The 72089-nt window shown below is 39.7% G+C and overlaps 1 protein-coding gene and 1 long non-coding RNA gene across 2 annotated transcripts in view; one reads left to right on the forward strand and one right to left on the reverse strand.

Moving 5' to 3' along the window:
* Positions 1–3869: 3869 nt before the first annotated feature.
* On the reverse strand, positions 3870–54691 carry LOC139716810 (uncharacterized). Its single transcript, XM_071628342.1, has 37 exons — positions 54375–54691; positions 53611–53745; positions 51594–52130; positions 50597–50881; positions 49001–49231; positions 47355–47525; positions 42089–45847; positions 40184–40411; positions 39098–39382; positions 37331–37501; positions 35505–36359; positions 34564–34851; positions 32960–33250; positions 32216–32289; positions 28975–31648; positions 26789–26907; positions 25642–25760; positions 24640–24887; positions 22405–22501; positions 20201–20454; positions 19427–19587; positions 18096–18264; positions 17121–17336; positions 16461–16569; positions 15931–16095; positions 14806–15095; positions 13832–14050; positions 12554–12801; positions 11090–11276; positions 10344–10550; positions 9289–9513; positions 8569–8766; positions 7757–7897; positions 6979–7048; positions 6242–6466; positions 5644–5765; positions 3870–4039 (listed from the first exon to the last, which is right to left on the reverse strand). Exons 1-37 carry the CDS (start codon positions 54463–54465, stop codon positions 3870–3872), a joined length of 14034 nt encoding a protein of 4677 aa, XP_071484443.1. The 5' UTR covers positions 54466–54691.
* Positions 54692–65158: 10467 nt separating this feature from the next.
* LOC139716778 (uncharacterized) overlaps positions 65159–72089 on the forward strand; it is a 10723-nt gene continuing 3792 nt past the window's right edge. The window contains exons 1-2 of the long non-coding RNA XR_011709918.1: positions 65159–65194; positions 71007–71101. This is a non-coding gene — a long non-coding RNA (uncharacterized lncRNA). The remainder of the gene's footprint in view (positions 65195–71006; positions 71102–72089) is intronic.

Below are 72089 nucleotides of genomic sequence, written 5' to 3' on the forward strand. Positions count from 1 at the left end.
ATTATTATTATTATCATTATTATTATTATTATTATTATCATCATTATTATTATTATCATTATTATCATCATCATCATTAGTAGTAGTAGTAGTAGTAGTATCACCATAGTTGTGGCCAATTTCATACAATTGTCATTTGTTTTCATTTAATGTGTATTCAATTTCACATGTTTGAAGCAGTGGAGCAACTTTGGTCAAACAATTTCATGTTGAGTGCATAAATTTGTTTTTAGGCGTGCAAATCAATGGTCACAAGTACAAATTTGGAAGAAAGCATTCAATTTTGTGCTTGGGCATGAATTTCCAAATTTGGGCATTCAAATTAGGGCAATGGGCAGGGTAAGCACTTCAAAGCACTTTCAATTTCATTTCTGAGTGATTGATTTCCACGAGTGGGAATTCAATTTCATAATACATGTATACATATATAAACAAGAGTGGTTTTGTTCAGTTAATCACTGAATGCGACTTGTACATTTTATATAAAAATTCATCATGATCAGCATTTCTTCAATTGAACATCCAGATATTTTCTTTTGCTCAACATTTTATGTGAACTGCAATCTACATATTTCTTTTTCATCATGAACATCAAATTTTTTGTAAATCTTTACTTTACATCTTTATTTTCATTATGATCATCTTATTGACCTTATAATCTTCATTAAGATCTTTATTTTATAATGATCATATTGTTTTTGTGAGCTTCATTTTACATAATTATTTTCCTCATGTGTGATTCACATACTAGATGCTTTTAACATTCAATTTAGAATACAGTAGTAATGTACTTTTATATGGACATCATACTGGTTTAATATGAATGCTATTTTATGAACTTGTTTGCCAATCTGTGAATTTGAATATTGCGAATAAGCTGGAGACATGTTGCAACAAAGTTGAATAACCATTGCAAAAATTGTATGAACATTCAATGAACTGGAATGCGCAAATGCAAAATTGGTTGCTGCATGAGTTGATTTGAATGAAAAAAAAAAAATCAAATGATGACATTTTGATGCCTGAGCTTATTTGACAAAAAGTAAATGCTTGTAATTTGAAATTGAATGACAACACAATGAATTTGGCCAGGAAAACCTATATTGCCACTACTATTACTACTACTACTACTACTACTACTACTACTACTACTACTACTACTACTACTACTACTTCTACTACTACTACTACGATCTTGTTCTTCTGTAGAGATATCAGTGATTTCCACCCATACGTACATATAGCATTGTGTGCTGAAAGTCGCCCGATTTCCCAATATAGAAGCCTTTGTTACGTCATAAACCCTCAGCTGTACGGCGTGCCTTGCCCTAGCAGAAACTAGAGCATGCACTTTAGTGCGCGCATGCAAACCTCAAATATGCGCAGCCTGAACTCCCAAGTTCATTGACCCTACCTGCCAAAATATCAAAAATCCTTCACAAATTCCCCCAAAATTCTTGGATCACTACCAAAAGTTAATCGTCTGTTACTTGTGTCATTCTAAACCTTTCCTGCAAGTTTCATCCAAATCCGTTGACTACTTTTTGAGTTATTTTGCACACGGACAAACTAACTAACTAACCAACGAACAAACATACAAACGGTAACAAAAACATAACCTCCTCCCTTGGCGGAGGTAACAACAATAAAATGATAGTAATTCTAATACATGTACTATGATTATGACTACACTGTACTATCATTATTATCATGATTCATGTATCACTAAGTAAAATCCAACAAGCAGAAAAAGTGAACTTTGGACTTCTGATCTGCAGATTTCCTAAAATAATTATTATTATCATTCTCATCATTATCAGTTCATCTTCAATTCTATGCATTTTAAATTCTATGGTCAGCCTCTTTAGTGGTAAATCAAAAGTAGGGCAGACATTATTACGGGGAAAAATGGCAGTTTCTGGGGGTTTTTTTTACATCAGAATGGCATAATTATTCTAGGGAAGATATTTCCTTCCTCGTGGGATTAAAAGAAAAAAAATGCAGCCCGGAAGCTCTTCCTCCCTTTAAGCAGGAAGAGTGAAAATGTTGTAACCACCATGTGACACCTACTGGCCTTCCTGTTATCCCCGCAAGGTATTACTACGTTGATAAGTCACCCATACAGTCATCATGTCTTGCATCTCGTAGGTGGAAGTTTCCATAATCACCCCACCTTTTTTTTTCTTTCTAATATTGCCATTCAATGCTGATGAAATAACTTATTGACGACTTTTTGCCACATGCATAATACTTTTTGCATTCATTACGCAAACCCTGAAACTGCTGAATTTGATATTATACTCGAGACTCGCCTGACCATAATATTGCCAAAAATCTTATGCTATTGCCCTATCAAATTATGTACTTAGTATGCCATCTGCCAAGTACGATGAACTTATTTATGTCAAACACTTCTTGAGTTGGTGTATAAATAGGAACATTTCAGAATAAGACCTACACTGTAAACTATTATTGATTTAGATAGTAGTTTGCTAAAATTGAATGTTGAAGTTTTGCAACAAAATGACATTGAATATCAATTGCTATTTCTTGCATTGTGGCAAAAATGTTTGTCATGTTTTGTTTCAATGCTACTTCTTGTGGGGGCGGGGTCTTCTGGAAAATGAACCCATTTTTTGAAGTATAGTGTATGATTATTAAACACAAGACTTTGCCAAAAGTCTCAATAAAGAATCTATTATCCAGCCATACATGAGCACTTTACAGTAGTGATAATGATGTGATAACTCTATATATTTGTAAAGTTATGGCTCAAAGGAAGAAATTATTGCAATTTGACCTTAACTGCCAAACAAAACCTTTCTGCAGTTGTATCATACACAGAAACTGATGACTGATAGATATCAATTTCCAGTTGGAAATATCCATCCCAAAAAGAAAAAAAAAAAGCAAAAGAGACAAAATAATAATAAAAAAAAAAAAATGGCTAGACAATGTGAAAATATGTTTCTTCTAGTATCTTCCTGGTGATGAGAATGAACAAAGAGGGAAGTCTCCCTAAACACATTATGTGAATTCAACAACACAGAGAGATCAGTGAAATATTCATTGAGAGTTTGAGGTGTATCCCAGGATCTGTTCAAAAGTTATGAATTTTGTACATAGTGCTCAATGCCATCTGCTGTCCTCTCTGGCTGAGAATGCTATGACAAGTCTTGATGTCACAAGAGTATGGCAATACAGTGCACTCCCATTATAACGAACACGGCTATAACAAAATTCTAGTTACAACGAGGTAAAAATTCAGGCCGCAACATTATCTTGTCTATGTATTCTTATTGCTTATGTGTTCGGTTATAACAAAATTTTGATAAATGTAGAAAACTGGCGGTCCTGAGGAATTCGTCTTAACGGGAGTCCACTGTGTTATTAAAAAAATATTGAAGGAATTTCACAAAACTTCATTTTTCTGCACCATTGAAGAAGAACTTGACCATCCTTCTTCCGAAGGAATGGAGAATAGTATGCACCTTGGCATGTCACAGCAAAAGGGCAGACAAAATGTGCACTTTTCGTACATAAGACAGGTTTGTGTGAAATATGAATGGTTGTTACAGTTTGTACAAGATATATCAGGTAGTAATTAGAAAAATCATCTCTTCAAAAATTGTCATACCAAAGAAAACTCTGCATATATGACAGACAAACAGGAAGGAGACATAAACATCACAATGTTTTTCTATGAAAAATCAGCAAATACTTGCAGGAATGTCTAGCTGATAAAAAAAGTATGTTCACATGTGCTTTGCTGCATTGATGCAGAGTGCAGCCATGGTTCTTATTGCTCGATTTTTGGTCCTGGACTTTCAGGGGAGCTGGATGTGTCTGGCAGGAGGATGTAAGGAAGGTCAGAGGTTACAGTTCCGCATGTCAAGTCCACCCGTCCTCTGAGTGACCAGATTGACCACTTGTAAGTTGCCTGATGGGTTGAGGGCGGTCAAGAACTGGCCAACGCAGCCTTGGAAGCCCGACGAAAAGTAGCCATTGGTCAGCTCAGTGATGTCATCTGGATGACCACCTGTGGTTTCAAAAGAAAAAAAGAAAATCAATTACTTTGCTATATTTGCCTTCTAGCAGACACCAAGGTTTGTGCTTTGTTTTCCAGCTTGTTGAAAATCTACTTACAATTATGACAGTCAAATTTGTTACATAGAAATGGAAAGAATTAGTGATAAAAGAAAATACGTGAATACATGTACATGCAGATATAAACATGTACAGGCATTGTAAATGTAGAAATTTTTGTAGTATATTAATTTTCATATATTTTGTGCTATTTCTGGCTAGCATGAATTCTAAAACCTGCGAAACTATCTTAACAATTTTCTCTGCACATTGTGAATGGGTTGACAATTGCGTAGCGCGAATTCAACAACCCGCAAATATGCTTTTGTGCCGCTCAGCGCAAAAACTTAATCATGCAAAAATATCAACATTACAGTGTACATCTGTCTATTGATCTCCCCCCCCCCCCCCCCCCTTCACTCAATCTATATAGTGGGGCAGATATGTGAAAAAGATGCTCACATCCGGTGGAAAGTATGAAATTCTGCATATAGGGGTATTTTGGGGCGCTGATTTCAAAAATTACCGGATCCAAGAAATCTGGTCACGGGGTCGGCCGCCATTTTGAATGTTCTGAATGACATAAGCCATTGAAATTTGATACATAAAAGCGTGGTAATATGATGACTTCAATAACAGACTTATTTGATTCATATGACAAGCTGCACAGCAGTCAATTTGAATTTTCCTACATAGTTTCCATGTTGGAGTGTTGAAAATCTCTTTCTCGGGTTTGTGAATTAGGCTACCTAATTGAGCGCGCGTTTGTAACTGATTGAGCGCGCGTTTGTAACTGATTGAGTGCGCGCTGCTGTATTTACATTGTGACGTCAGTGAAAGGTGCATTATGCTTCATTTTTGCTGCACTTTTTGGCATGCCCGTGAATGTTAGTCGTGATGTTTGTCTTCGCAGCCATATTGGAATTAAAAATAGCGGACATTGCATTTGTCAGACACATCACATTAGTCCATTTCTTAAACTAAGTACCAGGTATGTTAAAATACTTGTTTACACCTTATTTCAGCGTCACTCACCACTTAGAAATCGAGGTAGGGATTTTGAACATTTCGTTGCGGCGGCCATATTGGATTTCAAAATGGCAGCCATTTGATGTTTGTCAGACACCTCAAATGAATCTGTCATCACATTCAATATGTCAAAATGCTCTTGTGTACCAAATTTTGGTGCCACAGGTCATTCAAAACTCAAGATAGGGATCTTTAAATTTGTTTGTGATGGTGGCCATATTGGAATTCAATATGGCGGCCGACCCCATGGCCAGATCTCTTGGATCCGGAAATTTTTGAAATCAGCGCCCCAAAATACCCCTATATGCAAAATTTCAAACTTTCCGCCCTACTAATACAAATATATGATATAAAAAGAGAGAAAGGGGAGAGAAGGATATATGCGTGTATGTGTGTGTGTGCATGTGTGTGTGATAATGAGTGTGCATATATCTATAAGCAATGTATGCACTAGACACACACATAAATACACATTATAACTACAGTGCTTGAGAATGAGAAGAAACAAACTTCAAACTGTTCACTCACCCAGATAGACTGGAAGGTCAAAAGTGGCCAGGCCGGACTGAGTCCCAGGGCTGGATCCTGTCACTGTCTGTGTTCGGCTCGGACTCAGGGATTGGACCGTCATTGTGGCTTGGGTTCCCGCCCTGTGTGGTCCACAAGAAAAATTGTTACATGACAGTGGAAAAAAAAAAAAATGGCATTACGGTGTCCATACTGCCAAGCTTAATTCCTTAGGTGTCCCTGATTAAAATGAGTTGAGATCAACTCAGCCAATGGCTATCTTATTTTTCTTTCTGAATAACATCATTAGGTTCAGTGTTCTCTGAATGACTATACATTGGCAGGAGGCATTCCAATGTGTGGGAGAGATAATTCCTACGTCTACACTTTTTTTCTCCTGAAGAACAAGGCAAAAACCCTGTGTCAAGGTGCATTTCACACTCGATTTGGAAAATGACTGGATGATACCAGTAGCTTATGATTTGCCCATGTGGCTTAATACAATAAAGAAATGCTATTCACACCATACTAAGAAGTACATTACATTATTTAAAAGATCATACATGGAAAACAGAACAGAATATGGATCTTTTTTTGTTTTAATTTGGTTGACCCTGACCTGTTGACATCCACGCTGTACCACAGGCCACTCGAAATCTCGACGTCGTCGACCTCCAGGAGGCCCAAGCCGCTGCCGAGGTTGAAGAGAAGCGTCAGGCGCTGGCCCTGAATTCCCAGGGCCATGAAGTCACTGTGCACCGACTCTCCGTGCCAGAGCAAGAGCGCATCCTCCGAGGCGTCCAAGGGACGCAAAACAATGCGGAACACGTTTGAGGAGAAGACGCTGGAGAAAAAGAAAATTCATGAAAAATGACCTAGTAACAGCAATCAGTAACAGGTATACATGTACAACATGACAATAATGAAGTCACTGAAAATGTATCACAGTCCATTTTATAATTTTTATTCCCCAATGACACATATTAATGATATGACTACAATTAAAAAAACTGAAGTAGAAACAGATGAACAATCTACATCAAATTAAGTAGTGACATATGAAATAAAGATAAAGTGATAGTAACGCAAAGATGTGAAATGTATCACAATCCACGTATTGATAACTCATAAAATAAATGTACCACTAGTGGGCAGTAATAAACTTCAATATCATTATAACTGTTCATTAATATCATCTGCATTATGTATCCATTTTTCCTCCAATATATGTAACCATATCTATGCAAAACTCATGTCTCACTTTACAAATGAAAAAAGGTCATAGCTGGACACTCCTGTCTCACTTTACAAATGCAAAAAGGTCACAACTGTGAAAATAAGAAATTGCAGTCTCACCTTGCAAGAACTTCCCTGCCGAAGGACAGATAACTTCTACCGCTGAACATTGGAATACTGTATGATGCAACTGTGTAAGAAAATAAGAAAGGGAAATGAGTCTTTGCTTTTGAAACGAAACACTGTTTGTCTGAGGTAACGTACTGGTTAACTCATTATACGGTGCATACAGACGACTTGTTAGTCAACTGGCTTTAATTGAAAGAGCAAACTAAAACAAAACAGCAGAAGTTTCATGAATTAACATTACTTATTATAAGACAGTTAGGGAATATCAAAGTTTGACATTTTTTCATCAAACAACAATATCAGTTGCGACCATACACAGGGGTAGCAGAACCAGGAAGGAAGGGGGGGGGGGGGGGGGGCAGAGATTGTTCCTGTTGAAGAGGAAGTTGACCTTTGACCCAACCACTATTACTATCCTTCACTACATCCCTCCCCCCCCCCCCCACTTCAAAAAATTACTCAAAATAGAAAATTTAAAGAAGAATTTAATACAGTTCAGTTGAAGACTTGCGAAGTGATAACATCATCATCTTCGCAACTGATTGACAAGTTGCCCTACATCAACATAAAGAGTTGCAATAGAAACACCTCGACGAAAGAATTTCATGAATTTGAATCATCACCTTTGCCAACTTTAATTAATAGTTGCAAGTAATATCACTGTGTGGTGTGAACAAGGGAAAACTTTTGATTTCAGTCAATAAGCACATTCTGTGTTGAAAAGAGACTTCAATAAATCATGATTTTTCAGAGCTCATAAAGTTTGTACCAGCAGTGCAGTCTGTTCCTCCTAGTCCTGCCCTGCACAGGCACGAGGCTTGGCCATCGGAAGTCACGTAACACTCTCCATTGTTCTGGCACTGCTGATTGGGTGGCTGCAGGTCACATGACGAGATATTACACAGAAAACCTGCAAGAGAATAAAGCAATGATGTCATCAACAGTCATAGAACAATTCATTACAGTGCACTCCTGTTATAGTGAACATGGTTATAACGAAATTCCAGTTGCAACGAAGTAAAAATTTAGGCCGCAACATCATCCACTCTATGTATTTTTATTTTTTATCTGTTCGGTCATAACGATAGAAAATTGCCGGTTCCGAGGACTTCGTTATAATGGGAGTCCACTGTACTTGCATCTCAGAAGCATTAATCTCTCCTACCAGGGATTTGCTTCATTTCACTTGCAAGAAGATTCAGTCAAAGAAGGATCAATAAACAACAACAAGAAACCCTTGAGTACTGTCTAGGACTGTTTGTTCACAAAAAAACGTCTACCAGAAAAATAACAAAAACACGAACAAATATTAAGGTATGTGAAGAATAGTCTTTGGCTAAAACAAGGGCCCATGTGGAAATAAAATGAAATATGATTGAAAGAATGGCCCGTTGAGGACGAGTCCAGAGTATATTCAGGCAGGTGTCTATGGGAAATACATGTTGTAGCAAAATCAAACCGTCCTCAACGGGTGAATGATGCTGAAATACAAATTTTATATGTATCTGAGAGAGCTAATGCATGCAAGGCCTACAACAACTTCAAAAGACTGCCACGGAGAATACGGGTACAATTCCTCACCGGAGTAGCCTGGGTTGCATTGGCACTGGTATCCCAGTGAGGAGGAGCCTGTTGCTAGGCAACCGCCTCCATTCTCACAGCCGTGGTCAAGGTTGCAGATGCTGTCCTGGCACTGCGAGATGCCGGAAGACGCCACAACGTTTGTGAGATCTACCTCAAGCTGGTTGACGGTCACGCGTCGCATACAGCCAGAGAATCCTGGAAATCATCACACAAGACTCGCTTTTTTACTCATTAAAAAGTGCAAGAAAAGAAATATTATATTCTTTTTTTAGCATGGTGAAAGAGCACTTGACTATGTTAAAGTCTCTTAATATTTTCTTTGTAGCACTTTCCATGCATGACATCACAAAATGTTGTAGTCTTCTCATCCAGCAGTTTCGGCACTTAACTTTAAAAATTCATAACTTTTGAACGAACTGTCTGCTCTTCCTCAATCGTTGCTGATGTGTTCTACCAATATTGCTGCACTCAATTACATGTGTACTTGCAGAAATTTTCCCTTTGATATTGAATGACAACTTCAGCTCAAGCATCTCTTTATGAAGAAATCCTTGCTTGGAAAATTTTCCTCCTAAACAAATTCTGTGATTGCGCTTGACATCAGAATTCACACAGTCCACATTTATTTATAAATTGACAGCAAACAAAACTCCCCATATACCAGATTCTTAATCGCAATGAGATAGATAAAGTGAACTGAATTGGAAGGGTCCTTACCTCCACTAATTCCAGCCCTACTGGGCACGTCAATTCCCTGTGCCACGCCTCCTAGATTCGTCGTCATGCCCATGCTGAGACCGACACTACTCCCGGAAGAATTCCCGACCACCGGGCTCTCTGCGTCGTCCAGCCACAGTCTGCCCTCGCTGTTTATTCTTGCGACCATCACCGTGTGCCACTGACCGACGACAATCTCTTCATCACTGACAATGGTGGACGGGCCTGTTGAAAACATCACGTTAACAGTGAACACAATATCTATCATATTTTTCTTCCACTACATTCACAACAATTATAACATGATACAAACAATTCAGACTGATTTTGATATTGACTTACTGTAAAACGAGGAATGTTTGCGTGCATTTTAATTTTGCGAATTTCGCGAGAGCCAAAATTCGTGAAATTAAAATGCACGCGAAAGTTCTTGTCTACACTATATGCATTGAATGTTAGAGGCAACTCGCGAAAATTTCATGCCACAAAGAAGGCCGTCGGTTCCAATTCGCGAAAATTTCATGCCGCGAAAATATCATGTTTTACAGTTTATTCCCGAAAGCACATGAAGTAGTGTGGTCATGAAGGAATCTATGAAATAACTTTCGATATTGTACTTATGTCTAGATTTTGAGACCATGCATGAAGACTTTTATCTGACTGAAGTGAAGTCACTCCAACTCATGTTCCTATCCATGTCAATGCGTGTGAGTGTATAGTGTGTATGTTTGTGTGCATATGCATTTGTCTGTGTCTATGCGTTTCTTTTGTATATAGTGTATGCGTGAATGGTGTGTACCTCAGCTAAGACAAATGTCATGAAAACTTAAGCAACTGCCGCAACACTTATTACATAATGCATAACTGATCTGCAATCTGGTGTCACTGGCAAACGACATGAAGTTGTTTGTACAATTTTGAATGAGAAATATGATATAGAAAGTTAAAAGTGGAATCACATATAAATGCAAACAATTGGTTCATTCCTTAGACAACAGTATCTCCAATCATCTGCCATAGATAACTGATGGCACAAGGTGTCGCCAACTGTGCACCTGTTCCGAGGTCAAAGGTGAAGTGAACCCTTCCAGCCACCAGCCCGACCCCGAAGAAGTCACCGCCTTCCGAATTCCAGAAGAGGATGCCCTCCCTCCCATCCGGCCGTATCTCCATGGTAACGGAGGAGAAGTACTGGACTTGCGAGGAGGAGTTGAAGGCGAGGTAGGAGGAGGGGGAGAAGTGAGGCACGGTGAAGGTTTCGGCTGTGATAATGAGTGGAGAGGAAAGAAAGCACATTTCATAAAACGTCAGCAAAGTTTGGTGAGATGCACACATATGTCCCTGATTTTCACTATTTTTAAACTCTGCACACAGACAGAACTTGATCCCAACACTGTTTCACTTTTTGTTGGTAGAACCTGACGGATGGAGCATATACGTGATGGAACACTGTTTCTCTGAAATAACAAAGAGAGTTTTGAAATAATATTTTTTTTTTGTAAAATCATTACATTAGAGACGCTTTGCTGACTGAACCAATGATGAGTGGTATTGAATGGACTTCACAGTCATGTGACCTAGCTATTTAGTGGTAGTCATGCAAATCTATGTGAAAGGTATATCTGATAATGAAATGATTACTTCCTGAATTTCAATATCATTTGTCTAATTCTACCAGCACACATTTCTAGCAATTACTTCACTATTTTTACCTCATCTGCTGCAATTAGGTGGTCACTTCTACAAAAGTTGAAACAAAAGAAATTGAATGTTCGAACAATTTAGTAACATTATTACCCACCTTCTTCACATGTGGCACCTCTCCATCCAGACGTACACAGACACTGGAATGTGAACGCATCCACCGACTGGCATGTGGCACCATTCATGCAGGCTTCAGAGGTGCATGCGCTGTGTTCACACTGGGAGATGTCTGCACCAGATACAGCCATTGAAGGAGTGAGTGGGGACACCGATACCCCACCAATCTAGAGAGAAGAGAGACCACAAGATGAAGGACCAGTTGGCAGTTTGTGAGTCTGAACAGGACTTCCTTTACACGAGTCTGATTCGACAGTGTAATCTACAATTATTGACATGATGACATAAATGGTATCCCGGGGTACCAAATAAAAATCAGCCATTTTGTTGAATTACTTTTTTTTTTTTTTTTAAGGTTGTACCCTGGGTGCCAAAAAGTGGGAAATTATTTTGGTGCTGGAGCTAGCGTGCGCTAGCCACTGCACTGCACTACACTGCACTGGACTGAAGCACACGCTATTGCTGGCACAGCGTACCCTGCATGCATAGTATAACATGCAGTCAGCCAGTGGCATGGGAATGACTATGTACACGCACACACAGTGCATGCATTTCTCTGTGGCTGTCCGCGAGTGGACGTGGGGTGGCGCTACACAACGTGGTACCCCAGGGTACAACGGTACCCCGGGGTAACGCGTGATGCATCACATGTCCCTTGTGTATACGGACAGTAAAATTCAGAGAGCTAAAAAACATGGCAGCCAAAGCAATACAATGTATAGCAAATATAACTGCCTTTTCACTGAAATGATTTGGTGGCTTCATTTTGGGGGTAATAAAAAGACAGCTAGGGTTTGAACGGGACATTACGTAACTGGTTATCTGACAACCGATCCAAAAAAGTGATTTTCACCAAAATTTAACATACATGGTTTTGTCAACCCAGTGACGATATCCAACTTCTCAACTATTTCCTTATAAGTGTGAGTGAATGACCCATGTGCATCAACTTTTGATCTTGAAGAGGGTTTTTTTTTCCCCCTGCATCTTGTACATGTATACAGGGGCAGATCCAGGAATTCCATAAAGAGGGGGTGCCTTAACAAAATTAAAGGGAACATGTGTACCCCTCTCCCATTTTTTCTTTTTATTTCTTTTGTTTTAATAAAAAATAAAGGGGGGGGGGGGCGCCCGCGCCCAGTGCACTCCCTCCTGGATCCGCCACTGGTATAATACAATCGTTTAATATCATTCCTGTTCTACAGACAATTAAGCATTCCAGTATTCTGAAGGCTGCAAAGGCACATTTTTGTTGGAAAAACAGACATACCTTTCCTGCAAAATAGAGATGTGTAGTAATACACTTTGGGGAAAAACAAGTGGTTTCCATGATACCCACAGTATTTTTGGCAAAAAGCACAAAATAGAGTAATAGCTGGCATCTCTGTATGGAGCAAAGAGCACATGGATGGGAAGAAGAAACATATTTTTGACACGCCCTTACCTCAAGGTGCTCCATACAGCCCTGGAATCCACTGAGAAATCCTACATCACTGTGAAGCAGGGAGTATTCATCAACGCCTCCGATGTACATGGGACTGTTGACCGTGAGGCCAACCGATCCGCTCCCAATGAAGTCCGTGGTGACTCCGTCAACGGTCAGCTGGGCAGTGTTACCAGAACGGACCACAGTGACGTTATGCCACTGACCAGCTGAGACCACCTCGCTGGTGACTACAGCTGTGCCACTTCCTGTGGGGTAAGACATGAACATTTAAAACAGGTGGGGAGACATTTAAAGGGATGGTGAAGTATTGGTGAAGGTGAGGATTGGGCTTTTAACTTTTTGCGAGATACCAAGAAACCACTTATGAAATAGTACATACCTTGCTATTTTACGGGGAATTCAAAGTTTATTTGGTGAAAATCGGTTTTGGAATGGCTGAGACATCCAAACACAAAGTAAAACAAAGTGATCGTAATAAAAGGTGAGTCCAACCTTTTATTAGGATTGCTTTGTTTTGGATATCTCGGATATTTCAAATCAATTTTCATCAAATAAATGTTGAATTCCTCTTAGAATTACATGCTATTTCATATTTCATGCGAGGTTTCTCATTATCTCACCCCAAAAAATGTTAGAAATCTGAAGTTAGGTCTCAACCAAAACTATATGATCCCTTTAACTTTTTCTTAGGTGAAGATGCACATTACAGAGTGTGTAGCTAGAAATGGAAATAAACTCAAGTGAACTGAACTGCATCAACTGAAAATGTACACATTTTTGAAATTCTGATCGTGTTTATTGACTGCAATCTACAATTGCAATAATGTGGATTTATCAACCTGTGCATGATCTGTAGCACTCTCAGCATTTTGGCAAGTGGAAAAAAACACAAAAACATATATTTTTGTTTTACCTGTTGAGGACAAGTCCCGAGTATACTCGGGCAGGTGTCTATCTGAAATACATGTTGTAGCAAAATCAGCCCGTCCTCAATGAAACCCCCTAAAAAAACAGAACACCCGCAACTATACAAAAAGCATCCATAATCTGCGAAAAAGGACCCATAATACATTCACACTAAAATCCAAGGTTTTCTGGATTTAATGCTCTAGACCCTCCCACTCCCCTTATCTAAAAGACATCGTGAGGGCTAACATTATTTTCCCCCGAGGTTTTAACAAAGTTTTAAATGTGAGTCTGCCTAAATGTATGCGAGGAATATATGCAACTTGCAGCATTTCCTTTTAACAGGATGGTTGATGTCATAAAACTCACCAAGATTAAAACGAAGCTGAAGGGCGCCATCAGAAACACCAAGGGCTAGATAGTCTCCACTGGAAGATAGCGAGTCTTCCACATAGAGAATGAGGGCGCTGTCCAAAACAGATGCTGGACGTATGCGCACATTTACCATCATCTCCTGCGAGACTCCGACCAAGGGAGGATAGGTCAGGTAGGAAAGTCCGCTGAAACTTGGGACAAAGTTATCCAGGTCTGCAGTAGCAGAGAAAGTAAAAACAGAAGAGAAAATGACACGTCTCATTTGGTATGGTATTCTGAGTGTTTATGAGTGGTTTATGCTTTGCCGGAGGTCTCAAACACATTGGGCACAAGCCCCTTTGAAAGATAAGAGAATATCAAAACTTTGCACAAGATCTGCTGAGTTTGTTGTATTCACTAATCCATCCAACAACAAAAAAAACACACATTCCGCAGAAATACAAGTGGATGAGGGATTTTGTCCCACAAGCCACAGCTAACGTCAGAGAGGTAGAGCAAATACTTTCTAATATCTGTGATTTGCATGCAGTGATTTCTGTACTCCACCAGAGGAATCATTTCTAAATTATTAGAAACAATCCATGAGTTAAGTACATTTCAAAGATAGCATACAAGTGTAATTTCATTCCATTGCAAAAATCTCTCTCAAGGAATTTTATTCTTTTTGAGTGATACAGCACATTCTCATAAAATATAAACCTTAACATTCAAGTATTAAATCATTTCCTAACAAGTGTGGGTGTGTAAGTGTACGTGCATCAACTTTTGATCCTGAAGAGATTTTTTCTCCCCTACACTTTGTACATGTATATAATCACCCCTGTTCTATAGACAATTAAGACTGTCAGCAAAAATGAAACAGAAACGTATCGACTTAGCTTTCCTTGTTTATTTTGGTGAGAGTTCGGGGATTACTATCCTGTTTTTCCACACCCATGCGCATTTCTCAAATAGAAGCAAAATCTTACCTTGGTCATCCTCGCACAAAGTCCCCATCTTTCCAAGAGGGCACAGGCACCTAAAGCTGCCACCGTCCAGCACACAGGTTGACCCCTCTCCACACTGGGCCTCTCCGGACATGCAGGCATCCACCTCCTCCCCGCAGTCGTCGCCACGGTAACCGGGAGGACACTCACAGAAAAAGGTGGATCCCGGCTGAGATTGGCACGTAGCTCCGTTGAGGCAGGGCTGGGTTTCGCAGACATCGCTGCTGCACTGAGCAACGTCGACGACCTCAATGGCAGCAGACCGGTTAAAACTTAAGATGCATAATGAAAAGGAGAACAAATAAAATGTATGTAAAACAGCTTGACAATTTACATTGCATTTGTTGAGAGATGAATTTCAATTGCTGTTTCAATAACAATTTCACAAACTGTAAGTGATAGTTTGATGCAATGGTAATGTTTCTTCTTTTTGACATCATTTACAATAAGGAAATGTGGTACAGACTAGTTGGCAAGTCAATTGGAGACTTTTGGGGGGAAGGAATGATGAAGGCTCTTCCTTACCTCATCTGACTTGCTTTTGAGACTATTTCTGTTAATACTGCTGTGTGGAAAACATACAATTTTGAAATTCCCACTCTTCTTATTCTTTATCTGATGTTTAATGTGAGTTTCAATCCTTTTAGTGTATTCATCAAAGTCAGCTCACACATGGAGCAGGGTGAAACTTTGACAAGGACTAGGCCTTTCACTTAACTTAAACCTCAAGCACAGACCTTTAATTACAGCCAATAGAGTAAGTCAAGTAAAGCATACAATAGCATGCACAATGAGATCGAGGGAACAATTTGATACATTGTCTAGAAAACAAAAATGCAGCTTCGTGCCATTCTGAGCTGAAGTGAACTTAAGATCATATTTGACAGGAATTCAAGCAGTTTAATCAAGACAGTTATAATATCTTTTGCCACTTAAAAAAAAAAAAAATTGCTCCATACCTTAACTCTCACAAACAATAGCAGAGTTTTAGTCACATTTAGCCACACACAATTATGCTCCACAACCAAGTCCAGATCGAATATGGTAGGAATGCAAATGGTTTGACAAACAGTGCTGCAATATCACACACAAGCCGCTATGCTGTACCTGAATTCCACGCCCTGAATGCTAAGAGAAAGGATGCACCCACTAAGCCCCTCAGAGACACCAATCCGAGATGACAGGGTGGAGAAGTCATCCACTCCACCGACGAAGACTTCGGGCTGGACATTGAGCGACTGGAGAGAGCCAGTGGCTTCACCAGTCTTTGTGCTGGTGGAGAAATCATAAACATGACAAGTCTTTCAATACAAAATTATAGTTTATTCATTTTACACTCACTAGTGAAGTATGTACACTATGAGATGAAAGCAAATGTATTGCTTGTCTCATGCATCAGGGATAAATACCACACAATAACCAAGTAGGTTCTTTGTCTCAAAAGCAACTGCCCTACATTATCCACTCATTTCACAATTATTCATTACTTGCTTGATTTCTTATTCATTCGTTTTTTCAATGATTTCAAATTTGATCCATTCACTTCATAAGTAATTCAAGGTTTTAATAATTAACCTTTTTTTGTTTGTTTGGGGTCATTTAGAGGTAGAAAACTGTTAATAAGAAATGAAACTGACCTTTGACCTGTGACGTTCATCTGCGCCGACCTTCCAGTGCGTCTGACACTGACCTCGGTCCAGGTGTCCACGGGGACCAGGTCACTGGACACAGTGGTCACTCCTCCACCTGCATTATAAATAGCGTAGGCAAATTGGGAGGTAATGTATGTATGGTAGCCAAATTTGAAGGTCAAATTTGCGGCAGTTCCACAACCACACAAGTGTCAATAATTTTTGTATGTCCATGTTGCAGGTTTAACATTAGGATGCTTCAACAACAACAAAAATCTGGATGAATTTGATTATGGTGCTGCCCACATCTCTCACATCAAATGCTGAGTGGCTTCATGCAATCAGAACCACTGAATGAGGAATTCACTCCTGCAGTGTCATTTTTCAGTTGATGGATGTGAAGATAACCCAACAAAGCACTGCATTGCTCCACTTTGTAACAACAACACAGTATTACTCAATTCTGTTTGATGAAGTTGCCAGTCGGAGAAACCTTCATAATCCAATTTTTTTAAATTGAAATGTTAAATACTCCTTGACACTTGAAGCACTGATTTAAATACAATGAATCATCCTCTATACTGTGGGGGAGACCCATATTTCTTTGCAATTTTCAGGCATTTTAAGACAGTACTCAGATTTTTTGTTGGTCCCTCTCATACTTACCAAGATCAAACTCAAATTCCACCCGGCCAAATTTCAGAGAGAGAGCAAAGAAGTCTCCCTGGCCACTGGCCTGTTCACTGTAGAGCAGCAACCCGTCTGGGACTTGGGCCCGAAACCGTAAGTCCAGGACCAGTTCATTCAGGACCGGGCTCGAAGAGGGGAGTTCATATCTCATGTAGGACATTCCAGCAAAGTGTGGCACAAAGCTCTCAACAACTGAAACAAAAAATGGGAACCAAAATATTTAGGTATCAAAATGTATCCTGAGCATAGGTGGATGAGTTCATTAAAGTATCAAATACTTTACAGCAGAAAGGACATTGTTTCCAAACATTGCTAAGTCTTCCTTTTTATTTGTATCTAATAGCAAATTTGTTGTATCTTTTTAAGTACTCTTGCTTACCTGCAAACATCAGTAGCATAACAAGATATTAATCTCATGCGTAAATCTGAAACACTCAGATACAAAGCTAGAAAGGGGGGGGGGGAAGGAAGGGGGCAACCAATCAAAATTACTCAGCTCAAGTTTCCTCACAATGAAATTTACACTGCCTTTTTTAAATCAACTTTGAAATTTTATCACATAATTTCATCAGGTGGTTACAACTGACTTTAGAATACAGATTCACACAACAGGATTGGAAACAAGATTTCCACAACATCATTAAGGTGAGACACATTTGCATAAGCACATTTTTGTGTGACTAAACAATACTGTATACGCCAAATATTTTGCAAGGTTTTTAGTTTTGCGAATTTCGTGAGTCAGGTGTTTTTCGTGAAATTTAAAACACATGAAAATAATGACTCTGTTCAGGACAGTACTCCAGGATCGTGAATTTAAAACTTGTGAAAACGTCGGGAAGTCGCGATTCGTGAAAATTTAGACTCAATAAATATATGGCGTATACAGTAGTTGACACTGTCAACATCCAAAGCTTCAATTGGATTCAAACTCAAAAGATTAAAACTCACAGATGTTGCAGCCAGTGCCCGCCACTCCAAGCTCACATCTGCAGACTGCGTCGCCGTCGTCTTCCACTAAGCACGTCCCGAATCCGCAGACCAGCCCATCACAACTGCTGATCTCGCATTCATCCCCACTGTAGCCAGGATCGCAGACACAGCTATAGCCACTGGATGCCTACAGGAGATCAAAATATGGTACTCTACACCAATATTCTGTACCTGGGCTGCTCACATTCTCACATCAAAAATCAGGGAGGTTCTTAACTCTTTATGTGCCATGGTGGAAACCCCCTATGTGCTACATTATTCTGAGACACCAACATAGTCATGAAAACATTCTGTTTTTTAAATTTATGTGTTCTGTAAAGCTGGACATGTAGTGAACAAAGTTGTAGAGAAAATGCCAAGCTTTGCTTTGATAAAAATTGTATGACAAATCGAAGATTGTTTTTCTTTGAAATGACCAGTAGCTACATTACTGTAAAGGGATGACTTTTCCACACTAAACAGTGACAGAAACAGGCATCATCTCCACTAGATATAAGGATTAAAACTAACACTTGCTGTCTGGCAAAAGCTCTGTGGTCTAGAGGAGATAACGCCTGTCCGGTGATCAGGAGGTCGTAGGTTCGAATCCTGCTCGAGTATGTATGCCCATGAATTTTTATTATGGCTACTACTAAAACACTGATCAATTCAGTGCTTATTTGCGTTGATGTAGGGCAATTTGTCAATCAGTTGCAATGAAAACATCTCGACGGAAGAATTTCATGAATTTGATTAATCAATATTTGTTTTCAAGATGCTTCTTCGATTACAACAGACATCCGCCTGTGCTCAACTTTTGTATCTTTAATCCAGTGCATTTTCATCTTTAACATGAAAAAATAATTTTACTATTCAAGTACTACCTATCTCAACACAAAGAAGTTTCTGCTCCATATTGCTGTGATATCACATAAGTAAATTGAGCTATATGCCTTCATTGTAGCAGAAAAATATCTGATATTGTAAATGAAGCTCAACAAGGAAAAGGGAGAAGCCAACTGTTACATCAAGAACATGGTATCCTAAAAACAAGAACAACAAAACGTCGCTTGAGAATGATAGGGGCGTTAAGTTGCCACAAAACCCACAGTGTTCAAGACAACTTAACACTCTTCTCATTCCCAACAGGCAAAAAGAGGACAATATGAATCAATATTTAAGCTATAACAAGAACGAAAGCACAGTCATGCTGCAAGAGGTTGGCTCTCCGTATTTCTAACATCTGCAAATATCTAAATCTCAGTTAACAAACATTATTTTGAAAAAGTTTACAACGTGGCACATCTCACCAGATTCGAACAGGAACCTCTTCCAGAGCAAGAGGTCGGCAGGCATTCATCGACCTCCACAGAGCACTCCTGCCCAGTGAAACCAAGCGGGCACAGGCACTCGTAGCCCACTGACGAAGATGCGGACAGCATGCAGGTTGCTCCGTTATCACAGACATCATCTGCATTGGAAAATAATAGCAAGTTTTCTGACAAAGTTTATGAAACCATGCTGGAACTTCACTGCAGTACCTGTCTAAACCAACAACATTACATCACCTTCTCATAAAGTTCCAGTAACACTTTTAGCAGATAGAGGAATTTCAGGCAATGCTGATACAGAAAGTTCTTTTACTCGGTAACAACATCAATTTTTAATATTCATCTTAGATTTACAGATCTTATATATATTACTATGTTATCTGTACATTAAAGCAACATTTTCTGGTAATGAAATTATGATTAATTTCAAAAAAATACCACTGTTTAGGCAGTGAAATTTTCAAGACTAAAGGAAGATTCTCAGTTGCATTATGGCAAAATTCCAAAATTTCAGCCTAATGTTTTCTAAGAATATAATATCTACATCTAGGTATTAGAAAAACTTATAGGAAACTTTTTCAACTTATCTAGTTGATTCTTCCCCCCCCCCCAACTTTAATACTTCTTAACCCATTCCATGCTGAATTCTGAAATGCCCGCAGACTTAATACTCGGGCCACCAATTCCCGTACAGAACAGGTTAACTGCATGTCACATGACTTGGGCAGAAACTATAATGATGGTAACACTCACTGGAACAGAAGTCGCATTCAAACGTGTCCTGCAGATTGAGGCAGGGAACACCAGGGGGACACGGGCTCGCCCCGCAGAAGTCCTGCACCTCGCAAAGGGCGCCCCCAAAGTCCTGCGGACAGATGCAGGTGAACGCCGTGCCGCTGGCAGAGTTCGGAGTGTTCTGACAAGTGGCTCCGTTCAAACAAGGGCTGCTGCCGCAAGGCACGAAGAACTCACACAAAGGACCGCTGAATGTTGCAGTGCAGACACAGCTGCATATTTGGGAGAAAAGAGGGCAAAGTGTTATAAATACACAGATGCAGGTAGTGGCCCTTACTTTATAAAATTATTGCCACTTGGGTTCAAGCAGATATTGATTTTGACAACCAAGAATATCTTGGCAAAGATTTTCATCACAAGACAAGATGATCAAGTATTAAAAAACAGACATGACAACAGAAAAAAAACTAGAAATGTCGCTATGGCGACTGGTATGCCTCCGCCATAATGCATGATTCTCCTAATAGGTCTATAGTACATGTGGACAATGTGTGATTACATTTTCACAAAATTGGCAAAATATCAAAATGACATGTTTGTCGCAAATGTATCGAATGTTCACCTTCTTTGACCTATGTTTAATTGGATGAATAGGAGAGCATGTATTTGGGGATTTAAGAACTTTAACTTCGACTTTGACCCTTTCATAAGTTTACGCACTTGAGTAATTGTCAAGGTACAGGTGTATGGAGAAAAAGTGCAATTTCTGTATTGAACAGTAAATTGTTATCATTTTCATCTGGCCTTTGATTCATAAGAGAATCAATGTCAGGTAGAACATACATAAATATGTACTAAGTTTAAAGATAACTTGAGCCACTTCCGAGATATGGAGAAAGAAGTAAGTTCAGCACTTTCACTTGATCTTTGACCTTTTGACCTTTGACCTTCTTGGCAAAAAAAAAATCCCAGACAATCTCTAGTGGGTTATACATGCATACATCAAGTTTAAAAAAAAATAATCCTGCTGGCATTGCATAAATACAAGGAAAATAGTAAAATTTTGAAGTATTGCCCTTGACCTTTGACCCCTGACCTTTGACCACATGAACCCCAAATTCCCTAGATAACCACTGCCAGTCAGTACATGCATATATACTTTGTTCCATAAAGATACCTTGAACAATTTCCAAGATACAGAGAAAAAAGTGAAATTTTAACATTTTACTTGACCTTTTGACCTTTGACCTTTTGACCTCATGACCCCAAACTTTCACCAGAGAATCTTAATTGGGTAATACATGTATACACTAAGTTTCAAGAAAATATCTTCAGATATTGCATAGATATGGGGGAAATAGTTAAATTTTAAGCATTTGACCTTGACCTTTTGACCTTTGACCTTGAGCATGTGCACCCAAACGTTGATAGGCACAACTTCACCCCCTGATACACATACATGCCAAGTTTCATTAGGATACCTCAAAAGGTTTTGATAGTTACCCTGTCCACAAAATTCATTACGGACGGACGGAAGGACGGACGGACGGACGGACGGAAGGACGGACGGAAGGACGGACGGAAGGACGGACGGACGGACAACCCGAAAACATAATGCCTCCGGCACCACTTCGTGGCGGAGGCATAAAAATATGAATGACATCGGTTTGATTACACATACAGCTATAACTGTAATCAAGTGTTTCAATTGTAGATATATCTCAGATCACAGATTACAAATCATCACTGCAAAATGTGACTGCTACACTTTTCTTGTAAAACATGGTATTGTGATCTAACAAGTGTATTTTTGAGTCACACAAATTTCATTCTTCCTTCTCTAAGTTTGATTCCCAAATCTAACTGAGCAATGGTTGTGTGTAATTTATACCATCTACTCTGATAAGAGGCAAAACACTCTGTGCCTCGGATAGGACATAAAATGGAGAGTGTGTGAGAGAGTCACAACTCATGCACGTTAAAGATCCTGCTTCATTCATTCATTGCAAAGAGCAGGGTGTTTAACCCAATGAAGTGGTCCTGCCTTACATCTAACTGGACCCCATGGAAGACCAGCTATTGCAGCTGAATATGGGCTATCCAGCCATCTTCTCAGACGGAAAAATTAAACAAAATGAAATGAATAAGCCAGAAAATTTCCTACGTCTCTTCAGATAGTGACAAAAGGGAACAAACATAAGAAAATGGCCTGAAAACATTACTTGAATCCACCGTCAAGATTCTGACAGCTAGCTCCGTTCTGGCAAGGTTGGCTGCTACACTCATCAATGTCTGTCTCACAGTCACTTCCAGTGTAACCTGAGGAAAAACAAATGACATTGAAAGATATGCTATGTTGAATCTTATGGCCTAGTTTCTACAAAAAAAAGTAAAAGAAAAAAGTGCACAGCATATTAAAGAAAAAAACAAACAAGAATAAAGCAAGCAAACTTGGATTGGATTTAGATATTTCATATCATATTCAAGTACACTTGTACATGTAAGCCATTCAAAAGTAGTATGTTTAAAGTTATGACTTGGCAAAAATCTGCATTTGTAGGAAATTCCCATGTCATGATAGATAAAACAAGCTACAATGTAAAACAAAAAATGGACCAACATGAGTTCTCCCTTATACTGTATACGCTATATATTTCGCGGGGGTTTTATTTTCGCAAATTTCGCGAGTCGGGAGCTATTCGCGAAATTAACAACACGCGAAAATATTACCTTCCAAAATGAATCCCTTGCCTTGATGATACGAACATTTCAGTACTAGAATACCATGTCACGGCTTACCGAACAGACCATACTGACTAAGCTTGTTTACGCACGTCCACGTCTACTTACGAATACTGTAGAGAGCCAATCCATTACCGCAAGGGGACCACTCGTCAGAAATCTAGCGCGATGGACTTAACCACTTCAAAAATGTTGAATTCTAACTTACTACTAGTAGTTTGCAGAGTTTGGCAAGTCTTTTTCATGCAGTATATAACTAGTATCATTCTTATATGCTAGTAAGTTGAAAATTCACACTTTCTTTGCCACTTCATATTTTCTCTGGTCCCCCAATCGCGAATTTAACCACTCGCGAAAATTTATGTACGCGAAAATTATAGCGTATACAGTACTCTATTTGACAGGATTTGAGCAGTATCGTGCGCTAATTTTCAACTCTTATGCAAATCTCTTTGTTGCCTAATATGGCACAAGGAATTTACTATCAGTTTGCTGAATTTTCTTCTTCTTCTTCTTCTTCTTTTTTTCTTGTGTGGAGGTGGAGGTTTGTTTGTTTGTTTCATTTCCATATGAGAAGATGATTGGATAGCCCATATTCAATTGCAATAGCTGGTCTTCCATGAGGTCCAGTTGGACATTAAAGGGATGGTACAGTATTGGTGGAGATGAGAATTGGGCTTATAACTTTTTGCGAGATACCAAGAAAACACTCATGATATAGTACAGAGCATACCATTTTAAGAGGAATTCAAAGTTTATTTGATGAAAATCGGGTTTGGAATGACTGAAACATCCAAAAACAAAGTAAAACAAAGCGATCGTAATAAAGTGTGGGTCCCACACTTTATTAGAATCGCTCTTTTTTGGATATCTCGGCCATTTCAAAACCAATTTTCATCAAATAAACGTTGAATTCCTCATAGAATTACATGCTCTTTCATATTTCAAAAGAGGTTTCTCATTATCTCACCAAAAATAATAGAAACCTGAAATTAGGTCTCAACCAAAACTATATGATCCCTTTAAGTGGGACCACTTCACTGTAGTAATTTTACTGAATCCAATAAGTTATCTGACACTAGTTACCACTGTGTAAAACTTGGACCACAAAGTGACACTGAAATGAATAAAAAACTAAGATGCTACAGTTACGCTTTACAGAACTTGAGAAAAGTCAACAGAAATTCGCGAAAAATATTGTGTTATCATACAACACATGTATACAAGAGTAGATCCTTGCCATCTGATTGGATGAATGCGGGTGACGAATCAGCTCTCACTGGCTGTGCAATACTCTAGACAACTATTGAATGGTAAATCAAGTGAGCCAGCAATGCAACAGATCCTAGGACACACTGAATTTGTGTATAGTAAAGCATTGGTGCATATGCGCACACTCGTTTGTGCTGCCAGCAAGACCTACAGCCAGATCTAGATCTAGGCCTAACTGTTAGTCCTCCCCCTAGATAGGCTTAATGTTAGATCTTATTTGGTCGCCAGATCTACTCTGTATATTGTGTGTTGTATAAAACAAATATTCAATGTTTTGTCATTCGACAGTTCAAATATTACATTAGGTGCAAGTTTACCCGTTCTTTTCAACTCCACTTCGCGTCATTGAATAGAATGGTTAAACGTGCACGCTCATGTACATGTAATATTCGGAACCATCGCACTCATAAACATTGAATATTGTTTTGCTAGAGCTGTACTACCTGAGCTGCATGTGCATGTGTAGCTGTTGTCCCCAACATCTGAACAGGTAGCTCCATTCTGACAGGGCAGGCTGGCACAGCCCAGGAGCTCTGTGACCTCACACAGTGTGCCAGAGAATCCCTCCGGGCAGGCACAGGAAAAGGAGCCGTCTGCATCACTTAGGACACAGGGGGCGCTGTTCTGGCACGGGTCAATGGTGCAGGGGTTGGGGAACTCGCAGCGGCTGCCAACGTAGTTTGCTGGGCATCTGAATTATATGGAAATGATATGCATAGACCATGTTTCTGTCATGCCATGAAATAAATTTTCCTTCATACGACTTCACTGGCTTTGAGGAGTACTGTACAAACTGTAATTTTCATGATACTTTTGCGAATTGCTACTTGTCAGACATTTTCATGTGTTGTTAATTTTGTGGTTTCAAGGGTCTAGTACACTGTAAACGTGATTTTACCTTTCATAAAATATATAAGAATGAGTAACAAATGTCAATCTCATATCAAATGTTTTACTATTTTATTGTGCTGAACATAAACAAATATTGTGTTCTGCATTCCAATTAATGTATCAATATGTTGTCGCCGATATTCCTGCATTGCTGTTATGGCCCTAGCAGTGTCTTAGACCTACAGTGTTACTGCATTGTAGTTGCCTGCAATGGAACACTGGCATGGTTTGATTTTCTTTTTTCAAATGACAGTTTCATGCATTGTTGTTCTCACATGTTTTCATTTTCGTAGTTGAAAGGTGATTCGTAAAATTCACAAAAATAAAAGCACTGAGAAAATTTCAGCAAGTAAAGTATAAAAATATGTTACCCAGCCAAGATAATATCATATAATTCAGAGGTGGAGAACTAGACAGGGCAATGTCATATGACTCCCCGTTACAAAATATTAAAAAAAAGAATGCCTAGGGGAGAATATTATGGGATGTCTGATATACATGTAACTTATAAATATTCTTTTTACTTTATTTGCAAATATCATCCTATGACGTACCTGCATTCAAATCCACCATCGAGCCCTGTCACACAGTCCCCATTGACGCACGGACCACATTCAACTTCCGTCTGCTCGCAAAAGTCTCCGAAGAAACCAGACTGACACTGACAGTAAGCCTAGATACATCGTAGAATTAAACAAATGCTGTCATGTTTTAGCATTTCCTAGTCTGGGTTCAAGACATTTGAAATTCAGCTATCTCATGTACATATTCACTATCACATTGAATTTCACATATATTGAGTATAATTGTAACAATTTTGCTTAAAGTTGCAAAATTCTTTTGATTCATCCCCTACAGAAAATCATCCACATGGAAGCTATAACAGACTTTATCATAGAAACATGAATCATGACTATATCATAGTGGCAGAAATAATGTATCCAGAGACCAGGGTAATAATAGTATGTATGCGCTTTGAGCACTCTTACAGAGTGCATTTGGCGCAATATAGATTCACATTATTATTATTATTATCATTATTATTATTATTATTATTATTATTATTATTATTATTATTATTATTATTATTATCATTATTACTATTATCACTGACTGCATCATGGAAACCATGTAATCACTGACTACATATGTCATTGAGTGCTGCTTATATGGACATGGGTAGTGTTGGTGCTAACCTTCCATTCTTTGCTAGTGTGAACATCATAACAAGACATCGTAATCTGATAATACCATAAATCATACCTTGGCTTAAATATAAAGGTGATGGCACTCAAAAGTATACATGTCTGTTGTTTTCTATGGACCAGGATGTTAAAATAGCCAGCAATGAGGTAGCAAAGCAGAGCTGTTAACTTTAATAAACAACTTCATAAGCATCATGTTATAACATTTATTTCAATCATTTTAACTCCTCTACCTACTGTACTGTTTAGCTGAAAAAAACAACAACATATCTATGCCAAATGAGTGGCAAAATGTGTATGCGAGAAACCCGGTAAAGAAAACTCCAACAACTTTAATTTGTAATTTACATGGAATCATAATCTGTATCAAGCACCCTACTGGTTCAGAACAATCCAAAGTTTCGGGATGGATACTATACTTTGCTTCCATGCCGCGACATGTTAAAACTTTAAAACTCTGCCATTAGAAAGGCAAAGATTGATCTGTCTTGCTTACCCTGTCACCATCTGGCCAGCAGATGCCGCCGTTCTGACAGGGATTGACTGGGTAGCACACACCAGGGGCAAACTCACACCATAGTCCACTAACCCCATTGGGGCAGAAGCAGAATGGGCCTTGTGAAAAGATAAATAAAAAAAAATATATGATAAATAAAATGATCTTCATATACAATGTCAGAAGTGACCACAAAAACAAAGTAAATCAAGTGAGGAAGGACACAAGGCATTATCAATTAATTGAAGCATATAACAAATAAAAATCAATCAGCATATCTGGCAGAATAACCTGGGACAGTTACATTCCCTTGATTGAGAAAAAAAAATACAACAAGGAAAAGTAGAAATTACGCGGTGCGTAAAATATGTCCCCGCCGGAAGTAGCATTTAGTAGCAAAATGTACAATATCGGTAAAAAATCAAGGTCAAAGGTCAAAGAAGTCAAAGGTCAAAATTCTGTGTAGAAGTTTTGAAGTCCTCACCTAGTGCCATCACAAAAAGCAAACGGAATCGAAATCGGGTTAGAAATGGCGAAGGAGTAGCATTTTGTAGCCAATGTACAATATAGGTCAAAAATCAAGGTCAAAGGTCAAAGAAGTCAAAGGTCAAAATTCTGTGTAGAAGTTTTGAAGCCCTCACCTAGTGCCATCACATAAAGCAAACGGAATCGAAATCGGGTTAGAAATGGCGAAGGAGTAGCATTTTGTAGCCAATGTACAATATAGGTCAAAAATCAAGGTCAAAGGTCAAAGAAGTCAAAGGTCAAAATTCTGTGTAGAAGTTTTGAAGCCCTCACCTAGTGCCATCACATAAAGCAAACGGAATCGAAATCGGGTTAGAAATGGCGAAGGAGTAGCATTTTGTAGCCAATGTACAATATAGGTCAAAAATCAAGGTCAAAGGTCAAAGAAGTCAAAGGTCAAAATTATGTGTAGAAGTTTTGAAGCCCTCACCTAGTGCCATCACATAAAGCAAACGGAATCGAAATCGGGTTAGAAATGGCGAAGGAGTAGCATTTTGTAGCCAATGTACAATATAGGTCAAAAATCAAGGTCAAAGGTCAATGAAGTCAAAGGTCAAAATTCTGTGTAGAAGTTTTGAAGCCCTCACCTAGTGCCATCACATAAAGCAAACGGAATCGAAATCGGGTTAGAAATGGCGAAGGAGTAGCATTTTGTAGCCAATGTACAATATAGGTCAAAAATCAAGGTCAAAGGTCAAAGAAGTCAAAGGTCAAAATTCTGTGTAGAAGTTTTGAAGCCCTCACCTAGTGCCATCACATAAAGCAAACGGAATCGAAATCGGGTTAGAAATGGCGAAGGAGTAGCATTTTGTAGCCAATGTACAATATAGGTCAAAAATCAAGGTCAAAGGTCAAAGAAGTCAAAGGTCAAAATTCTGTGTAGAAGTTTTGAAGCCCTCACCTAGTGCCATCACATAAAGCAAACGGAATCGAAATCGGGTTAGAAATGGCGAAGGAGTAGCATTTTGTAGCCAATGTACAATATAGGTCAAAAATCAAGGTCAAAGGTCAAAGAAGTCAAAGGTCAAAATTCTGTGTAGAAGTTTTGAAGCCCTCACCTAGTGCCATCACATAAAGCAAACGGAATCGAAATCGGGTTAGAAATGGCGAAGGAGTAGCATTTTGTAGCCAATGTACAATATAGGTCAAAAATCAAGGTCAAAGGTCAAAGAAGTCAAAGGTCAAAATTCTGTGTAGAAGTTTTGAAGCCCTCACCTAGTGCCATCACATAAAGCAAACGGAATCGAAATCGGGTTAGAAATGGCGAAGGAGTAGCATTTTGAAGCAAAATGTACAATATAGGTCAAAGGTCAAGGTCAAAGGTCACAACTGAAATTCTGTGTAGAAGTTTCAAAGCTCCCATGTAGTGCTATCATATAAAGCAAACAGAATTGAAATTGGCTCATAAATGACAGAGAAGTAGCAAATTGAACATTTTGATCACACACGGACGCACAGACAGACGGACGGACAGACACACGGACACACACACGTACGGAGCCCGTTTCATAGTCCCCTGCTCGAACTCGTTCGGCGGGGACAAAAATATTGACGGCAATTTGAGGAAGCTGATGTCTATATACAAATTGTGTCAACATAGATTCATCGCAACATGTATAGGAACAAAAGTCTCTTAATGCTTTGTAAAAACAGAGGCTCACCAAAACTGTCTTCGAAACATTCGCCGCCATTTCGGCACGGCTCTTGATCACATGAAGTCACTGCATCCCCACAGAAGGTGCCTGTGTATCCAGCCACACATTCACACTGTGCATTGTCTCCGTCGCTGCGACACATGGCCCCATTCTGGCACGGGTCGCTGTCGCAGGGGTCGTTCAGCTCGATCTCGCACGTCTCTCCGAAGAATCCCGGCGGGCAGTCGCAGGAGAAGGACTCAAACCCATTCTCCACGCAGGTGGCCCCGTTGGAGCACGGATCGCTGAGACAGGGTGGGGGGATCTCATTCTCGCATCTCTCGCCCTCAAACCCCAGCTGGCAGATGCAGGTGTACGATTCCAAACTGTTGTCTTGACAAGATGCAGAGTTCAGACATGGATTGCTGTCACATGGGGTTGGGATGACAACAGCACATGTGGGTCCGTCGAAACCCACTGGGCAAGCACAGGAGAAAGATTCCAGGCCATTATCAGTGCAGGAGCCTCCATTAAGACAGGGGTTGCTCTCACAGGGCTGCGGTATCTCGTTCTCACACCTCGTTCCTCCAAATCCGGGGACACAATCGCAGGCGAAAGAGGCAAAATCATCGTTGGTGCATGTGGCTCCATTAAGACAGGGGTCACTCAAACAAGGAGCGGGGATCTCACAACGTAGTCCTGAGTAGTCAGCAGGGCACTGGCAGCTGTAGGACTGAAAGGCATTGTTGACACAGGTACCACCACTCTGGCATGGACTGCTGAGACAAGGGCTCGGTGTTTCACAGAATTGCCCGGTGAAATCGGATGTGCACTGGCAGGTGAAGGGGTCATCAGATGGGCCATCACCGTTGACGCACATGGCTCCATTCCTGCACGGAGAATTGAAACAGGGCAAAGGAGTTTCACAAAAAGTGCCCGTAAAGTCTGGTTGGCATTGGCAGATGAAGGCCTCAAATCCATTGTTGATGCACCCTGCTCCATTGGTGCAGGGGTCACTTTCGCAAGGGAAGGGTGACCGAGTTTCGCATCTTGTGCCCTCGTATCCCTCTGGGCATGTGCAAGTGAAGGACTCGAATCCATTGTTTTGGCACGTGGCTCCATTCAAGCACGGATCACTCTGACAAGGTATTGGAATGACTTCCTCGCAACGGGCACCCAGAAATCCCGCAGGACAATCGCAACCAAAAGATTCAAATCCATTGTCGATGCAGGGGGCTCCATTTTGGCAGGGATTACTGGCACAGGGACGAGGTATAACATTCTCGCAGAGGGTGCCCCCGAATCCATCCAAGCACAAGCACACGAAGGACTCAAAGCCATCGTTTGTGCAGGTTGCTCCATTCTCACAGGGATCACTTTCGCAGGGCAGCGGAATCTCGGTCTGACACAGGTTTCCCTCAAAACCCTCAGAGCATCGGCAAGAGAAGGAAGTGTAGCCATCATTGAGACAAGTCGCTCCATTCATGCAGGGGTCACTCTCACAGGGCAGTGGGATGGTCAATTCACAGTTAGGCCCAGTGAATCCAACATCACAAACACATCTGTAAAGGTCAAAGCCATTGTTGTAGCACGTGGCGCCGTTCTGGCACGGGAAGCTTTCGCAGGGAAACGGGATTCGGTTTCCGCAGGTGGTGCCATTGTAGCCGAATGCACACAGGCAGGTGAAGGACTCGAAGCCGTTGTTGGAGCAGAGACCCCCATTCTCGCACGGATCACTCTGGCAGGGAGGCGGAATCACAACCTCGCATGTATCTCCTCCAAAGCCGGCGGGACAAGTGCACGCAAAAGACTCAAAACCCCCATTTTCACATGCCCCACCATTCATGCACGGATTGCTATCACACGGAAGTGGTGGGATGGTAAAGTCACAATTACCTCCCGTGTATCCGCCATCACACATGCAGCTGTAGTGGGTGTCATTCACATTCATGCAGGTCCCAAAACCACACGGTTGGGCATCACAGGGAAGGATTTTCGTTGAGCAGTTTCTGTCACGGAATCCCTCGTCACAATCGCACCTGTAAGTGTTCACGAGATTCACGCAGACACCGTTCTCACAAGGCTCAATGTCACAGGGGAGGATGCGCCTTTCGCACTGCATTCCGGTGAAACCTTCATAGCAGTTGCACACATACACCACGTTATCAATGTTGTTGCAGAGACCGTTGAGGCACGGGTTGCTGTCACAAGGGGTGATAAGGGTTTCACAGAACTGGCCGGTGTAGAACTGTGGGCAGTTGCAGGTAAAGCTGTCACCATCCGAAACGCACTCCCCACCCTGAAGGCACGGTGAACTGTCACACGGCTGAATCTCGACGTCACAATTGATTCCAGTGTAGCCTTCATCACACAGGCACTGGTAGTCACTGCCCACAGTCTGGCAGCTCCCAAACACACATGGGTCCGGGGTGCAGGGAATGTTGATCTCGCACCTGCTCCCCGTGTAGCCGACGGCACACTCGCACTCGAAGCTGTTCAGGGTGTTGATGCACCGCCCGTTCTCGGCGCACTGCGGGAACGAGCACAGATCCACCTCCGTCTGGCAGAAGTTGCCGGTGTAACCGTTGGCGCAGAAGCACCGGAACTGTCCCGCTGGGATGTTGGGAGGGCAACCTGTGGTGCCCAGCTGGCAGCAGTAAGCATTGTTCTTGCAAGGGTTGGAGTCACACACTTGAAGAATCTATGCAAAGGCAAGTAGGGATACCCGGCACTTAAGGTGATGTTCCACTTTTAACATGCACATCAGTCAAAAGGCAATAATTGATTGTGAGTTCATATCCATCCTGTGCCATAATCTTTTAATGCTGACATAACACAAGTTTCATATGTTACAGATTGATGACAGGGAATAACATAATTTGATGAGAGATCCTTGCTACACTGTTTTGTCTGTGTGATGGGAACACGGATTCTATCTTTTTGGTACATTTGTTGCATGACTGTATTGTCACAAAATATATTGAGTACCATAGGTGAAACACCATCCCCTAAAACAATTCAATGGTAGACTATCATCCCTATCAAAAAAACACAAACAAACGAAAAACAAAACTGATTCTTAGCACATTGTATGGGCTGTAATTAGTAACACCCTGCCTCGAAAAGGGCATTAAGCTTGAGCAATTCAAGAATTCAGCATCACTGGAGTACACAACAGGAAATAGGTTTATCATCACAATATGATACCCAAAACTAAATTGATGACATGACAACATAATCATATGAAGCATACAAGAAAAGAAATTACCTCATTGCACAATGTTCCAGTGTATCCAAATTCACAGGAGCATGTAAAACTGTCCACTCCATCCACACAAGTACCTTAAAATATGGGATGAAATGATACAAAAGTTGCTTTTTCTCATTGATTGGTTGGTTGATTAATTAACTGATTGATTGATTGATTGATTGATTGATTGATTGATTGATTGATTGATTGATTGATTGATTGATTGATTCATTGATTGATTGATTGATTGATTAATCTATCACCTGTTAACTTTGTCACAATTTGTTGAATGTGTGCTTAGAGAAACAGAGCTTGCCATTAATAGGAAATACTTACAGTAGGCATATATGTAATGTCACAATGAATGTCATATTGTTTTCACAATCTGTGTTGCAGTTTGCCCTTAAATTTTGATACCAAGACAGAATAAATGCCTGATGCCCCAATGCCCCCAAACTCTGCCACATCCCCCCCCCAAAAAGAAAGAAAGAAAGAAAGAAAGAAACGAAGAAAAGAGAACATTGTGAGAATATTTCAGCCATACAATTTTTCAACTGCAATATTATTCCCATAGAACAACTGAAATACAAGAACTTAGATGATGTTATGGTTGGCTAGCCATCTGGTGAAGTGGACAAAAGCACAGTGAAGAATCTCCAAAAGAAATGAAAACCCACCCCCCTCCCCCCCCCAAAAAAAAAAGGAAGAAAAAGAAAACAAAATGTGTCAACTGAATGTTTATGATAATGCCACTAAACTCACCAAACTGCCCACAAGGATTTGAGGCACACTCATTGACGTTCACCTCACACAGCGCCCCTTCAAACCCAAGTATGCAGTCACATATCGGGTCCCCCTGGCCGGTGGGTGGGTCGCTGCAGCGGGCCCCGTTCTGGCACGGGTTGTTGATGCACGTCGACTCAAACTCGCAGTGAAGTCCCGCACGATCCTCGCCGCACTCACAGGTGTAGCCATTGACGTTGTCATTACATGTTCCACCAGCCTGGCAGGGACTCGACTGACACTCATCTATATTTATCTCACAATTTACACCTATTGAAAAGAAAATTAGCAAAAACATATTTCACTCAACAGTTACTACATTGCTAGATTTATTAATTTTATTGTTAAACAAGGACCACTTTCTTTTTTTGATGTTCTTTGCATTTATTGTGCTCCTTGTATTTGTCTCAATTTGTTCACATTTATCTATTTCCCTGGTACAGATGCTTACATCATTTGTACCCTTTGCCGGATTGGGATAGGATATAATCATCCCTGAAATTTCAGAATACTGGTAAAGAAGAGAAACAAATATCAGTTTCATGTTTCTGTGTATACACGTAAAGTGAAAGCATTTTCATCACTTTGAGCTATCAAATTGTTTACGTTATAGATTACATGCCTGATTATTTTTCTATTCATGAAATGTCATTGCAGTTAATCATTGGTACTCCAAGCTACACTTGGGTGAACATTTACAACTCATGAAATCTGCCCTTTGATAAGTGATATCTCTTCACTGCTCTGATTGCACAATGAAGAGTTCTGGCAGAGAAGCCAAACATAGTGTGCATTGTGCTGCTTAAAGGACAGGTCCACCTTCATAGACATGTGGATTGAGTGAATGCAGCATTATTAGTAAAACACATCCGTGAAAGTTTGCGAAAAATCGGACAATCCATTCAAAAGTTATACATTTTTAAAGTTTCTGCTCAGTCACTGCTGGATGAGAAGACTACTACAGCTTGTGATGTCACATGTGTAGAACGATAACAAAGAAAATATAAAGAAAGTTCAATATATTTTCACTTTTCTCGCATAAGAAAAGAATGCTTGACTTGCCTCTTTCAGAAGACAAGGGGAATGATATTACTTTATACCTCCAGTGAAAAGTCAAGGAAATGTGCACTTTTTCCAAAAAATAAATTTTGTGAAATTCTCTTTATATTTTCCTTACGTTTTGTATATCGTTCTATGCTTGTGACGTCATACACTGTATAGTCTTCTCATCCAGCAGTGACTGCGTAGATACATGTACTTCAAAATCTCATAACTTTTGAACGGAATGTCCGATTTTCCCCAAACTTTCACTGATGTGTTTTACTAATATTGCTGCATTCACTCAATCCACATTGATACAAAGATGAACTTGTCCTTTAAGGCAAAACATAAGTACAAAACATAAACAAAATTTTTTAGCAGATCAAGAGTTGATTTTTTTCTCTTTCTTTTTTTCATTATTTCCTTCTCTGTTGGTACAATGTACCTATCCAAAAAATTCAGCTCTTGGCATTTTGCTGCAATCACACTTTTTTTCTTCATCAAGGAAACTTAGGTATCAGAAAAGAAAGCGTGATCTTTACCAGTGAATCCAGCCACACACAGGCAGTCGTAGCCGTTGACCAGATCTTCGCACGTGCCCCCATTCTGACAGGGATTACTGGCACACTCAATGATCTCCTCTTCGCACAGGTTACTGGTGTAACCGGGGCGGCAGGTGCACGTGAACTGACCATCTCCGGTGTTGGTGCAGGCTGCTCCGTGTCGACACGGGTTGGAGGAACAGGCATCGATGAAGACCTCACATTGGTCTCCACTGTATCGCTCACTGCAGTCACAGCGGTAACCATTGAAGAGGTCTACGCAAGTGGCTGAAAGATTTAGAGAGAAAAAGTCCACACATATTTTAAGTACAGAATTAAACTTGAGTGAGCATAAGCAGTATCAAATATGAATTTCTTTCATGGAAAAAAAAAATTAACCTTCAGCACAATCTATGTGTGCATAAAATACACTGGAGCAACAAAAAATTAGATTCTCAGCTCATTTTAACATTTCATCTGTCTACACAACAAGAGTTCCTCTTGCAAAAGTGGTTGTGGGCCTAGGTATTTTTCAATTTATTACATATGATTATACCATTGTTACATTTATAAACATAACAAAAAACTTAAGTTTTAAAATTTGACTATTTTTTTCCCACAGTGACTGTTTATTTTTCCCCTTGAAACCTCTTCATGGCATTTACAGATGAATTTTAGTGAGCTGGAAAAATTACATTTCTTGACATCACACTAGATTAACTCTTGTTGCAGGTGCATATTCAAAATGTTTTTTACATTGTATGAGGCAAAAATCTATCTGGCATTGGAAGGGATGAACGAGTAAAGGTACATTACAAAATCTTTGCATTGGTAATCTTTATAAAGGATGATCAGATCTAGGCACTGTACATGCAGTCCTTTGAAAACTATACAAAAAAAAAACCAAACTGGACAGAATCACAAGAATGCTAACAAAATACCTTCATTCAAGCAGGGATTACTTTCGCATTCGTCTATTTCCATCTCACAGTTTTGGCCTTCGTAGCCCGCTGAGCAGTTGCAAAAGTAGGCACCGATGAGGTCGATGCACGGTGCTGAGTTCTGGCAAGGATCACTGGCGCATTCCCTGATTTCAGACTCGCAGCGGACTCCATAGTAACCGAGAGCACAGGTGCAATTGAAGCTATTGACCAAATCGACGCATTCTCCCCCGAACAGGCACGGGTTGCTGCTGCACTCGTTGATTTCTACGCCACAGGTGATGCCCTCGAAGCCCGGAGCGCATTCACAGAAATACCCATCGGGCGCATCTGTGCAGGTACCCCCGTTCCGGCAGGGATTTGAGGCGCACTCGTCGATGTCGATCTCGCACGTCGTGCCATTGTAGCCCGAGGGGCAGTCACAGTAGAATCCGTTGGGCATGTCGATGCATGGAGCGCCATTAACACAGGGGTCACTGATGCACTCGTCCAGATCTGTCTCACAGAGGGGACCAGTGAAACCCGGCTGACAGAGACACATGTATGTCTGGATTCCGTCCATACACATGGCGCCGTTCATGCACTCGTTCATCTCACAATCATCAATGTTGATCCCACAATTGACTCCAGTATAGCCACCGGTGCAGTTACACTCATATCCATCGACTAGGTCGATACACAACCCGTCATTCACACAGGGTAAGCTCTGGCATTCATCAATTTCTGTCTCACACAGCGTCCCCGTGTACCCTGCTACACAGTCACAGGTAAACCTGTTGAACAAATCATTACAGGTCGCTCCATTCTGACAGGGTTGGCTGGCACACTCGTCAATCTCTCTTTCACACAACGTTCCTAGGAAGTGAGAAGAATGACATATACATGTTGAATGACACATAATCACACACAGTGCTGCTTGGAAAATTGGCAATTTTCATCACTCATCTCTCTTTTGAAAAAAAAAAATTGTCTTGTGTTGGAAAAGGAAAAGATAGAGCATGGTTCCCATAAATATGTATGTACACCCCTCAAAAAATTGCTATCCAAATGCAGGCAGTCAGATTTAAAGAAATATGAACAGATGTAAGACTGCAGAAAACTACTTTAAATTGACAGCCGTGACTAATGTTCTGCCTTCCTGCCAACTTCCCGACAAAATACCATCATTACATTTGCAGACTTGTACACAGGGAAGATACGTGTAGCATGCCAATATATTATAGAAAAATGAGAGTCTTTCCCCCATAGAGCTGCATACAAGAAAATGTCAAAGGTTAGGCACTTTTATATACTTAGAAATGCTTAAAAGGCTGAGCAGGGTGTAGTACAATGCTCTTATTCTATAAGTGATTGCTTGCATATGAATTCTTTGGATGTACCTGTGGTGCATTAATGCATTCCACAAAGATGTATGTACACGTATTGTTGTATTTGGGGCATTCAAGTGGGCTTGGGAGTAGTATCTACACCTCATGGGTAGTCAAGTTTCTCCTCTCTTGTCCGTGATCCTCTTGAGTGCACACAAATATGGTTTATCAAGGAGCAAAATTTCTCATTCTTTCCCGGCATATATTTTGTGTACGTGTTTGATAAGAGCAAATATAATGATGACAACAATCGTAATAAAGAAATTGCATGTATCTGAACTCTGAATGTACTTTCATCAAGTATACTTGTAAAGTGATGCTGCAATGATACTAATGAAATGAAATGAAATGAAATGAAATGAAATGAAATGAAATGAAACGAAACGAAACGAAACGAAACGAAACGAAACGAAACAAAATGAAATGAAATGAAATGAAGTGAAATGAAAATCACTTTACCTTCGTAGCCATGCACACATCTGCAGGTAAACTGGAGGATCTGATCCTGACAGGTGGCTCCATTCTGACACGGAGACGAGGCACACTGGTCACCGTCCAGCTCACAGTGGACACCAAACCAAGGCCCGGTGCAATTACATTCATAGCCACCAACAAGATTGATGCAGGCTCCTTTCATATAAGCAAAAAAATATATATATCATATATATTTCGTCTTTTAATGTGATCATCCAAGAGAATGTTCAAGGATAGTCAGTCATGCAACAGATATTCCTTAAATAATGATTAGATTCACCACAGTAGGAGTGGCACAAATTGACAGGAAATATTTCAAAATTCAATTGTAAATTACAAAGAACTGCAAATACCACAGCCTTTGCCTCGCTTAAGTCGAATCTATTTGGACTGAAGAAATAGCTTCCACTCTTGACAAAATTTGACTTACTGGTACATTAGGAGATTTAGGCTTCTACCAACCTTTAGTGACTTGCTGGCTAGCTTTCGTCCACTCCTGTGGACTTACATTGTATGAGGGATTAAGATCAATAGAATATAAAGAAAAGAGAACTTGAATAGACCTTTGACTTAGGTGATTATTCAACTTATGAGTGGTCAACTTAAACAAGGTTGACTGTATTCATCATAAGGAAAGCAATCTTGATGTTAATTGACAAATACATGTTATCACAACAAAAGATTACAGTACATTTCATAAGATGGAGATACAGAAAACAGCTTTGACCTCAATCATTGTTGAAAGAAAGAGATTATGATATGACCATGATCATTGTTCTGATGTAAATATGATTGCCATTGATTACCGTAAGTGGTAATCATTTACACTTTCAAAAACCATTAAGATGAATATCTTACCTCCATTTAGGCAAGGGTCACTGTCACATTCATCGATCAGGTCAATCTCACAGTTGATTCCTGCAAGTCCCTCTGGACAGCTGCACTGATAGCCCAGGATCAGGTCGGTACAGGTGCCTCCATTGAGACAGGGGTTGCTTGCACACTGGTCCCCGTCCAGCTCGCAGTGCACCCCAAAGAAGCCCCCTGTGCAGTTACAACGGTAGCCATCCACCTGGTCTATGCAGCTCCCTAGTGATTTGAATTGAACACAAAAAAACCTTGACTAGTACAATGTAGGCCTATCTACCTTGCCATGTACATGAGTGTGCTTGCATCAGTACGAGTTTATACATGCATACATATAACTTGAAAATGATACAACTGTGGATGTTCTTGTTATTTCAATATTAATTAAGTTGTATCATATCTATAGAGATGAAACAATGGCAAATTACACACTTCAGCACATTTACACTTGTACCATCCTTTGCTGTTAAAATTGAGAGAGTAGGTTTTATGTTTTATGACATCTTTGACTGCAAACATTTAGATTTGCATGTAGAACCACTGATAGGTTTGCACTATTACATAATAATTCATGCTGTTAGGTCACTTTTGGTTGTAAACAGCAATATGAACATTTGCCTAATGTTCTGCCGAGAAAGACATTCTTCTTCAAACATTAGCAGCACTCACAAAATCTGGGTATAACATCTTGAAATTGCACTCAAAGTAGGCAAAAGATGCACACCTTCACCAGATAGGCCCTACTGGGAAAACAAATGTATATGAATGTAGTTAGTGTTGTTGTTTTTAGTCCTCCATGTGTTGTATTTCATCATATATTATTAGTTAATCACTTTACTATCATATATTTCTGTATGTAAACTTATGAATCATAACATTACTTACCTCCATTCTGACAAGGAAGACTGGCGCATTCATCGATGTTCGTCTCGCAGTCCACGCCCTCGTATCCCATCATACAGGTGCAGTTGTAGGACCCAATGTAATCAGAGCACGTGGCTCCATTCTGGCAGGGACTGCTGCCACATTCATCGATCTCTGTTTCACAGTTCATACCCTCATAGCCGAGGGTGCAGTTGCACTGGTAGCCATTGATTCTGTCCACACACTGGGCCCCGTTAGCACACGGATCAGGCGAGCAGTCATCGATGTTGATTTCACAGTGCACCCCTAGTGTGCAGACAGTGTAGAGTACCATTGTGTGATGTCATCATTACCAGGGAAAATGGTTTGAAACATCCTCACGTACCCACAATATCTGTGAACACAACAGTTGCTAACCATGCTAATACCCGATTCCAACCCACTGCCAGAAGCCTTGTGTAAGAATATTGTCTTTAGAACCAGCTATAAGCTACAATGTACAACAAAAGATTGTGACATTATCACTTTGGTACACTAAGTGAGGAGTTGGATTCCAGAATCCATAAAGTTTACAGTAAAATATCGGTAATTAAGCTGTCTGAGTTCCTATAGAATTCTTTTTTTTTTTACAGTCTAATCGCTTGTACAATATGCACTGTGTTTTTACGGATAGCTTTGGAAAGCTGCAGTGTTAACATTATTCTCTCCTTGCATCCCACCGTATGTCTTCTTTAATTTAACTCTGACATATCAACGAAATGATCAACAATAACTGCAACCAACTGATTCTATCTATGCCATACATCACAAGACAGTGTATTTTCCCTTTCTTTTGTTTCCCAACATTCTCATCTATAAAAAGATATCTTTAAAGAGTCTATAAAAACAAAACAAGTTGTGAGTTTGGAATCACCATAATTGTTTCTACAAGTAATCAAATAAAATCATTTGGGTTGCATCTCTCAAGGTTTGATTCTTTGAAATCTTCTTTAAGGTTGTCATTAACCGGATGAAGACGAGTCCCAAGAATACTCCAGCGAGTGTCTATGGGTAATGCGTATTATAGCAAAATCAATCCTTCCTCAATGGGTTGAAAAGAAAACTTACCTTCAAAGCCAAGTACACAGGAACATGTGTAGCCATTGATCAAGTCCATGCAAGTTCCCCCATTTTGACAAGGGTCACTCGAGCACTCTGTAATTTCTGATTCGCAGCGAAGACCGGTGTACCCCCCAGCACACTGGCACACATAGCGTCCAGCCTGATCATTACACGTAGCACCATTCTGGCAGGGGTCGCTGCTACACTCATTAATGTCTGTTTCACAGTGAGTGCCTGCACAACGTACAGAGAGGGAAAAAAGAACATATGGAAAGTATGAGACACCCAAATTACTCTAGCCAAGGCCAGTTACGCACACCAATCTATTGTTCAGATTAGAATCGCTTTAATGAAAGCATAATTTATGGCGAGTGGTATACTTTTATGCCTCAGTTTGAAAAAAAAAATTCCTTTTCAAGACTTCAAGCCATAAAATTAGCCAGTGAAGACGAGTTTCTGCTTAACTTCTGCATGGACATCTACACGCAATAAACTAGAACTTCAGTGGTTCTATGACAATGTCATCAGAGACCTAAGTTCCAAATTATCCCTCTACACCCGAAGTCACCCCTAGGGACAATCATTACAGCTAAGCTTTGGAGGAGAGGGGTATAACATTCATGGAGGAAATAGCTTTGTGCAAACAAAACTGATATTTGGCTTTAATTCTCAAGCACTTGAATGTGGAAAGCCTTACAACAGAATGATTAGTGGAAACTTTCACTTTGCAAGTTCAGTGTATATAAGTCATAATATTTAGATACTGTAACGGATCATTACACAAGCAACATTAACATAATGAATATACATGTATGAAGGAAATGAAATTCGGGTTGACATGTGTGTTAATTTTGTCCTTGGTATATGTGCAAAGCAATCAATGTGCTCCTTGCATGTGTGTGGCATGCAAAGCTGAATCAGTATATGACAGAAAGAATGCAATAAGTGAACAAAAAAACACTAAGGTAAACATACATGTAATTCATTCACATGCTGGGTTGGCAAACATACACATACATCCACCACCGTATCTCATGCATTTTCAATGAATGGAACTCATCAACTGTGAAATTTGCTCAAAACCAGCAACATTTGGCTCATTTTGCATCTCAAATGCATTCACATATATGCGGCATTATATCTCAAAATGAACATGCTCACAACAACGGCAATATTGATTATCTCATAACAGCATAACTTAGAAATTACAAAAACAATACAACTGTCATATCAATTTCTGGGATTCTATTTCTGTTGAATAATAATGTATCTTTTTCTCTTTGCCTGAAATTGAATTTCATCCAATCATCCAATCAAGTCATATACAGCTGTCTTCTATATCTGTAATGCAGCTCTCTTGAAAGACACAAAATTTATACATGTTAATAGCACTACAATTAAGAAAAATGTTAAATGCAAAGTACATAAATGGCTAGCATTGACGAAAATTATTAAAAATGGACATTTGAAATCAACATATATTTATAATTGTAGATAGAAGATTCTGACTGGATACAAGATAATTGTGAAGATGAGACAAAAGATGAAAAAGCAGAGTGACAAAGGCAAAAACGGTGTGAGTTTAGCAAGCATTAATAGTTATTTGCACATGTTGCTAATTTGACCATTACTAATACAGACCGCAAGCATGCTCATAAATATATGATATCATTATGGTAATTATGAACACAATGCGTTAGAAGTAGCCCATGAGACAAACTATGAAGCCAATGACATAACATGCATTAAATATATCATGTGTTAATAAAACAGCACATGGACCAAGCCTAACATTGATCACTGCCACGAAAGAGTACAAAGGCACCACTGGAAGTGTTAGGAGCTCACACAAAATGACATGTATGGTTACCACGGATGGGTTTAGTGGCATGCTCTACAAAGACATTTCACCTGTGTATCCGGGAGGACACTCGCATTCATAGAAGTTGATCCTGTCCAAGCATATGGCAAAATTCCTGCACGGGCCACTGGCGCATTCTGGAATGTCGATCTGACATTCATCCCCTTCAAACCCAGGAGGACATAAGCACTGGTACCCATTGAAAAGATCAACGCAGGTTCCATTGTTCTGGCACGGGACACTCTCGCATTCATCTGCCTCTAGTTCGCACAGTTCCCCTGCATAACCAGGGCTACAGCGGCAGGTGAAACTGTTGTCACCATCGAGACAGAGCGCTCCATTCTGACACGGATCACTCTCACATTCGTCAATGTTGACTTCGCAGTTGGTGCCCCGAAACCCTTCTGCACAGTTGCACTGATAGCCATTCAAGAGATCTTGGCAAGAAGCACCATTCTGACAGGGTTCGCTTTGGCACTCGTTGATCTCAACCTCGCAATGTGCACCTTGGTACCCAGAAGGACAGCTGCAGATGTAACTGTTGGCACTGTCGATGCAGGTGGCATTGTTTTGGCATGGATCTGAAAGACACTCGTCTACGTTGACATCGCAGAGATATCCAAGAAAACCTGGTCTACACAGGCAAGCAAAGCCTGCAAGGCCTTCCTGGCAGACGGCCTCATTCTGACAAGGGTTACTAGCACATTCATCAATATCCCTCTCACAGAGTGACCCAGTGTAGCCAGGCTCACAGATACAGGAATATCCATTGATACCATCAACGCATGCTACTCCATTAAGACATGGCTCAGAATTGCATTCATCAATATTTTCTGCACATAGTCTTCCAGCAAAGCCCGGTGCACACTGGCAGGTAAAACTAGCCAGAGCATCTATACAAGTTGCTCCATTTAAGCAAGGTGCACTTGCGCATTCATCAAGCTCTTCTGCACACAGTGTGCCTGTGTAACCCTCAGGACACAAGCATAGGAATCCATTGACTTGGTCCTGACAACTTGCCCCATTAGCGCAAGGTTCACTGATGCACTCATTGATGTTGTCCTCACAGAAGATGCCCTGGAACCCAGCAGCACAGAGACACTGGTAGCCATTCAAGATATCCTGACAGGTGGCCCCATTCTGGCATGGATCAGATTCACACTCATCAGCGTCTAACTCGCAATTATCGCCTTCATAACCCATTGGACAGTCGCAGACATATCCAGCAACAGCATCTGTGCAAGATGCACCATTCTGACATGGGGAACTGCCACATTCATCGATTTCATTGGCACACGTTATCCCAAAGTATCCCGGAGCACAAGAGCAGCGGTATGCATTCACTAGATCTTCGCAGGTGGCCCCATTCTGACAAGGACTACTGGAACACTCATTCACTTCTCGGTCACAGTTTCTACCCGAGTAGCCCGCTTCACACAGGCACTCATATCGCCCAATCAAATCAATGCATGTCCCTCGCAGGCAAGGGTTGGACATGCATTCATCAATTTCATTCTCGCATTGTGGTCCACTGTAGCCAAGTGTACAGTTGCAAGAGTACTGAGCAATCTTGTCTATACACTCAGCACCATTTTCACAAGGATCGCTGGCACATTCATCGATCTCAGTGTCACAGTTCTCCCCTAAGAATCCATCCAAACAAAGACAGTTATAGCGGTTGATAAAATCCTGGCACTCTGCTCCGTTCCTGCAAGGGGCACTGCTGCATTCGTTGATGTCAATTTCACATCTGCTACCAAGAAAACCTGGCAGGCATTCACATGTGTAGCCATCCAGAATGTCTGTGCAAGCGGCTCCATTTTGGCATGGATTGCTGGAACACTCATTAATCTCAACTTCGCAGTGAAGTCCTGTGTATCCAGGAGCACACGCACAGATGTAGCTGGCCACCTGTTCAAGGCAGGTGCCGCCATTCTGGCAAGGATCGCTTGAACATTCCTGGATGTCATCGCTGCACTCTGAACCCTGGAAGCCCGCTGGGCACAAGCACCTGTAGGAGTTTACCAGGTCGTTGCAGGTTGCCCCATTGGAGCACGGATTACTTGCACATTCATCAATGTTGATCTCACAGTGGGTACCATTGAATCCGGCGAGGCATGAGCAAGAAAAGCCATTGATTCCCTCGTTGCAGGTAGCGCCATTCCGACAGGGGTTGCTGGAACATTCTAGAATGTCACTCCCGCAGTTTGTGCCCTGAAAGCCTGGAATGCAGTCACAGGCATATAAATTGACAAGGTCTCTGCATGTGGCACCATTAAGGCAGGGGTCACTTGAGCACTCATCAAGGTCTGTGCCGCATGTGTTGCCAGTATATCCCGGAAGGCAGATGCACATAAACCCATTCACAAGGTCCAAACAAGCTGCCCCATTTTCACATGGGTCTTGCTCACATTCGTCGATTTCTGTGTCGCAATTTTCCCCTGTGTAACCAGCAACGCAGCTGCACTGATAACCATTAATGACATCAACACATGTAGCACCGTTTTGGCAAGGACTACTGCTACATTCATCAATATCCATTTGACAGTCTATTCCCTGGAAGCCGGGAACACAGACACAGCGGTATCGCCCAATGAGGTCCTCGCAAGTGGCTCCGTTCTGGCAAGGGTCACTGTCGCATTCCGGAATATCCACCTCACAGTTGATACCTGAAAATCCATCAGCACAAGAGCAATCGTATCTACCAACTAGGTCAGAGCACTGCGCTCCGTTCTGACACGGAGAGCTTGCACATTCATCAATGTCTGTCTCACAGTGGGTACCTGTGTAACCTTGCAGACATGTGCAAGTGTAGCTACCGATTCCCTCGTTGCAAATGGCCTCGTTGCGGCAGGGTCCACTGGCACACTCTAAGATTTCGGTCTCGCATCTGGCGCCCATGTAGCCAGGAGCGCAAGCGCAGGTGTATCCTGCCACGCGGTCATTACAGGTAGCTCCGTTCTCGCAAGGGTCGCTTGCGCACTCGTCGATCTGACTCTCACAGTTGGCACCTTCATACCCTTCCAGGCATCTGCAAATGTATCCGTTGACCTCTTCTTGGCAGGTTGCTCCATTCCTACAGGGACTGCTGAGGCACTCTAGGACATCTTCCTCACATCGCAATCCCTGAAAGCCCGCGGGACATTCACAGCGGAATCCATTCACAAGGTCGACACAGGTGGCGCCATTCTGGCAGACGTCGCTTACACAGTCATCAACATCAGTCTCGCAGTCAACGCCCGCGTAACCTTCCACGCAATCACAGACGTAAGCATCAAAGGCATCACGGCAGGTAGCACCATTCTGGCACGGATCACTCTGGCATTCATCGGTTTCGATCTGGCACCGCTCTCCTTCATACCCTGAGACACACTGGCAAAAATACTCATTGATCCGGTCGACACACGAAGCACCATTTTCGCACGGGTCGCTGCTACATTCATTGATGTCTGTTTCACAGTACTCTCCAGTGAACCCTGGAAAGCAGTTGCACACAAAGCCGTTGATAACGTCTACACACGTTGCATCATTGCTGCATGGTAGACTAGCACACTCATCAATTTCCTGCTCGCAGGTAGTGTTTGTGAAACCAGGAGCACAGATGCAAATGTAGGCATTGATGTTGTTCTGACATGTTGCTCCATTTTTGCAGGGATTGCTGGAACACTCATTGATATCAACCTCACAATGATCTCCTTCGAATCCTGGCGGGCAGAGGCAGGTGTAACCATTAACTTGGTCCAAACACGTAGCCTCTCCACTGCATGGGTTGCTGGCACAGTCATCAATATTTGTCTCACAATTTATACCTACAGGTAGAAGAAGATATTACACAATGCAAGAATTTCTTTAGAAATTATTTATAAACATAACATAAACATAAGTAAATTTGGTGAGAAGATTTACTGATGTGTAATTTCATCTATTCAATTTTACTACGTGCGGGAAAAATTTTCTGGCAACAAGCATTTTTTTTTCCTCTTTTCTTCAAAATGCCAAAGTAGTACTCACCTTTAAATCAGGGGCTGCCTATGAAACACAATGAATGAAGTCAGTGTGACAAACTGTGAGGGATATCAGGAAATCCATGGTATATCAACTCAGGCATCTTTTGTGCTAAAGGCTTGCATTGAAAGTTTTTTACAAGAGTTTCCTACAAGAATCTTACAATCTGGAGACTAGATCAATCACAATACCTGTAAAAGTCTACCTACATTGACCATGGTTATTTTGAAGAAATTGTGAGAGGAATACAGCCAAGCTAAATCTACACATTTCGGATAGGACATTGCACCTCACTTTCTTTTGGCTTTGATTAAAAAAGAGCAAGATCTATCAGCTGCAATGATTAAAGTTAGATTCAAACTAGCCATGATGGAAAAAGTAACAGAAATGCAACATACTATGTGGTATTGCGATAGAGTGAAATACAAAGTTCAAGAGAAATTGATTAAAGTACTACTGCAAGTTTAACTTTTATTGCCTTGTGAAATATCTGGAGGCTGAAGCAGCAAAATCGTCTCTGAAAATAAAGAAAATCCCTACCTAAACAGCAGCAATGTCTTATAAAACTGTGACAATAATGATGGGCCTATCCTTGAATGTGTATTCCAATGAAAGGAATTTTACTTATGGATCATTGTCATAGATGAAAAGATTTTCAGCTCTTTTGGGCACAATATCTGCAATTTAGCCCATTTGTAAAAGTTTGTGCTTAGCACCAGATGTGTAGGAGCAATAGCTGTCTTCTGCATTTTAATATTTCCACAGAGAATTTACAACTACTGCATGGTATAAGGGCAAGACTGTCTAATGCTCATGGACTTTTCTCAAATGATACTCAACTGTGTCTACTGCAAAGGTGCGAGATACATAGACTGAAGGTGCAGCGTATAAGGTGTTGCATCAAAATTATGATCAGCAGGATCCCTCAGGATCCTGCTTGAATCAGGATCCTGCAGGATCCTGATTTTGATGCAATGCCTAGGAGTTGCATCAAAATTATACCTTGCAGGACCCTGTAGGATCCTGATTCAAGCAGGATCCTGAGGGATCCTGCTGGTCATAATTTTGATGCAACCCCTAAGCTGTCAAGAATGAAATTGAAACAATGTACACTACTGAAAAGGAGATGTCACACGGAACATTGAGGGAGACTATGAACGTATTCAAAAGTCTCTGTCAATATGAGTATGATATGCAATGATCTGCCATATTCCCATGGAAATGGTAAATCAGCCATTGAAACTGACTTTGTCTAAATCACTTTCGAACGCATGGCAGTCGCAACACTAGATTTGCTCATCCCCCACATACCGGAAAAGCCCTCCACACATTCACAGGTGTAAGACATGATGCCATCGACGCACGTTGCACCATTCTGACAGGGAGCTGCCTCGCATTGGTCACCGTCTTCATCGCAGTTGGTCCCAAACCATCCCCCGCTGCAGGCGCAGGTGTAGCGGCTGATGCCATTTATGCAGGTTGCTGCAGAGAGCAAACAGAGCATACATACCAGTAGTTTGTTACAATCAGAATGGTAGGACCCTGATTGGTCGATATGCTGACTGATCACTGGTCCAACTTCAGATGCAACTTTACTTGCAACAATCAAGCACTCACATTTGCTGGAGATTTTGCAGTTGCGTTCCCAAAAAGCAAGAGCATAGGTCAGTTACCTTCTCCTATGAAGACATTCAATCATGTTTATTTATTCATCTATGCATTCTTTCATCCATTCATTCTTTCATTCATTCATCCATCCATCTGTCCACCCATCCATTCATTCATTCATTCATTCATTCATTCATTCATTCATTCATTCATTCATTCATTCATTCATTCATTCATTCATTCATTCATTCATTCATTCATTCATTCATTCATTCACTTCCTCATTCACAATGTGACCTTGCTTCTAGAGTTCATTTTATGGATGGGGGTCTCAAAGTAAAAGGGAAGCCACAGTAGTTTGTTTGAATTCAAGACTACAATATATCATAAATTTTTTGGTGCTTCAACAAAAATTAGACAGCTGTAAAAAGGTACAGTGTAAGTAAGGATATGTCAAATAAATCTGCAGAAAATCTTTCCTGTCGTTTTTATTCTAGTTATTGAAAATTAAGGATATGTCAAATAAAGCTGCAGAAAATCTTTCCTGTCGTGTTTATTCTAGTTATTGAAAATTATTTATCTTTGGGCTTTTTTTTGTAACCTCTTTTCTGCGAGAGACAGCGTGGGAACATTATCATATCTCTTATTATGCTTGTTAATATTATGATTATTCTTTGGTGTGTGTGTGTGTGTGTGTGGTGTGTATGTGTGTGTGCGCGCGTGTGTGTGTATGTGAGTGTGTGTGTGTGCGCGCGTGTGTGTGAGTATGTGAGTGTGTGTGTGTGTATGTGTGTGTGTGTGTGTGTGTGTGTGTGTGTGTGTGTGTGAGTGTGTATGTGTATGTGTATGTGTGTATGTGAGTGTGTGTGTGAGTGAGAGATTGGGTGGATATGAGTACTCTACTGTCATGTGCTCCCTTTGAAAAGAGTGACATGTATGCCGGCATTTATGCCAATATGAATTCTAATGCTCAGTCCAGATTTGTTTTTCTTTGTCTTTCTCTGCAGTCTTCTCGCCAAAGGAGTTGTAAAGTGAATTTTAGAACATGAATTTTATATTGTTAATAATGAACTATTCATCTGATTTGATATTTTAATTACTGTAGCTGACTTGGATTTTATACTGATGACAATTCATTGTAATGACTGAATTTTTGTTTGTATTTTTATGTTTTATCTCAGGACCTTGATGAAAAACAGCTCATGCTGATCAAGCTATCCTGAATAAATATGTTTCAATAAAATAAATAAAATAAATAAAATAAAATAACAGTGATTTGAGTTATATTTAGGGTTCCAATGTGCCTGTAATGAGAATGTGCTCAAACTCAGTAGAAAACAATCTCATACCTGCATTCTGGCACGGATCACTGCTGCACTCGTCAAATTCATCCACTTCGCAGTCGGGGCCCACACTGCCAAGAATACAGACACACTGGTAGGCCCGTACGAGATCAAGACAGGTGGCTCCGTTCTGGCAGGGGTTGCTGGCACACTGGTCCCCGTCCTCTTCGCAGTTGACCCCCGAGAATCCGGCCACACACTGGCAACTGTAGCCATTTATCAGATCCGTGCATCCAGCTAGGATAGGACAGAACATACAAGTACAACGTACCATAAAATCATTATTACGGAATTCAATCCCAAGCAGAGTATCACAGGCCACTTGCATCTTTGAAAGGATGCCTTATCATGAAAAATGTAGCAAAGTTACGCTAGTATCAGCAACTGAATGGTTTCTCCTTGAATACAAATGCAGAGCTTCTGCAAAATATACACCAAGCCAGGGACAATTACCCAATCAATACTTTGCTGCAAAGCTGTACAACCTTTGATGGGAAAATATGGTGCATCATATTTAATAGTGTCTTCATCCACCATGCACTAACACCCATATGTTGAAGTGTTCTGCTTGTGCAATTTGCTGTCAGTTTCCATAAATAGACATCAATACACCTGACTGGTATGTCATTTGAATCTGGGAGTAATGTTACAGGGTTAGGATCTGGACGCATTGCACTCTCTGATTTCAACTAAAGGTCAAGGGTTTGATATCTGCAACAGTAATCTGATCTTTAAGCACAAAACTTTGAATCTACATTATTTGTCTCTATCTGGGTATAATAATGACACTCAAGTGGGAACAGAATTTTATAGTTGTTGGATTTTTCCTGTCTGCATGGCAAAAAGAAAAAGAAAAGAAAAGAAATAGAAAATGATGACCTGGCAGAAACATTCCTAAGAGATCAGTGTGAGTGCACTGTACACTGTATACGTACTGCTTTGATTTCAGTGACAAAGAGTGTAACGCATAGCAAGGAATTATCACTACACATATTACTGTGTTTTCCAGCCCTGGGGCGGATCCAGAAATTCTGTAAAAGGGAGGTGCCTTTGCAAAATTAAAGGGGAGCGCACCCCCCCCCCTCCATTTTCTTTCTTTTTCTTTCTTTTGTTTTAACTAAAAATAAAGAGGGGGCGCGCACCCGGTGTGCCCCCTCTGGATCGCCACTGCAGCTTGAGCTTGTTTTAAAAGCCTTAGTTCTATTAAAAATAAACAACTGCTTAAAAAAAGAATCAGTCCTGAATAGCAGTTCCTTTCTTTCTTTAATAACCTTCAATCACTAATCATTCCAGAATGCCACGTGGTGTCTTCCATTTGCATCTAGATCCATCATCTCGTACATCCAGTCGACACAAAGTGCACTTTGTATTTACAAAGTGCTTTCATATCAACTACTGTACTTTCTCTCTAAGACCAGGGGCCTGCTGCATAAAATGTTTTACCCGAGAAAAACTCTGGTAAGAACTGAAAACCCGGGTTAGTATGATTCTGCAATTGATTTTAAAACAGAAAAGAACTTTGTTAAAAAGGTCTCCTGAGTTTTCTCAGGTAAAAAATTCTATGCAATAAGCCCAAGCTATATAGCTATGCTATTGAATTACCTCCATTTTTGCATGGTGTGCTGGCACACTCGTCCGTGTTCACCTCGCAATGCTGCCCTTCGTATCCAGGGGGACACTGACAGAAGTATCCAGCCACGCGATCCTCGCACGAGGCCCCATTCTGGCACGGATCGGGGTCGCACTCGTCGATCTCGAAGCTGCACAGGGTGCCATAGTAGCCTGGAGCACAGTCGCAGGTGAAGGACCCACCATCGCTGCGACAGGTGGCGCCATTCGCACACGGAAGACTGGCACATGCTCCAATGACAATTTCACACCTCTCACCTGCATAGAGCAAATTTAAAACACATCAACTTGAATTTTGTCTTTCTTTAGTAATTTACAGAAAAAGTAATCAATGAGCAGAGAAAAGAAATTATCTTAGGACCCAGATAACTCTTATCTGCAGTGGATGTCCAATGAGAGTGGGGTGTTCAACACGTCCATTGGAGAGAAGTTTCACACTTACAAAAAGAGCATTACTGTAGTCACATTTTTTAACGTGTTTGACAGTTACAGCCTTCACACACAGAAATAAGTCTCCTTGCCTTTCTACTTCCACAGACAATCCAGAGAACAGCTGCATCAAAAACTCTGTAGTATGGATCAAATCTATGATTCTCAGTATGCAAGAGTATACTTATATTCAATATGCACACACCATTGTTAATGTGATTACAAGGTCAATCTAGGCAAAATCCTTGATAATGAAAAACAGCTCCAGACCGTAATTGGCTGCACTTGATTTGAAACAATTGTTTGGGGAAAAATTTAATCCAAGTTTGCATTCAGACTTGAACATGACTATGTTCTTTTAGCATGAGACATGTATTGAATACATTTTGCATACAAATTCAATACCGAAAGTGTGAAAGCCTTTTGAGTCACACTGGCAATTACAATCGCAAACTTAAATGATGAAATTTTGGGATTTGTTGCTTTTTTGTTGTTGTTGCAGAAATAAGACCTACAGTCATATGACCATTGGTTACAATACCTTGAAACCCTGCAGCACAGATACATGTGGCAATATTCCCCACTTCTTCACAGGTTGCTCCATTTTCACATCCAAGTAGGTCACAAGGCTCTAAAGGAGTTGTCTGATCTGATGGCAACAAAGTTGTTCCAACTGCTGGAAGTGTGGACACTAATAAAGTATTTGCTGCAGTGCTCGATAAAGTTGTAGTGGTTTCTGACAGCACAGTTGTGGCTGCAGTAGTCCGCATCTGAGTGGTCGATGCAGTCGTTGCGGGATGCGTAGTCAGTGCGCCTTGCGTGGTAGTTGGTGGTACTGTGGTGATCTGTGGTTGCGTTGTTGTCACTGAGGTTGTTGCTGCAGTTGTCAGTGGTTCTGTGGTTTCTGTGGTTGGGCTTGTTGTGCCAGTGGGAGGGAGTGTGGTGAGAACAGTTTCACATTGGTTGCCAATTGTGTTGGCAGGACAGGTGCAGTTGTAGTAAGCCACATTGCTGCTACTTCTGTCCGTTGCAAGGCAAGTACCACCATTCAAGCATGGGTCACTATCGCAGGCTGAAACTACAAATAATAAATGAAAAATGGCAAACAAAACAAAAGAAGACATCATCAGAAATCAAGCTGACATAAAAGTTACTTTTCAAAAAAAAAATGAAAAAAAAATATGAAAATATACAATATACAGCAAATATGTGTCACCATTTGAACCTAATGAGTATTGAGAATAAATCAAAAATTCTCAGCACTCAACCAACCATGTTTTTAATAATGGAACTACATCAATGATAAAATGTTGGCATTAATTTATTTCCATTTCAAGTTTTTCAACTACCATACACTCTTTGACATTTCTAGAATTTGTAGCCAAATATGATTCAACTGTGCACAAATTATACTTGTACATGTATATGAAATTAGGTTGTGTGTACGAGGAGATAACAATGGCAGCTTTACCATGTAACTTGCTCCCCAGCAGCATAAAGATTCAATCCATTGTTTGGTTGGACATGGCTACCACAAAGTTTTCCTGGATAATGTCAACAATGCTTCTTTATTATTATTATTATTATTATTATTATTATTATTATTATTATTATTATTATTATTATTATTATTATTATTATCATTATCAACTATCATTATTATTATTATTATCATTATCATTACTATTATTATTATATCATCAAGCTGTGAATAGTTGGTTACTTAAGGTCCAATGAAATTTCAATGGAGAGCACTAAGGAACATAAAGAAAAGATTATTTTTACCAATAAGCATGGGTCAATGCGATCAACTGATTTGAAATGGTCCATTGTATGGAAGTTGCTTCTAGATGGCACACAAACATGTGTACTATACAAATACACATAGTCATTAACATACAATGTAATTGTGAGATGACTGGCCTAGCTGTTTTGAATGTGACTGAGAACGAAACAACTGTTTCACAGAAAAATATGACACTAAATAATGTTAATGATATACTTACTCTTCTTCTTTTCTGATCTGAGTGTTAGCATTGATCTTCCAGACAGCCCTGCCATTATCAATATCATTAACCCAGCATTGTCAGTACTCACAGATACACCTAGGTTGAGAAGGAGACTGGGGTTGGGGTAAAAATATCTCGTCCAAGGATGTACAAAATATAACAGGGTTCGAAATTGGCGATGGTCTGCTGGCCATTGGCCACCCAAAATCACGTCGGACTAGCTAAAAATCATAAAATTCTGAAGTTACTAGTCCGTCTGGCTAGCCAAAATATTGTTTCAGTGTCAAAATTGATTCTAAGTAGTCCGCCTGGCTGGTTAAAAAAAAAGTTAAGTGCGACCCCTGGGTTATAGCATATGTGCTGTCAAGATTCAAACTTGGGAGATCAGTCTGAAAGTAGAATTTTGCCTCCTAAGTTTAGTCTTCATATCTACGATTCTGCCCCTTTCCTGCTTGTCTAACCTGAATACTCTTTTATATGCTTGACATCTCATACATTGAGTATGCTTTTCCTTTAAGAAATTCATCATAGATGTAGTACTTTGCTCACCAGCGGCATTGCAAGTGGCCTCTGTCTCATCAGAACCATCAGGACAGTCCTGGTGGCCATCACAGAGGAAGAAAGAGAAGATGCAGCTCCCATCAGCACACTGCACTTGGTTTATGATCAGAGAGCAGGATTGAGCTGGAGTGGAGGGAAATGATTCAACATGAAAAAAATTAGTAAATAAATCAAGAGAAACTATTTTACTTCTCTGGGTATCGTTTGGTTATTGCAAATACTTTGCTATGAGTGTATATGACTAGAATCTAGATCTACTCAAATTATGGTTATTCAGAGCAGTAAATAAGGCAGATGAGTTAGATCCAATTCAGCCGAACGTGTGGTGTCTGCATGATTGATGGTTCACCCTGGTTTCAAGACTGTACTAGCTCCACGGTTTTTACCATTGTTTACATTAAATATAAATAGCCAGGTGATGCAGAATTGATGAAATCCGATACTAATATACAATTCACACTTTACAGGGAGTAGTAAGTTAGTAGAAAACATAACATACAGGCCGCACAGTGCAGCTCTGCCACTACACTATAGCACAGAGGCAGAGCACTGCAGTTGTTGTTTGTCATTGTTACCTGTTGTCATCTTTTCTTGGTTGTGGGCAATTCCTGAAACAACCTCAAACTTAACTCAAAATGAAAATGTGCCCCAACACAGGCAAACGAGACTGCAGCAGTTTGTTTACCCTAATTTTGATATGATACTGGTTTCTGCCTTAAATAATGTTGTATTTATAACTCGAGTGCACATACCTTTGATCGGTGGAGTGACGATCCAGAGAAGGACCACCACAGCCAGATACAACAGCACACCAATACGCATGGGTGGGACTGAGCCTTTCATCTTCACCAAAACGGCGTCACTGGTAGCTAGGCGAAGGATGACGCTTTCTAATCACCTCAGCAGGAATTTGACCTCACTTCTGCGTCAGGACGGTAACATCTTTGAGTGAATTTGTTCCTCAATCCGCCTGACCTTACAGTAAAATCACAAAACTTGAAGAAAAGAATACTAGGCTCGAGTACGATGTCCAACGTCGGATATTACGGGGAAAATTACGACACGCTAGACTGCTTCAGCAGACGGAATTTGAAAAATCGATGGCAGGTGGAATGCACCCAACGATTTTTGAGGTTATCAAAATGACTAATCGCTTACGGAAAGCCTATACAAATTCTCCGCGTTTAAAGGGAAACGCCCAATGAGCATGGTCTTTCCCGACTATTATTGCGCCTGCCTCTATTATTGTGTTGTCGATTTGAATTTTGTTTAGATTGCTGTTTTCTCGTAGATCAGATTGATCCAGCCATAAGCGAAATGGTCTAAAATTGGTCTAAGGACTGTCGATTACAAGAAACTAATAACAGTGTTAACACTAGATGATAAAACGACAAAGAAATATGAAGAGAATCATAATATACCTTGAGATAGATAGATAGACAGCTCAATAGATGGATAATTAGATACATAGATAGAATAGATAGACATATCTCAATAGATAGACCTATAATTAGATAGATAGATAGATAAATAGATAGATGGATAGACAGATACATAGAGATAGACAGCTCAATAGATAGATAATGAGATAGATGTGATATAGATACATATAGATACATGGATAGATAGATAGATAGATAGATAGATAGATAGATAGATAGATAGATAGATAGATAGATAGATAGATAGATAGATAGCCCATAGATAGATAGGTATAGGTAGATAGATAGATAAATAGATAGATAGATAGATAGATAGATAGATAGATAGATAGATAGATAGATAGATAGATAGATAGATTAATAGATCATAGATAGAGATAGACAGCTCAATTGATAGATAATGAAATAGACAGATAGATAGATAAATACATGTAGATAGATAGACAGATGATAAAGATTGATTGATTGATTGATTGATTGATTGATTGATTGATTGATTGATTGATTGATTGATTGATTGATTGATTGATTGATTGATTGATTGATTGATTCATAGATAGAGAGAAGAAGCGAGATGAAGAGAAAATTAGGTACTGAAATAGATTCACTGAGATGAATGAATGGCCAATAAAGAAATGAAAGAATGGAAAATACATTCATTCAAAAATTAATGAATGTACATGTTAAAATGAATCAAAAAAGGAAGCTATCACACTTTGTAATCAGGAACGTGGTGGATGGAAAACACAGCATGATGCCCCATTTCAATAACTTTTCCTTTGCAGAAGCGTTAAGGGCCACTCTATATACGTTCCAATATTATTGTTGGGGTTATAGCCACTAATTCCCCAAATATTCGAAAACCAAAATGTCACCTATATACCCGGAAATGAAGTGGCCCACATCTCTACAAGCTTGCCTTTACGATCTCTCTTTTCCAATATGTACAATGATTTTGATCAATAATGGTTTCATATAATTCAGTATATGACATCGTATATAGTAATAACTATATTTATGTATACTATTTTGTATTCGCTACATTTTAAATATATAATTGGAAGAATGTGCTGTTGGAAATAAAATTGATTTGAATTTGATTGAGTCGAATAAGATTTGGTGTTCAGCGCGTCATCGACATTGAATACATAAACAACCTATTTACCAAAACAACAAGAATAAAAAGCCTAATTTAAAATCAGGAATCAACTCAACTGCACCCCCTGAAATTAAGAAAGTGATCGAGCAAAGGCTGGCCCTCTTCCCCCGAGAGTTACCACTATATCTGGTTAGCTGCCGTTTGCCCAAACAAAGGTCTCTTTCAAATTGTAACAAAAGACGCTGTTACATTATACAGTCTGGAGGTCGCTAAACCCACACAGACGTCATCTTCCGCTTGCAGGTTGTTATTAGACCTGTAGAAAGTCGCTAGCTTACTTCGCTTGAATGATATATATTCCCACCATGAAACAAAACACTGAAATTGCACACACGGATACGTTAAAGACTTCAAGATTCTCTTTATCTTTGTAATTTAAACCCGCAGTCATGTAATGTTTTGCTTCTGATGTTACATCAGAAGATGGGGGGGGGGGGGGGGGAGGAGGAAGTGTCAAATAGCTATGGAATGCCAAGTGAGTACAACCAAGAAAGTCCGATTTTGTATTCATTTTTAAAATGTTTTTCTTTTCATTTTTGTTTTCATTTTTTACACTAAGAGTCAGCTCTCGGAATCGACCTAAAATAGATACGAAATGAATGATTTCGATCTTTGTTCAAAACGAATGTTCCAATCAAGTCTTGCAACAGGAGAACGTGCGAAAACTTCAGTTCTGCAATGGATCGTATATTGGAGCTCACAATTATTTTTCGAGATCAAAATCCTCGTGGCGACTCCTTTCGTAGGGGTAACTGAGTTTCTGCAGCATCTCAGAGGAGCTGGCGGCATTAGGGAATCACTCCCTTAGGAAAATCAGATTAAAAACAACATAAAAAATAATTCCTTAACTATATCATTCAAATTATTATTATCTTTTTATTGTAATTGATTAACGAATTGCCCTTCATCGACCTAAACACCGCTGATTCAGTGTCAGAGTATAACAAACATGATAAGATTATCTTTGGCATAGAAATTGTGTCAATCAATAAATATTGTCAATCAGTTACAATGAAAACAGCTCGGCACAAGAATCATTAGTTTGAATTATACGCAGTACCAGCACCACCGTCAGAACCATCACTGGCTGACATACCGGGCGGAGACGCTGTCTGTATAGCATTGCAATCAGGGCTCATGAGTTGTAGGCCTATCCAGTCCGAGTAGGCCTATTATGTGCCCGCAAGATTTTTTTTTTATCATCATAATTATGCAAAAACTGAGCAATCGGTGTTTTTTAACGATTGCATTGTATTGTATTATTCATTTTCCCCATAAAATGAACATAATAAAGAACACATATACGATCTACCCAACTAGTGTCAACTCGAATTATTGTCATATTTCAATGAACGGCAGTACAATATACGATAAAACAACTCGACCCTAGATTCATTGATTAATTCAATGTTTGTTTAATAGTAATGTCATGCTTTTCTCGTATTTGCAGTGCCAATATGTTACGCGATGTACATAGAAACCTTCCAACAGGTGTCATTTTCGTATGTCACACGTTTGGGAACCATGCCTCGTTTGTTTCTCCGTCCCGCTATAGAAAGTGGTAGTTTCTTTGCTGTCAATTTTTCCTCCCCCACTAGTTGTAATCTAATTCACAATGGCTAATGAGGTTAATATAAACTCCTCATTTGTGACCGAGACTTCAGATTGTGCTGACAACCCTGGCTTTTTACGGTCAATTTATACGGCCACACCTGAGTTGCAATTTGATTTTGATCCCAATGATCGGTTAGTTTTGCAACATCACGTGAATTATCACTCTGTAAATGAAATGATTGAACAATGCAAAAGACTTCTGTGAGTGAACTTCTTCTTTTGCATTACAATATCAGAAGTCTTAAAAACAAGATTGATCAGCTGCAAATATTTTTAAATCAAGTGAAATCTGATTGTTCTGTCATTGGTATCTCAGAAACTTGGATAAACAATTTGCCGTCCTCGTTTTTTTTCTATTCCTGGGTATACGTTTCATTCGAATAATAGGCTTGATAGGAGAGGGGGTGGTGTAGAATTTTTTGTTACAAACAATTTGAAAGTTAAAATATTGAAAGATCTGAATGTAGTGTGTGATAGTTTGGAATGTATTTTTATTGAAATTGAATTATCAAAACAAAAGAATATTGTAGTTGGTGAAATGTATAGCCACCTTCGTCCAATTTCCGGGACTTTTTTGAAACGTTTTCTGATTTGTTGCTAACGCCTTCCCTACATCAAACAAAATAATATTTTCATTATGGGAGATTTTAATTTGAATTTGCTTCACTACATTGGAGTACAATGAAAATGTCCACTGCCAAGAATTTTTAGATCTGATGTTATCCAAATACCTTATACCGTTAATAAGAAAACCTACCCGTGTGACTGACACATCATCCACGTTGATAGACAATATTTTTTGTAATAATATTTCGTCTGTATTATCTGGTGTCATAGTATCCGATATATCTGATCATTTCCCGATATACGCAAAGGTTCCTCTCGTGAAAAGTTGTTGTCTTAAGTCTCAAAGATTTACTTTTCGTGATTTTTCTGAAAGAAACATCGATAGACTCAGGGAGAGATTGTTGACTGCTAACTGGGAAGAAGTTTTTGGCATTAACAATGATGTAGAAACTGCATTTGATATTTTTTGGATAAATTTTCTATGCTTTATGATGAAATTATTCCTTTACGACAATCCACCCGTTCTACCAATAAAAAAGCACCAAGAATGCCTTGGATCACCAAATCCCTCCTTAAGTCTATCAATCATAAGAATAATTTATTTTGTAAATACAAGAGGAATCCAAATGATAAAACGAAAGGTAAATATGTTCGTTATCGTAATATTCTTACAACTACTTTGAGACTTGCTAAGAGGAGTTATTTCACAAGGCAGTTTGACCTTTACAAAAACGATACCAAGAGTACGTGGAAGGTGATTAATGAAGTTCTCAGAGTTAAAGATAAACCAGAACAAGTGAAGGAAATATCTCGGCATGGTATCTTGATCCAAAATCCGATACATTTGCTAATGCGTTTAATGATTTTTTTGTTGATTTAGGCCCCAATCTTGCTAGTAACATCCCAGTAACAGATAAAGAATTTCATTATTTTTTAACTGATCCAAATCCTCAATCTGTGTTTTTTACTCCCATCCAAGAATACGAGGTGAGGGATGTAGTTCTTAAGTTAAAAGCAAAAAAAAGTGCTGGACATGATGATATTACGAATTTTTTTACTGAAAAATATTATATCCGCAATATTGTCTCCTTTAACATATATATTGAATTTGTCCCTTGTTACTGGCGTAGTGCCTAGTCAAATGAAAATTGCTAAAGTTGTTCCGGTTTATAAAAAAGGTAATAAACAAGACGTAAGTAATTATCGTCCTATTTCTCTTTTGACGGCGATTTCTAAGATTCTCGAACATTTGATATATTCTCGTGTAATAAGTTCTTAAACGAATGCAATATTTTTTGTGAGTCTCAATTTGGATTTAGGAAAAAACACTCTACTACTCACGCTGTGCTTGCTTTTATAGATAAAGTAGCCCACGCTATAGACGACTCATCACATATACTGTTGGTATATTCCTGGACCTATCCAAGGCCTTTGACACTATCGATCATGGTATTTTGTCATATAAACTCTCACATTATGGGATACGTGGAAAGGCCTTGGACTGGTTCAGGAGCTATTTAACTAACAGGAAACAGTTTGTAAATATCAACGGCTTTAGTTCCAGTCTAAAAACACTATCTTGCGGGGTCCCTCAAGGATCCCTTTTAGGCCCACTTTTGTTTATTCTTTATATAAATGACTTTAGAAATTCATCTAATGTTTTATCTTTTCTTCTTTTTGCCGATGATTCTAATATTTTCTTTTCACATCGAGATCCAACGACTCTTTTAGATGTAGTGAACAGAGAGTTAATGTCGGTTCAAATGTGGATTCAAGCATATAAGTTATCTCTTCATGTAAATAAAACTGTTCATATGTTATTTAGTAACTCTGCTACTCATTTGCCTGGCGATATAAAAATGAATAATGATTGTTTGACTCAAGTTGAATCGTCTAAATTTTTAGGTCTTTATATTGATCATAGATTAACATGGAAATATCACATAGATTATTTTATCTAAGATGCTTTCGAGAAATACTGGGATCTTAAATAAGCTAAAATATTTTTTTCCAAGTATATTTAAAAAAAAATTATATTCAACGCTTATTTTACCCTATCTCAGTTACGGTACACTTGCCTGGGGTAACTGGGCCAAATTACACATTGATAAAATTTTCAAACTACAAAAACGGGCTATTCGTTCAGTTAATCTAGCCGATTTTTATTGTCACACGAATTATTTTTTCTTTGAGAACAGACTCTTTAAGGTTGCTGACTTGTTTTTATACAACTTAGGCACATTTATGTTTCAGTTATCAGCCAACGGCTTGCCTGACGTATTTACCCACATGTTTCAGAAAAACTATGCCGTCCATGCTTACCCAACAAGACAAAGAGATTCATTTCACCTTCCACGTACTCGCACACTCCTTGCTCAAAAAACAATTGTTTTTACCGGACCTAAATTCTGGAATGATCTTCCCACCGACTTAATCAATTGCTCTAGTATGTATACATTTAAACAAAAATTGAAATCAATGTTAATAAATGAATATAACCTGCCTGATTAGAATTCTTCTTTAATATGTTATCTGCAGTATCTTCATTTAATGTATGATGAATCAACCTGCAGTGTATGATTGTTTACTTCTGGTTTATGCTCCCATTATATAATCACTGCATCCGTACCAGTAGTAACATATTGAACTCGTTATAAATTAGATTCTAGATATATGTGTGTATAAACTTGTGTATCTATATGCTATTTTAAAATTTTTACTCAGTTCTTATTCCTTAGGTTCTTGTTTTTTTCCTTTTCTTTTTCATCTCTTTTATTTCCTTCTTCCTTTGTACCTTGATAATTTAGTTTTTATATAGTTTCGTCATTATTACTTTGTGTCCTATCTCCATTGATTGCATATCAAATTTACACTGGTATATTTTCTTGGAACCTGCGTTTACAAGCTTTGCTTTTGCGGTTCCATCATATTTCACAAGTTATAGAGAATTGCCTTATGTACATTATATACGCTGACACACTTTCTGTCCATGACCCGATTTATAACATATTTTGTATCTTGCTTGGTTTGTATTCTTTTTTTTTAATGTATCTCGATGAAATGTATCTCAAGTGAAATATGAAAATAAATATGCTGGAACTGTTTTGTGTCTCGAGTGTAAGACCGGTGCAGTTTCAGTTATTCAATTCAATTCAATTCAATTCAATAAAGAGATTGTAAAATGAGCTATAAGCACCATTTTTTAAATTTCAAAGTAAGTCCATCATCAGATAAAGCAAAATTAAACCTTTCCAGTACTACCTCACTTGTAGCATAACAAGGAATATTCTAGAAGTTATGATTAGAAATACCCTTTATTTTCTTATTTCTTTATCTTTTAGCAGCTTTAATCACAAGTACACATCTCAACTTAACAGGAATGGAGTAAGCTCGTTTTGCGATAAAAATCCTCAATTGTATACCTTTTTATTATCATTATTCAATAAGTTGCAAAACAGTTACTATATCTCCTGTGCAGAAAAAAAAAACATGTTTATAGGTCTCAACTATTAGTGATTAAACAAGATGTACACAGTAACCACCTCATGTAGTTCATCCAATATAAATGCATCAAAGCAGGAACTCATTTTTTCCATGCATACTTCAACAACTATAACTCTTGCATAACCTTTATGAGCATCCGAACGTCGAATCATTCGCATTGATAGCAACTGAAGAGTTTGTTCGCAAAAACCGACAAGTCCATTTTTGAAGATTTTGAAGTACGATCTCTATCATAAAGTACAAAATGATACCTTTTAAATGATATATTGGTCACTACATAATAAAGGTACATTTTTGAAGTTATAGTCAAAAGAAGCAAAATTTTTTTTATTATTCTCTTTATTTTTCTTGACCTTCAATCGCAAATATTTCAATTTGGTAAATATGGACTTATCAGTTTTTGCGAACAATTTCTTCAACTGTACAAATGCAAACTTTTTCACTTTTACGTATGCAGACATAAAAACAAAAATATAAAAAAAGAAAACCAACACAACTGAATTTTATTGTATATGTATGAAGAAATATGACAACGGGTAAACATTATTTGACCCTGAAAAGCAATTAAACCTTTCTTATTTGTCTCAAAAGAAATTCCGCGTGGATCTTTCTAAACCTACGAAAAACTATGTCAACTTTGACTTTCCAACTCCGTTGCTTTTACAGCGATCCGGGGATTGTCTTCAAACTGTAATAGGTATAAACACTCTAGACTACGTTCACTAAATTAACACAGACAAGCATAAAGAAGTCAGTTTCAGTTCAGATCAGTTTCAGTTTATTCAAACCAAAATCAAACATAACAAAAGTACAAGACATAACTGCAAAAATTCAGAATGATAGGTTTGGGACCTCAGTGAAGCACAGCTTGTGGTCGGGGCCCAATACACTACAGTATATGGCAAGGTGTAACATATTTACATGGAGTATAACATAATTATGTACAAATTATACAACATAATAAAAGCAGACAAGTACACGTATACCACCTCTTGGCCCCAAACACAACTCAACACACACACATACACACACACACACACACACACACACACGCATACACATATGCATGCACACTTCACACATGGCTACCTCATCTCATATTCTACATTCATGTACCTAATTTCAATCTGTCGAAAAGGTGTCATATCAAACTATAATGAACCTAACTTCATGGGAGAGTATTTTACGTCTGAAAACGAGGTATCATAAGCCTAAGGGTGTTTTCCCCCTAAAATGGAAATGTACAGAACGATTTCGACAGTCGTCCCTAAGCCACTCGACTATTCCCAAGTAGCCTTTAGAGGGCGTGGTATCTGTTCCCTTACCAGAGCTGTACTTGCCTAGTTTGCAGGCACAAACACTAAACCTTGTTGGTCGTAAAGGAGTCTGCGCTAAGACTACTACATGCACCACTAGCACTCCAGCACATTCATAGGCCCTGTGTTGTAGCTTCTCTCTGCAATGCAGTGGTGCGTGTATAGTCTTGGCGCATGCAGACTCTTTACGACCAACAAAGGTTTGTGCCTGCAAACTAGTACTTGCCCTTATCGGTCACTCTCATAAATGTGTATTTCGGACGTATTATAACTTGAAAAATAGGACACAGGGAATCCATGTTTTTCTTATTTGTTCCTATTAAACGATATCTCATTACAAATTTAGAAACTAGAGGTAAACACGCACTTTTTAGCAAATCAAGATTTTTATATTGATCTATAGTTTTCTTCTTTTTTTTTCTTCTTCTTTTTCTGATTAAGTCTACCTCTTTGAAGATTCTTGCAGACTGTGCTATTTACATTATAATACAGTTTATTTACAGATATTTACAAGCATCCTCATAGAAAATTTGAAGAAAATAACTAGCCACTGTGATCAACCGTTAGTCGGTTTCGGAATGATCCTCCAGAATGGCGCTGACACAATTTCTGACGACAGGGAATTCCAGTTCTTTACAATTCTTGGAAAGAACGAATGGCGATGCGATTCAGTTCTCGGTATTTACTCAGTTCAAGGTATTTACTCCTAATAGAGAATGAGCTATTCAAATTTGCCGGGAAAATGAGCTTTCGCTCGCAATGTTCCGTTTATCTGCTCTGCCAAAGCCTCAAATTCAATAACGGCATGCAGTGATATAAAAAGTGATAAAATCGGTTGTCGACTTTTTGCTTTATATTTAATCATTCGGAGATGCTCCCAGAGACCACTGAGAGACCTAAAACGGTAAGGTCCCTCACAATCTCCAAGACCAGATAAGAATATTCTCCACTAATGGAATGACTTATACCTTGGAAGATCATTGAACAGCACACAAAAAGTAATTTTCCAATGAATTTCCCAGTGGAACCAAAAAGATTGCCCCACGTTCACATAAGAGATCAACAGGCCTAAGACTATAATATTGAGAGGTCCAAGATCATTTGAACATACCCCCTTTAATAGACATGTTAAATCTTTAAGAGATAATCAAGATCTCTGAGAGACCAGTCTTTCATAATGATCCCTCGCTATCTTTCAGTGATTTTTTCCCCCAAAAGAATGTGGCAATCCTTGAGAGACTGTCGAAAGATAATTGAAAGACTAGTAAGACCCTTGAGCACGTAATCATTGAGAGGTTGTTGAAAGACTGCTACCTTGACAGATCACTTTCTTGAAAGACCAATAGTTTCTTGAAAAAAAAAAACACCTGCCGAAAGACTATTTTGAAACGTTTAAGAAAATGGAGACCACGGAGACCATGAGATTCACTAAAAGATCACTATGGAATCGCAAAGGACCTCATAGAAGATCAGTGCAAGTTCACTGAAAGATCCTTGAGAAATCTGCTAATTTTACGGTCTTTAAAGTGATATCTCAGAGGTATTGCTATATGTGTAATGGGCGTAGGCATAGAGATAAACAAACATACCCGCATGCAAAGTCGACATTGAAAATGAAACTTCAGATTGTTCAGAAAGACGGCGGCTTCAAACCTCGATTATCGAAGGCACAAATACACCAGTAAGTTTTTTTTTTCATCCTTTTTTTTTCTTTGTCCATCTATAGAAAACTGACAGCAGTTCGAATAATGTAATACTTGTATCCCCAACTATTTCCAAGAACCTCACATTATTGAGTTAAGACGCAGCATTTGCGATATACATACTCGCACTCCCATAAAACTACATGTACAAACTTATGAATATTTATTATTCTTAATGAATATTTACACTGTGTGTGGTTGGTGTGCGCGCGCACTCATCTCAACACTGAAGGAAAATGGCGCAGGTTCAACCCGTCGCTTCTGCTGGTAAGACTTACAAAAATTTCCATGTTTTAAGGGCCAGTAGTTGTAGTTTTTACACTCTTGACTTGGCTTTGTGACTTAAACTGCAGAATTTACTCAATCATATAACGCGTGTGGTAAACCAGCATATTTCTGTGAGTGTATTCTTTCAGTTACGCTCTGTTTATCTGCCCGTAAACTTGAAATACCGCCAATTTCTGTAGATCCTGGCTAGACCACGGCGGCCACATCCAGTCCATCGTATTGCCATCAGCCATCCAGCGCTCGTCCGGTGCGGTACGTGCGAAATTTAGGAGCACTGCTCCTAAAGCACGAACGGCTATCGTGTGAATTGTCTATCATAATCGGGGCTTTAGCGCAAAGCCAATAGTGTTTAGATTTCTACATGTGTTAACTGGCCTATTTACTATTAACCTGTACAAGGGATAAGTAACGGTTATATTAAGGCGCAGAATTAAAGCCCAAACAAAGTTCTGGTACGCCTGCAAAAGTTGTCAAATTTCGCTCCCAAATACAAATGTGAATGCTTAGGAAATGTGCAGGATAACGATGTTATGACAAGATATTCGATGGGTAACGACGAAAATGCGAAATATTAACCAAAAAGGTTCAGTCTCAGAACTTACCCGAACGGGGTCAGGCTAAACTCGGACTCGGGGATAACTCGGCTTCGCTTTGTGACGGCGGGATGAGTTGTAATGGTTGTCCCTAGGCCCTCTGATTGTAGTTGTACAGTGTTGTCCTGTGGGAGCGGCCTGTATACACGTAACACTAGCGCTTCGTGTTCTGGCTACTCGCAGTATTGACCGAAAGATCGGTCTGTATCTGTCCGTCGGGGAATGTTCCGCGGAGACTGCGTCTGGCTTCACGGATCCCCTCCGTATACAGACCGAAGTCAATGATGCCACCTCCTGTGTGGCAGTAGCGAACAGATCAAACGTTACTATAAACCAAATTTCAGGCAGCTTTTTTACATTCAAATAAGTTTGACATGACATGACACATTATGCAGCAATATTTGGGGTTAATTTCTCACATTTTGCAATCGAAATACTCACAGTAACTCGGTTATAACGCAGAAATTTTATCCATATCGCAACATCGCCGTCCGCTAGCCGTAAGTCGCCATTTTGAATCTGTAAGCCAATCACATGTGAGGTACGTGTTTCAGTAAAAAAAACACGTAGAAACTACCTCGCATGTGATTAGCTAATAGATTCGTACTGTATGTTGCTGCAGTTTGAACGTGACGACGCGACGGGCTGGTTGATGTGTGTTTTACATTGAAAATTCGACCAAAAAGTTGGATTATTCATTCATCTGGTGAGTGAAATATACTCTTGAATAGTTGATTCCACTATACAAGCTTAAATTTGCCGACCTAGGGCCGTGAATTAGACGCAATCGAGAAGGGTGAGGTACCTCACCCAATTTTCCATAGAGACAGTGGTTAAGAACATCCACACAGCAATGGGTACTGCAACCTTCCGTCTGTCTACGGAGGACAGCGTTAATGGCAAAATATAAAAGAGTCCTCCGGACAGACGGATCTTTCTGTCTACTCGCAGTATTAATGGTCCGAGTTGTTACAACGCGCGCATCAAAAACCTCTTTTGCGCGCATGCAAAATTAGTGTGGGCCGAAACAACAACAAAAACTCCAAAGACCGCGCGTCTCAGCAACTGAGGACCGCGCGCTGTCATTTTTGTTTTGTTTGTACAGGATTACGTTAGCACGCACTTTCCTGTCCCAGTTAGGCCTCATTTAGTATTATGCAGTGGCCAGTAAAAGGTGGCGATCACGAACTGCGTGTGAATTGTCTGAAGTAGGGTCGAATTTTTCCCGAGACCGAGTTAGTCTGGAGCCTTCTGGAATAAAAGTCAGTTTTCCTACTATTATTATTTTTTCTCAAAATACTCCAAACCGACTCATCATTCCGGCAAACCGCGTCAGCCAGGTAAGTTTCTTAGTGGACTCTTTCGATATATTGCAAGAAAAAATGAAATGGTGCTAGACGGGTTCTCAAGCACTTACCAAAACTTAGTTTTCACTTTAACGTTAGATCTTTTACTACTTAGCCATTAGTATACAAATGATGCACAGGATAGAGTGCGTTAGTGGAGGCGCATAGTGCACTCGAGGGTATTTACAATTGTGAAACATGCACGAGGCGAAGCCGAGTGCATGTTGCACTACATTGTAAATACCCGAGAGTGAGCTATACGCCTCCACTAACGCCACAAAATAATCCTGTGCATCATTTGTTTTATAAAATGGGTCGAAAATTCGAAAACTAACAGCATTTTTCAGCGTTTTTCACGTACCTTTGTGGGTCAAGACGTCCGAAGATGTTCGTCCCAAACATTTACGCACGTCGCACTCGGAAATCCCGCACATATAAGTATGATGGGGGTTGGGTTTCCGGACACTTAAGTTCCTGCATGAAAACTTACTTATTTTACATAGAATATGCACCCTTTACCTTAAAGACTTGATATAGACTCCTCATATAGGCCTACTAGACAACATACTCTGAAAACGGCGTGAGAATTAACCTGCTAAATCGTTGGATTTGCCTTTCAAAGTGACTCCATGTACGCATCCGGTCCCACAACGCTTGGTCTACTGTACACTGTACGTATGATACGTACGCCACACATGTTATGCACAAGGGAAGAAAGGCCGGCCGGCCGGCAGTCCGAACTAGAAGTTGTTTACAGGATTGACAGCGCGTATGCATGCAATTCAAAGGAGCCGCCGCGCGCACAGACGATCAGCAATAGGATTTAACACGCAGTGCAATGGGACTGAGTAACCAAAGCACACGTGACTCATTTCAGCGCTTCCTATTGGCTACATTCTTGAACCCATTTTATAATGGGCGCTAGTGTACTTTCGCACCTGTTTGTCAAATGACCTCCAAACATGCACAAACTCACCCTTGTTATTCAGTAACCTAAAATACTTGCTTCTGAGCCTCCAAAGTCGAATAAACATCTAGACATTAAGTTTTAACACTTTTAGTATTTACAAGTCTCAGAAAATGGTTGGAAAATCTTGATCGCTTGAAATGCCGCTCTGTACACGCATGCAAGGCAGGACTGTACGAATACGTTCAGCACAGCGCATGCAAAGGGCCTTGGTCTGAATGTATCAACACAATGCCTTTTGTCTATAATATATAATGGCGTCGTTGAAAAGCTAACATTTGTTTTTCTCTTTTCCTCAGAAAAGTCTTGCGTTAGTGGTTGTAGCTTCAAAGGGGTTGAGCGCGTGCGCGAGTGTGTGCTGCCACTTATATTTTTCTCTTTCTTTTCTATCTTTTCTTCTTTCAATTTCAGGTAGAATCTATAGGCGTTCTACCTTAATTTTCCTTCCCTTCCTATCAATCATTCTTCTGCGGTTTTCCTCTTGTCGAACTTTCTCAATTTCATATTTTTAAGTGTACTTTCTCTCTAATCCTTTGCTTCCTTCATTCGCATGGGTCGTTTTTCCCTGCAACTACAGTTGCACAAGGGTCTTTCCTTTCTATCCTCTCCACTATCTTTTTCTTATGTGTCGTTCTAATGAATCCTTTTCTTCATTTCCCTTTCAACCTGTATAATTCTTTCTTTCCTTCCTAGTCTTTGCTTTCATCCAGTTTTGATTCATCTCTAATACTAATTTCTGTTATTCTATCTAGTGCTTTTCTGTTTTCAATCTACACCAAGTTTATTTTTCTCTTTGGTTTCCTCTTTTCTTTTCAAACATATCCATCCCTCCCTTTGCTTTCCTTTATAATTCAATTTTTTCTTCTTTATGTCCTTCCATTATTATCTTTTAGTGAATTTATCTATTTTGTAAACCTTTTGTTTCATTTTTCCAGGGTTTTTTTCAATGTCTTTTCTCTCATTTCCTTTTCCGCCTTTTCCTAGTCTTTTTTTGAAAAGTGTTTTTTTATTTTTTTACCCTTGTCTTAAAACCACATTTTTCCACAATCTTCTTTCATGCACACACACACACACACACACACACTTTTTTGTTTTTGTCAATCTTTTAGTTGTCTTTCTTTTTCATTATAAACAATATACAAATTTATTCTTGACAAAATAACACAAATATCATTACAACATAAATTCAACATTGTCAATATTACGAATGAAAAAGAACAAACACACACACACACTCACACACACGCGCACGTGCGCACACTCACACACACACACACACACACCCTATACAACACGAACAACCCAAATCCTCATCAATCGCTGCTGCGACTTGGTCCAAGCCGAGAGAAAGGCGGAAAAAGTCTTTTTAGGGATACCATAGAAGAACTTGCTCTGATCGCTGTGAGATAGCTACATTCAGATCAATCGCGGTGCTTGCTGCTGTGAAGATGTTTTGTACACCGTGCACGTTGCGCTGTCTACTCCTGTTCAACGCAGTTATCACAGAGCAAACTATCTGCGTGTCAAAACGGTGTGTCAAAACGGTGGAAAATTCCTTTTCTACTGGACTCAGATGCAAATATTCGAGGATGTTATGGATTTTCAGAGTAAGTTTGTGCATGTTTGGAGGTCATTTGACAAACAGGTGCAAAAGTACACTAGCGCCCTTTAGTGGGTACTACGGGTACATGCGGGTATCTTGTTTGGTTTGGATGGGTGAGCATGGTGAGTGTTTGGCAAGTCAACCTCGGGTAAAGTACTGCGAGGGTTTTGAGCCATAATGCGCTGAACACATGCTGAATTAGAATTTCGTTCAATGGTAAAATAGTCAAGGACTAGGCTACATAGGCAGTAACGTTATTCCTAATTGTATTCCTGAACTAGCTGAACTAGTCAAAGTGGTCAAAGAATACACAAATAGTACACCTAAAAACTTAACAACAACAACAATACTGGCAGCCAATCACGGATAGTGCAAGTGAAATTGGTCTGAAAAGAGCATAATTATGCTTGCAGATAGCAACCATCTAAAATATGACTTTGTGATACAGTCTGTGATACGGTCCATGATTCGGCTGTCGATGATTGTATTTGTTTAAAATGTGTATTTTTAAAATGATGTTGTGTACTGAAACGCTGGAAAAAATAATTAACAATAGCAACAGCAAAACAATGATACCATGTGTTATTAATACACACGTTGGAAAAGTCTGACGTGCCCTTCACACATACACATGTACATGTATTGCCAATGGAGGGTAGGGGTGTCAGTTTCAAAGCAAAGTGCCACTGAGTGCGGCGAAAATAAAAACCCCCACGTTGAAGCAGTTAACTGAAAGCGCGTATCCATCTCAAATTGCATTTCCAGTAAGTGCTTGCGAATTTGGAGTATTTTCTCCACCTGTGAGTAAAATTTCAGGCAAATTGTGTTTTATTCTAGGTTTCTATTGATAGAAAAACGTTAGGGTGCTGATGTACTAGACTCTCAACCATACCAGTCGTACTAAAGTAGTAGAAATTATAAGTAGGCATACTGTTCCTTCTAGTCAGTACTATTGAACTTCATCATAATGCACACCATGCACACACCTACCTTTAATAATCATTCCCTTCCATAATGTGTCAATGAAAATTTCTTGTGGCTATCAGAAATGTAATTCAGTTAAGATGGACCATATCTGATGGTTCCATGAAGTTTAAAACCAGAATGAGCAATTAAGGAAGAAAAGTAGATAATTCTGAGTCCTCTGACTCAAGAGTCATTGATCTAGGCTAACTAGTGTAGTGATTTCACTGAAGCCAAGGAGGTTTTTGAAAGAGTGAACTGCATTGTATAATTTAGTAGTTTCATCCTCCATGCATGCTTTCTGATTTTACCCACTCAGAGCCCTGCACTTCTAGTACTGACGTGTCAAATGGAAATGCTGTGACTGACGCCCCAACCATGGACGAAGAAGCCACAGGAAAGCAAGGAGTCAAGGTGAGTAAAGGTGTTCACTTTCCCCCTTATATTCCCTTCTTCTTCTTCTACGTTACTGTCCAACACCCCTAAGTTTGGGCCAACCGGACAGGGGGTGCACTGGTGTTTATTACGCGGAGAGAGAAGTTTAGAGACTTGTTGCTTTGCTCTTGGATGTAAGGAAGGATTGCTGCATTGAAGGAGTCTTTGTTTATGATGCCGGTGACTGTCGGTGGGAGTGCGTTCCAATCTGTGACAGTTCTGGGGATGAATGAGTACTTATAACTTTTTTTGTTTGTGGCGATTGGGATAACTCGTCGATAATGACTTCGGGAGAACCCTTCGGACGGGACGTAGGGCTTTTCGAGCTGGTATGGATAGGCGACCCGCAAGTGCTTCACGGAATGTGGTGATGTGACCTCCTCTGCGTCGGTGTTTCAGCAGCTCCCAGCCCAGCTCACACTTCATATTTGTTACGCTGCTGTGCCTAGAGTAGTCGCCTCTAACAAATTGCGCTGCTCTGTTTTGCACAGCTTCCAACCTGTCTATCAAAGTCTGAGTGTGGGGGTCTCAAACTGTTGAACAGTACTCAAGTGGTGGTCTTCAGATCTCCATGTTGAGTGATTGCTTGATTATTATAAAGGCTGATTTATTTATTCAGTAACAGTAAACTCCAATATGTATTGCAATCCTCCATATAATGACTAATTTGTTGCAGCTATGTAAACATTGTGGTTTTGAATACCTTTTTATAACCCTTTTTGCCTCTCATTACTACCTCCGCCAAGGGAGGAGGTTATGTTTTATTCGACGTTTGTTTGTTTGTTTGTCCGTGTGCAAAATGACTCAAAAAGTAGTAAACAGTTTTGGATAAAATTTACAGGAAAGGTTGAGAATGATACAAGTAACACTTAAAGAGATTAATAATTTTGGTAGTGATCCAGGAATTTTTATGGATTTTAAGAAGAATTTTTGATATTTTGGCAGGTAGGGTCAATGAATTTGGGAT

Source organism: Diadema antillarum, unplaced genomic scaffold (assembly GCF_040938485.1).
Source record: "Diadema antillarum isolate AM-2024a unplaced genomic scaffold, OU_Dant_1.0 scf00000070, whole genome shotgun sequence".
NCBI classification, from domain to species: Eukaryota; Metazoa; Echinodermata; class Echinoidea; order Diadematoida; family Diadematidae; genus Diadema; species Diadema antillarum.

Excerpts from the sequence above, each read along its gene's own strand:
- LOC139716810 (XM_071628342.1), bottom strand. The coding sequence starts at position 54,465 with ATGAAAGGCTCAGTCCCACCCATGCGTATTGGTGTGCTGTTGTATCTG. Across the intron at positions 16,096-16,460 it reads ATGAACGTCACAGGTCAAAG|CACAAAGACTGGTGAAGCCA; the intron begins GTCAGTTTCATT and ends TTTCTCCACCAG. Across the intron at positions 8,767-9,288 it reads TAGGGCTGGAATTAGTGGAG|GATTCTCTGGCTGTATGCGA; the intron begins GTAAGGACCCTT and ends GATGATTTCCAG.